Source organism: Procambarus clarkii, chromosome 58 (assembly GCF_040958095.1).
Source record: "Procambarus clarkii isolate CNS0578487 chromosome 58, FALCON_Pclarkii_2.0, whole genome shotgun sequence".
Lineage (NCBI taxonomy): Eukaryota > Metazoa > Arthropoda > Malacostraca > Decapoda > Cambaridae > Procambarus > Procambarus clarkii.
Window position 1 is genome coordinate 28,162,278 of NC_091207.1, and position 70,942 is coordinate 28,233,219.

At 44.8% G+C, this 70,942-nt stretch overlaps 4 non-coding genes across 4 annotated transcripts; all 4 read right to left on the reverse strand.

Moving 5' to 3' along the window:
• Window positions 1–18,564: 18,564 nt before the first annotated feature.
• LOC138353614 (5S ribosomal RNA) lies at window positions 18,565–18,683 on the reverse strand. The gene has a single exon (XR_011223207.1). It is a non-coding gene; the product is annotated as a 5S ribosomal RNA (ribosomal RNA).
• Window positions 18,684–21,378: 2,695 nt separating this feature from the next.
• LOC138353615 (5S ribosomal RNA) lies at window positions 21,379–21,497 on the reverse strand. The gene has a single exon (XR_011223208.1). It is a non-coding gene; the product is annotated as a 5S ribosomal RNA (ribosomal RNA).
• A 2,695-nt stretch (window positions 21,498–24,192) lies between these two features.
• LOC138353616 (5S ribosomal RNA) lies at window positions 24,193–24,311 on the reverse strand. The gene has a single exon (XR_011223209.1). It is a non-coding gene; the product is annotated as a 5S ribosomal RNA (ribosomal RNA).
• Window positions 24,312–27,006: 2,695 nt separating this feature from the next.
• Window positions 27,007–27,125, reverse strand: LOC138353617 (5S ribosomal RNA). Its single transcript, XR_011223210.1, has one exon. It is a non-coding gene; the product is annotated as a 5S ribosomal RNA (ribosomal RNA).
• Between the last annotated feature and the right edge of the window lie 43,817 nt (window positions 27,126–70,942).

Here is a 70,942-nt window from a genome sequence, read left to right on the forward strand (position 1 = left end):
GTGATGGAGAGGCTCAGGAGAGTGATGCAGAGGATCAAGAGAGTGATGCAGAGGCTCGCGAAGAGTGATGCAGAGGCCTCATGAGAGGGATTCAGAGGCTTAAGAGAGTGATGCAGAGGCTGAAGAGAGTATTGCAGAGGCTCGAGAGAGGGATGCAGAGGCTCAAGAGAGGGATGCAGAGGCTCATGAGAGGCATGCAGAGGCATAAGAGTGTGATGCAGAGGCTCAAGAGAGTGATGCAGAGGCTCAAAAGAGGCAGGCAGAGGCTTAACAGCGTGATGCAGAGACTCAAGAGAGTGATGCAGAGGCTCAAGAGAGGGATGCAGGGGCTCAAGAGTGTGATGGAGAGGCTGAAGAGAGAGATTCAGAGGCTCAAGAGAGGGATGAAGAGGCTCAAGAGAGGGATGCAGAGGCTCAAGAGAGGGATGCAGAGGCTGAAGAGAGGGATGCATAGGCTGAAGAGAGGGATGCAGAGGCTCAAGAGAGGGATGCAGAGGCTTAAGAGAGTGATGCAGAGGATCAATTGAGTTATGTAGAGTCTGAAGAGAGAGATGCAGGGGCTTAAGAGAGTGATGCAGAGGCTCAAGAGAGTAAAGCAGGGTCTCAAGGGAATGATGTAGAGGCTTAAGAGAGGGATATAGAGGCTCAAGAGAATGATGCAATGGCTCAAGAGAGTGATGCAATGGCTCAAGAGAGTGATGCAGAGGAGCAGGAGAGGGATGCAGAGGTTTACGAGAGTGATGCAGACGCTCAAGAGAGTGATGCAGAGGTTTAAGAGAGGGATGCAGAAACTCAAGAGAGTGATGCAGAGGCTTAATAGAGGTTTGCAGAGGCTGAAGAGAGTGATGCTGAGGCTTAAGAGAGGGATGCAGAGGCTCAAGAGAATGATGCAGAGGCACAAGAGAGTGATGGAGGGGGCTCAAATGAATGATGTAGAGGCTTAGGAGAGGGATGCAGAGGCTCAAGAGAATGATGCAGAGGCTCAAAAGAGTGATGCAAAGGATCAAGAGAGGGATGCAGAGGCTTAAGAGAGTGATGCAGAGGCTAAAGATAGTGATGCAGAGGCTCTAAAGAGTGATGCAGAGTCTCAAGACAGTGATGCAGAGGCTCAAGAGGGATTCAGACGATCAAGAGAGTGGTGCAGAGGCTCGAGAGAGTGATGCAGAAGTCTCAGTAGAGGGATTCAGAGGCTTATAAGAGTGATGCAGAGGCTGAAGAGAGTATTGCAGAGGCTCCAGAGAGGGATGCAAAGGCTCAAGAGAGGGATGTAGAGGCTCATGAGAGGGATGCAGAAGTTCAGGAGAGAGACGCACCGGCTCAAAAGAGGCATGCAGAGGCTTAAGAGCGTGATGCAGAGGCTCAAGAAAGTGATGCAGAAGCTCAAAAGAGGCATGCAGAGGCTTAAGAGCGTGATGCTGAGGTTCAAGAGAGTGATGCAGAGGCTCAAGAGAGGGATGCAGGTGCTCAAGAGAGTGATGGAGAGGCTCAAGAGAGTGATTCAGAGGCTCAAGAGAGGGATGAATAGGCTCAAGAGAGAGATGCAGATGCTCAAGAGAAGGATGCAGAGGCTCAAGAAAGTGATGGAGAGGCTCAGGAGAGCGATGCAGAGGATCAAGAGAGTGATGCAGAGGCTCGAAAGAGTGATGCAGAGGCCCAAGGAGAGGGATTCAGAGGCTTAGGAGAGTGATGCAGAGGCTGAAGAGAGTGTTGCAGAGGCTGAAGTGAGGGATGCAGAGGCTCAAGAGAGGGATGCAGAGGCTCATGAGAGGGATGCAGGAAGTCAAGAGAGGGACGCAGAGGCTCAAAAGAGGCATGCAGAGGCCTAAGAGTGTGATGCAGAGGCTCAAGAGAGTGATGCAGAGGCTCAAAAGAGGCAGGCAGAGGCTTAACAGCGTGATGCAGAGACTCAGGAGAGTGATGCAGAAGCTTAAATGAGTTATGTAGAGTCTGAAGAGAGAGATGCAGAGGCTTAAGAGAGTGATGCAGAGGCTCAAGAGAGTGAAGCAGAGGAGCAAGAGAGGGATGCAGAGGTTTAAGAGAGTGATGCAGAGGCTCAAGAGAGTGATGCAGAGGCTTAAGAGAGGGATGCAGAAATTCAAGAGAGTGATGCAGAGGGTTAATAGAGGGTTGCAGAGGCTGAAGAGAGTGATCCTGAGGCTTAAGAGAGGGATGCAGAGGCTCAAGAGAATGATGCAGAGGCTCAAGAGAGTGATGCAGGGGCTCAGGAGAATGATGTAGAGGCTTAGGAGAGGGATGAAGAGGCTCAGGAGAATGATGCAGAGGCTCAAAAGAGTCATGCAGAGGATCAAGAGAGGAATGCAGAGGCTTAAGAGAATGATGCAGAGGCTCAAAAGAGTGATGCAGAGGATCAAGAGAGGGATGCAGAGGCTTAAGAAAGTGATGCAGAGGCTGAAGAGAGTGATGCAGAGGCTCAAGATAGTGATGTAGAGGCTCAAGAGAGTGATGCAGAGGCTCAAGAGATTGATTCAGAGGCTAAAGATAGTGATGCAGAGGCTCTAGAGAGTGATGCAGAGGCTCAAGAGAGTGATGCAGAGGCTCCAGAGAGTGATGCAGAGGATCAAGAGAGTGGTGCAGAGGCTCGAGAGAGTGATGCAGAAGTCTCAGGAGAGGGATTCAAAGGCTTAAGAGAGTGATGCAGAGGCTGAAAAGAGTGTTACAGAGGATCAAGAGAGGGATGCAAAGGCTCAAGAGAGGGATGCAGAGGCTCATGAGAGGGATGCAGGAGGTCAAGAGAGAGACGCAAAGGCTCAAAAGAGGCATGCAGAGGCTTAAGAGCGTGATGCAGAGGCTCAAGAGAGGGATGCAGAGGCTAAAGAGAGTAATTCAGAGGATTAAGAGCGTGACGCTGAGGCTCAAGAGAGTGATGCAGAGGCTCATGAGAGGGATGCAGAGGCTCAAGAGAGTGATGGAGAGGCTCAAGAGAGTGATTCAGAGGCTCAAGTGAGGGATGCAGAGGCTCAAGAGAGGGATGCAGAGGCTAAAGTGAGGGATGAATAGGCTCAAGAGAGGGATGCAGAGGCTCAAGAGAGGGATGCAGAGGCTCAAGAGAGGGATGCAGAGGCTAAAGTGAGGAATGCAGAGGCACTTGAGAGTGATGCAGAGGCTCAAGAGAGGGATGCAGAGGCTTAAGAGAGTGATGCAGAGGCTCAAGAGAGGGATGCTGAGGCTTAAGAGAGTGTTGCAAAGGCTCAAGAGAGGGATGCAGAGGCTCAAGAGAATGATGAAGAGGCTTAAGAGAGGGATGCAGAGGCTCAAGAGAATGATGCAGAGGCTCAAGAGAGTGATGCAGAGGATCAAGTGAGTTATGTAGAGTCTGAAGAGAGAGATGCAGAGGCTTAAGAGAGTGATGCAGAGGCTGAAGAGAGTGATGCAGAGGCCTAAGAGAGGGATGCAGAGGCTCAAGAGAATGATGCAGAGGCTCAAGAGAGTGCTGCAAAATGCTCAAGAGAGGGATACTGAGGATCCAGAGAGGGATGCAGAGGCTGAAGAGAGTGATGCAGAGGCTCAAGAGAGAAAGGCAGAGGCTAAAGAGAGTGATGCAAAGGCTGAAGAGAGTGATGAAGAGGCTCAAGAGAATGATTTAGAGGCCTAAGAGAGGGATGTAGAGGCTAAAGGGAATGATGCAGAGGCTCAAGTTAGGGATGCAGAGGCTGAGGAGAGTGATGCAGAGGCTTCAGAGAGGGATGCAGAGGCTCAAGAGAGGGATGGATTGGCTCAAGAGAGGGATGCAGGGGCTCAAGAGAGGGATGCAGACTCTCAAGTAAGGGATGCAGAGGCACAAGAGAGGGATGCAGAGGCTCTTAAGAGAGATGTAGAGGCTCAAGAGATTGATGCAGAGGCTTAAGCGAGTGATGCAAAGGCTCAAGAGAGGGATGCAAAGGCTTATGCGAGGGATGCAGGAGTTCAAGAGAGAGATGCAGAGGCTCAAGAGAGGGATGCGGAGGCTCAAGAGAATGATGTAGAGGCTTAAGAGAGGGATGCAGAGGCTCAAGAGAATGATGCAGAGGCTCAAGAGAGTGATGCAGAGGATCAAGAGAGTGATGCAGAGGATCAAGCGAGGGAAGCAGAGGCTTACGAGAGTGATGCAGAGGCTGAAGGGAGTGATGCAGAGGTTCTAGAGAGTGATGCAGAGGCTCAAGAGCGTAATGCAGAGGATAAAGAGGGTGATGCAGAGGCTCAAGAGAGTGATGCAGAGGCTTAGGAGAGGGATGCAGAGGCTGAAAAGAGTGTTGCAGAGTCTCAAGAGAGGGATGCAAAGGCTCAAGAGAGGGATGCAGAGGCTCATGATAGGGATGCAGGAGGTCAAGAGAGAGATGGAGAGGCTCAAAAGAGGCATGCATAGGCTTAAGAGCGTGATGCAGAGGCTCAAGAGAGTGATGCAGAGACTCAAAAGAGGCATGCAGACGCTTAAGAGCGTGATGCTGAGGCTCAAGAGAGTGATGCAGAGGCTCAAGAGAAGGATGCAGGGGCTCAAGAGAGTGATGGAGAGGCTCAAGAGAGTGATTCAGAGGCTCAAGTGAGGGATGAATAGGCTCAAGAGAGGGATGCAGAGGCTCAAGTGAGGGATGAATAGGCTCAAGAGAGGGATGCAGAGGCTCAAGAGAGAGATGCAGAGGCTCAAGAGAGGGATGCAGAGGCTTAAGAGAAGTGATGCAGGGGCTCAAGAGAGGGATGCAGAGGCTCAAGAGAGGGATGCAAAGGCTCAAGAGAGGGAAGCAGGGGCTTAAGGGAGGGATGCAAAGGCTCAAGTGAGGGATGCAGAGGCACAAGAGAGGGATGCAGAGGCTCTTGAGAGTGACGCAGAGGCTCAAGAGAGGAATGCAGAGGCTTGAGAGAGTGATAAAGAGGCTGAAGAGAGTGTTGCAGAGGCTTAAGAGAGGGATGCAGAGGCTCAAGAGAGGGATGCAGAGGCCCAATAGAGGGATGCAGAGGTTCAAGAGAGGGATGCTGAGGCTCAAGTGAGGGATGCAGTGGCACAAGAGAGGGATGCAGAGGCTCTTGGAAGTGATGCAAAGGCTCAAGAGAGGGATGCAGGGGCTTACGAGAGTGATGCGAAGGCTCAAGAGAGGGATGCAGAGGCTAATGAGAGTTATGCAGAGACTCAAGAGAGTGATGCACAGGTTCAAGAGAGTGATGCAGAGGATCAAGAGAGTGATGCAGAGGCTTACGAGAGAGATGCAGAGAATCAAGAGAGTGATGCAGAGGCTCGAGAGAGTTATGCAGAGGCCTCAAGAGAGGGATTAGAAGGCTTAAGAGAGTGATGCAGAGGCTGATGAGAGTGTTGCAGAGGCTCAAGAGAGGGATGAAGAGGCTGAAGAGAGTGATGCAGAGGCTCAAGAGAGGGATGCAGAGGCTCAAGAGAGTGATGCAGACGCTTTAGAGAGTGAGGCAGAGGCTTAGGAGAGGGATGCAGAGGCTCAGGAGAGTAATGCAGAGGCTTAAAAGGGTAATGCAGAGGCTCAAGAGAGTAATGCAGAGGCTTGAGAGAGGGATGCAGGGGCTCAAGTGAGGGATGAAGAGGCACAAGAGAGGGATGCTGAGGCTCTTGAGAGTGACGCAGAGGCTCAAGAGAGGGATGCAGAGGCTTACGAGAGTGTTAAAGAGGCTGAAGAGAGTGTTGCAGAGGCTTAAGAGAGGGATGCAGAGGCTGGAGAGAGGGATGCAGAGGCCCAATAGAGGGATGCAGAGGCTCAAGAGAGGGATGCAGAAGCTCAAGTGAGGGATGCAGAGGCCAAAAATAGGGATGCAGAGGCTCTTGAGAGTGATGCAGAGGCTCAACAGAGTGATGCAGAAGCTTACGAGATTGATGCAGAGGCTTAAGAGAGTGATGCAGAGGCTTAGGAGAGGGATGCAGTGGCTCTTGAGAGTGATGCAGAGGCTCAAGAGAGGGATGCAGAGGCTCTTGAGAGTGATGCAGAGGCTCAAGAGAGGGTTGCAGAGGCTTAAGAGAGTGATGCAAAGGCTCAAGAGAGGAATGCAGAGGCTCATTAGAGGGATGCAAGATTTCAAGAGAGGGATGCAGAGGCTCAAGAGAGTGATGCAGAGGATCAAGAGAGTGATGCAGAGGATCAAGAGAGTGATGCAGAGGCTCAAGAGAGTAATGCAGAGGCACAAGAGAGGGAAGCAGAGGCTTAAGAGAGTGATGCAGAGGCTGAAGAGAGTGATGGAGAGGCTTAGGAGAGGGATGCAGAGGCTCAGGAGAGTGATGGAGAGGCTCAAGAAAGTGATGCAGTGGCTCAACAGAGTGATTCAGAAGCTTACGAGAGGGATGCAGAGGCTCTTGAGAGTGATGCAGAGGCTCAAGAGAGGGATGCAGAGGCTTAAGAGAGTGATGCAAAGGCTCAAGATCCTCTGCATCACTCTCTTGAGCCTCTGCATCACTCTCTTGATTTTCTGCATCACTCTCTTGAGCCTCTGCATCACTCTCTTCAGCCTATGCATCACTCTCTTAAGCATCTGCTTCCCTCTCTTGATCCTCTGCATCACTCTCTTGAGCCTCTGCATCACTCTCTTAAGCCTCTGCATCACTCTCGTAAGCCTCTGAATCACTCTCTTGAGCCTCTGTATCACTCTCTTGAGCCCATGCATCCCTCTCTTGAGCCTCTGCTTCACTCTCTTGAGGCTCTGCATCACCCTTTAAGCCACTGCATCCCTCTTTTGATCCTCTGCATCACTTTCTTAAGCCTCTGCATCACTCTCGTAACCCTCTGAATCACTCTCTTGAGCCTCTGCATCCCTCTCTTGGGCCTCTGCATCACTCCCAAGAGCCTCTGCATCACTCCCAAGAGCCTCTGCATCCCTCCTTTGTGCCTCTGCGTCACTCTCAAGAACCTCTGCATCACTCCTTTGTGCCTCTGCATCCCTCTCTTGAGCCTCTACATCCCTCTCCTGAGCCCCTGCATCCCTCTCTTGAGCCTCTGCATCCCTCTCTTGAGCCTCTGCATCCCTCTCTTAAGCCTCTGCATCACTCTCTTAAGCCTCTGCATCACTCTCGTAAGCTTCTGAATCACTCTGTTGAGCCTCTGCATCACTTTCTTGAGCCTCTCAAGAAGCTCATGAGAGGGATGCAGGAGTTCAAGAGAGTGATGCAGAGGCTCAAGAAAGGGATGCAGAGGCTTACGCGAGTGATGCAGAGGCTGAAGAGAGTGTTGCAGAGGCTTAAGAGAGGGATGCAGATGCTCAGGAGAGTGATGCAAAGGCTCAAGAGAGTGATGCAGGGGCTGAAGAGAGTGTTTCAGAGGCTTAAGAGAGGGATGCAGAGGCTCAAGAGAGGGATGCAGAGGCTTAAGAGAGTGATGCAGAGGCTTAAGAGAGAGATGCAGAGGCTTAAGAGAATGATGCAGAGATTCAAGAGAGTGATGCAGAGGCACAAGAGAATGATGTAGAGGCTTAAGACAGGGATGCAGAGGCTCAAGAGAATGATGCAGGGGCTCAAGAGAATGATGCATAGGATTAAGAGAGGGATGCAGAGGATCAAGAGAGTGATGCAGAGGCTTAAAAGAGGAATATAGAGGCTGAAGAGAATGACGCAAAGGCTTAAGAGAGGGATGCATAGGCTAAAGAGTATGATGCAGAGGCTTAAGAGAGGGATGCAGAGGATCAAGAGAGTGATGGAGAGGCTCAAGAAAGTGATGCAGAGGCTCAACAGAGTGATTCAGAAGCTTACCAGAGTGATGCAGAGGATTAAGAGAGTGATGCAGAGGCTTAGGAGAGGGATGCAGAGGCTCAAGCGAGGGATGCAGAGGCTCAAGAGAGGGATGCAGGGGCTCAGGAGAGGGATGCAAAGGCTGAAGAGAGGGATGCAGAGGCTCTTGAGAGTGACGCAGAGGCACAAAGGAGGGATGCAGAGGCTCTTGGGAGTGATGCAGAGGCTCAAGAGAGGGATACAGAGGCTCAAGAGAGTGATTCAGAGGCTTACGAGAGTGATGCAGAGGCTTAAGAAAGTGATACAGAGGCTCAAAAGAGGGATGCAGTGACTTAAAGGGTGATGCAGAGCCTCAAGAGAGTGAAGCAGAGGCTCAAGAGAGGGATGAAGGGGCTCAAGAGAGAGTGATACAGAGGCTCAAGAGAGTGATTCAGAGGCTTACGAGAGTGATGCAGAGGCTTATGAGAGTGATGCAGAGGCTCAAGAGAGTGATGGAGAGGATCAAGATAGGGAAGCAGAGGCTTAAGAGAGTGATGCAGAGGCTGAAGAGAGTGATGCAGAGGCTCTAGAGAGTGATGCAGAGACTCAAGAGAGTGATGCAGAGTCTCAAGAGAGTGATGCAGAGGATCAAGAGAGGGAAGCAGAGGCTTAAGAGAGTGATGCAGAGGCTGAAGAGAGTGATGCAGAGGCTCTAGAGAGTGATGCAGAGACTCAGGAGAGTGATGCAGAGGTTCAAGGGAGTGATGCAGAGGATCAAGAGAGGGAAGAAGAGGCTAAAGAGAGTGATGCAGAGGCTGAAGAGAGTGATGCAGAGGCTCTAGAGAGTGATGCAGAGACTCAAGAGAGTGATGCAGACGCTCAAGAGAGTGATGCAGAGGCTCGCGAGTGTTATGCAGAGGCCTCAAAAGAGGGATTCAGAGGCTTAAGAGAGTGATGCAGACGCTGAAGAGAGTGTTGCAGAGGCTCAAGAGAGGGATGAAGAGGCTCAAGAGAGTGATGCAGAGGCTTAAGAGAGTGAGGCAGAGGCTTAGGAGAGGGATGCAGAGGCTCATGAGGGTAATGCAGAGGCTTAAGAGGGTGATGCAGAGGCTCAAGAGAGTGATGCAGAGGCTCAAGTGAGGGATGCAGAGTCACAAGAGAGGGATGCAGAGGCTCTTGAGAGTGATGCAGAGGCTCAAGAGAGGGATGCAGATGCTTAAGAGAGTGATGCAATTGCTCAAGAGAGGGATGCAGAGGCTCATTAGAGGGATGCAAGATTTCAAGAGAGGGATGCAGAGGCTCAAGAGAGTGATGCAGAAGATCAAGAGAGTGATGCAGATGCTCAAGAGAGTGATGCAGAGCCTCAAGAGAGTGATGCAGAGGCTCAAGAGAGTGATGCAGAGGATCAAGAGAGGGAAGCAGAGGCTCAAGAGCGTAATGCAGAGGTTTAAGAGGGTGATGCAGAGGCTCAAGAGAGTGATGCAGAGGCTTAGGAGAGTGATGCAGAGGCTTAGGAGAGGGATGCAGAGGCTTAAGAGAGGGATGCAGAGGCTCAAGAGAAGGATGCAGAGGCCCAATAGAGGGATGCAGAGGCTCAAGAGAGGGATGCAGAGGCTCATGTGAGGGATGCAGTGGCACAAGAGAGGGATGCAGAGGCTCTTGGAAGTGATGCAAAGGCTCAAGAGAGGGATGCAGGGGCTCAAGAGAGTGATGCAAAGGCTCAAGAGAGGGATGCAGAGGCTCATGAGAGTTATGCAGAGACTTAAAAGAGTGATGCAGAGGCTCAAGAGAGTGATGCAGAGGATCAAGAGAGTGATGCAGAGGCTTACGAGAGAGATGCAGAGAATCAAGAGAGTGATGCAGAGGCTCGAGAGAGTTATGCAGAGGCCTCAAGAGAGGGATTCAGAGGCTTAAGAGAGTGATACAGAGGCTAAAGAGAGTGTTGCAGAGGCTCAATAGAGGGATGAAGAGGCTGAAGAGAGTGATGCAGAGGCTCAAGAGAGGGATGCAGAGGCTCAAGAGAGTGATGCAGAGGCTTAAGAGGGTGATGCAGAGGCTTAAGAGAGTAATGCAGAGGCTTAAGAGGGTGATGCAGAGGCTCAAGAGAGTGATGCAGAGGCTTGAGAGAGTGATACAGAGGCTCAAGTGAGGGATGCAGGGACTCAAGAGAGTGATGCAGAGGCTCAAGAGAGGTATTCAGAGGCTCAAGTGAGAGATGCAGAGGCACAAGAGATGGATGCTGAGGCTCAAGAGAGTGATTCAGAGACTTAAGAGAGGGATGCAGAGGCTTAAGAGAATGATGCAGAGGCTGAAGAGAGTGATGCAGAGGCTCTAGGGAGTAATGCAGAGGCTCAAGAGAGTGATACAGAGGCTCAAGTGAGGGATGCAGAGGCACAAGAGAGGGATGCAGAGGCTCCTGAGAGCGGCGCAGAGGCTCAAGAGAGGGATTCAGGGGCTCAAGAGAGTGATGCAAAGGCTCAAGAGAGGGATGCAGAGGCTCATGAGAGTTATGCAGATACTCAATTGAGGGATGCAGTGGCACAAGAGAGGGATGCAGAGGCTCTTGGAAGTGATGCAAAGGCTCATGAGAGGGATGCATGGGCTCAAGAGAGTGATGCAAAGGCTCAAGAGAGTTATGCAGAGGCTCATGAGAGTTATGCAGAGACTCAAGAGAGAGATGCAGAGGCTCAAGAGAGTGATGCAGAGGATCAAGAGAGTGATGCAGAGGCTTACGAGAGAGATGCAGAGAATCAAGAGGGTGATGCAGAGGCTCGAGATAGTTATGCAGAGGCCTCAAGAAAGGGATTCAGAGGCTTAAGAGACTGATACAGAGGCTAAAGAGAGTGTTGCAGAGGCTCAATAGAGGGATAAAGAGGCTGAAGAGAGTGATGCAGAGGCTCAAGAGAGGGATACAGAGGCTCAACAGAGTGATGCAGAGGCTTAAAAGGGTGATGCAGAGGCTCAAGAGAGTAATGCAGAGGCTTAAGAGTGTAATGCAGAGGCTCAAGAGAGTGATGCAGAGGCTTGAGAGAGGGATGCAGGGACTCAAGAGAGTGATGCAGAGGTTCAAGAGAGGTATTCAGAGGCTCAAGTGAGAGATGCAGAGGCACAAGAGATGGATGCTGAGGCTCTTGAGAGTGATGCAGATGCTCAAGAGAGGGATGCAGAGGATTAAGAGAGTGATGCAATGGCTCAAGAGAGGGATGCAGAGGCTTAGGAGAGGGATGCAGATGCTCAAGCGAGGGATGCAGAGGCTCAAGAGAGGGATGCAGGGGCTCAGGAGAGGGATGCAAAGGCTGAAGAGAGGGATGCAGAAGCTCTTGCGAGTGACGCAGAGGCACAAAGGAGGGATGCAGAGGCTCTTGGGAGTGATGCAGAGGCCTAAGAGAGGGATACAGAGGCTCAAGAGAGTGAATTAGAGGCTTACGAGAGTGATGCAGAGGCTTAAGAAAGTGATACAGAGGCTCAAAAGAGGGATGCAGTGGCTTAAAGGGTGATGCAGAGCCTCAAGAGAGTGAAGCAGAGGCTCAAGAGAGGGATGAAGGGGCTCAAGAGAGTGATACAGAGGCTCAAGAGAGTGATTCAGAGGCTTACGAGAGTGATGCAGAGGCTTAAGAGAGTGATGCAGAGGCTCAAGAGAGTGAAGCAGAGGCTCAAGAGAGGGATGAAGGGGCTCAAGAGAGTGATACAGAGGCTCAAGAGAGTGATTCAGAGGCTGAAGAGAGTGATGCAGAGGCTCTAGAGAGTGATGCAGAGACTCAAGAGAGTGATGCAGACGCTCAAGAGAGTGATGCAGAGGCTCGCGAGTGTTATGCAGAGGCCTCAGGAGAGGGATTCAGAGGCTTAAAAGAGTGATGCAGACGCTGAAGAGAGTGTTGCAGAGGCTCAAGAGAGGGATGAAGAGGCTCAAGAGAGTGATGCAGAGGCTTAAGAGAGTGAGGCAGAGGCTTAGGAGAGGGATGCAGAGGCTCAAGAGGGTAATGCAGAGGCTCAAGAAAGTGATGCAGAGGCTCAAGTGAGGGATGCAGAGGCACAAGAGAGGGATGCAGAGGCTCATGAGAGTGATGCAGAGGCTCAAGAGAGGGATGCAGATGCTTAAGAGAGTGATGCAATTGCTCAAGAGAGGGATGCAGAGGCTCATTAGAGGGATGCAAGATTTCAAGAGAGGGATGCAGAGGCTCAAGAGAGTGATGCAGAAGATCAAGAGAGTGATGCAGAGGCTCAAGAGAGTGATGCAGAGGATCAAGAGAGGGAAGCAGAGGCTTAAGAGAGTGATGCAGAGGCTGAAGAGAGTGATGCAGAGGCTCAAGAGAGTGATGCAGAGGATCAAGAGAGGGAAGCAGAGGCTCAAGAGCGTAATGAAGAGGCTTAAGAGGGTGATGCAGAGGCTCAAGTGAGGGATGCAGAGGCTTAGGAGAGTGATGCAGAGGCTTAGGAGACGAATGCAGAGGCTTAAGAGAGGGATGCAGAGGCTCAAGAGAGGGATGCAGAGGCCCAATAGAGGGATGCAGAGGCTCAAGAGAGGGATGCAGAGGCTCAAGTGAGGGATGCAGTGGCACAAGAGAGGGATGCAGAGGCTCTCGGAAGTGATGCAAAGGCTCAAGAGAGGCCGGGATGCAGGGGCTCAAGAGAGTGATGCAAAGGCTCAAGAGAGGGATGCAGAGGCTCATGAGAGTTATGCAGAGACTTAAGAGAGTGATGCAGAGGCTCAAGAGAGTGATGCAGAGGATCAAGAGAGTGATGCAGAGGCTTACGAGAGACATGCAGAGAGTCAAGAGACTGATGCAGAGGCTCGAGAGAGTTATGCAGAGGCCTCAAGAGAGGGATTCAGAGGTTTAAGAAAGTGATACAGAGGCTAAAGAGAGTGTTGCAGAGGCTCAATAGAGGGATGAAGAGGCTGAAGAGAGTGATGCAGAGGCTCAAGAGAGGGATGCAGAGGCTCAAGAGAGTGATGCAGAGGCTTAAGAGGGTGATGCAGAGGCTCAAGAGAGTAATGCAGAGGCTTAAGAGGGTGATGCAGAGGCTCAAGAGAGTGATGCAGAGGCTTGAGAGAGGGATGCAGGGACTCAAGAGAGTGATGCAGAGGCTCAAGAGAGGTATTCAGAGGCTCAAGTGAGAGATGCAGAGGCACAAGAGATGGATGCTGAGGATCTTGAGAGTGATGCAGATGCTCAAGAGAGGGATGCAGAGGCTTAAGAGAGTGATGCAATGGCTCAAGAGAGGGATGCAGAGGCTCATTAGAGGGATGCAAGATTTCAAGAGAGGGATGCAGAGGTTCAAGAGAGTGATGCAGAGGATTAAAAGAGTGATGCAGAGGCTCAAGAGAGTGATGCAGAGGATAAAGAGAGGGAAGCAGAGGCTTAGGAGAGTGATGCAGAGGCTCAAGAGAGTGATGCAGAGGCTCTAGAGAGTGATGCAGAGGCTCAAGAGCGTAATGCAGAGACTTAAGAGGGTGATGCAGAGGCTCAAAAGAGTGATGCAGAGGCTTGAGAGAGGGATGCAGGGGCTCAAGAGAGTGACGCAGAGGCTCAAGAGAGTGATTCAGAGGCACAAGAGAGGGATGCAGAGGCTCCTGAGAGTGGCGCAGAGGCTCAAGAGAGGGATTCAGGGGCGCAAGAGAGTGATGCAAAGGCTCAAGAGAGGGATGCAGAGGCTCATGAGAGTTATGCAGATACTCAATTGAGGGATGTAGTGGCACGAGTGGCACAAGAGAGGGATGCAGAGGCTCTTGGAAGTGATGCAAAGGCTCAAGAGAGGGATGCATGGGCTCAAGAGAGTGATGCAAAGGCTCAAGAGAGGAATGCAGAGGCTCATGAGAGTTATGCAGAGACTCAAGAGAGTGATGCAGAGGCTCAAGAGAGTGATGCAGAGGATCAAGAGAGTGATGCAAAGGCTTACGAGAGAGATGCAGAGAATCAAGAGAGTGATGCAGAGGCTCGAGAGAGTTATGCAGAGGCCTCAAGAGAGGGATTCAGAGGCTCAATAGAGGGATGAAGAGGCTGAAGAGAGTGATGCCGAGGCTCAAGAGAGGGATGCAGAGGCTCAACAGAGTGATGCAGAGGCTTAAGAGGGTGATGCAGAGGCTCAAGAGAGTAATGCAGAGGCTTAAGAGGGTAATGCAGAGGCTCAAGAGAGTGATGCAGAGGCTTGAGAGAGGGATGCAGGGACTCAAGAGAGTGATGCAGAGGCTCAAGAGAGGTATTCAGAGGCTCAAGTGAGAGATGCAGAGGCAGAAGAGATGGATGCTGAGGCTCTTGAGAGTGATGCAGATGCTCAAGAGAGGGATGCAGAGGCTTAAGAGAGTGATGCAATGGCTCAAGAGAGGGATGCAGAGGGTTAGGAGAGGGATGCAGAGGCTCAATCGAGGGATGCAGAGGCTCAAGAGAGGGATGCAGGGGCTCAGAAGAGGGATGCAAAGGCTGAAGAGAGGGATGCAGAGGCTCTTGAGAGTGACGCAGAGGCACAAAGGAGGGATGCAGAGGCTCTTGGGAGTGATGCAGAGGCTCAAGAGAGGGATACAGAGGCTCAAGAGAGTGAATTAGAGGCTTACGAGAGTGATGCAGAGGCTTAAGAAAGTGATACAGAGGCTCAAAAGAGGGATGCAGTGGCTTAAAGGGTGATGCAGAGCCTCAAGAGAGTGAAGCAGAGGCTCAAGAGAGGGATGAAGGGGCTCAAGAGAGTCATACAGAGGCTCAAGAGAGTGATTCAGAGGCTTATGAGAGTGATGCAGAGGCTTAAGAGAGTGATGCAGAGGCTCAAGAGAGTGATGGAGAGGATCAAGAGAGGGAAGCAGAGGCTTAAGAGAGTGATGCAGAGGCTGAAGAGAGTGATGCAGAGGCTCTAGAGAGTGTTATGCAGAGGCCTCAAGAGAGGGATTCAGAGGCTTAAGAGAGTGATGCAGACGCTGAAGAGAGTGTTGCAGAGGCTCAAGAGAGGGATGAAGAGGCTCAAGAGAGTGATGCAGAGGTTTAAGAGAGTGAGGCAGAGGCTTCGGATAGGGATGCAGAGGCTCAAGAGGGTAATGCAGAGGCTTAAGAGGGTGATGCAGAGGCTCAAGTGAGTGATGCAGAGGCTCAAGTGAGGGATGCAGAGGCACAAGAGAGGGATGCAGAGGCTCTTGAGAGTGATGCAGAGGCTCAAGAGAGGGATGCAGATGCTTAAGAGAGTGATGCAATTGCTCAAGAGAGGGATGCAGAGGCTCATTAGAGGGATGCAAGATTTCAAGAGAGGGATGCAGAGGCTCAGGAGAGTGATGCAGAATATCAAGAGAGTGATGCAGAGGCTCAAGAGAGTGATGCAGAGGATCAAGAGAGGGAAGCAGAGGCTCAAGAGAGTGATGCAGAGGATCAAGAGAGGGAAGCAGAGGCTCAAGAGCGTAATGCAGAGGCTTAAGAGGGTGATGCAGAGGCTCAAGAGAGTGATTTAGAGGCTCATTAGAGGGATGCAAGATTTCAAGAGAGGGATGCAGAGGCTCAAGAGAGTGATGCAGAAGATCAAGAGAGTGATGCAGAGGCTCAAGAGAGTGATGCAGAGGATCAAGAGAGGGAAGCAGAGGCTTAAGAGAGTGATGTAGAGGCAGAAGAGAGTGATGCAGAGGCTCAAGAGAGTGATGCAGAGGCTTAGGAGATTGATGCAGAGGCTTAGGAGAGGGATGCAGAGGCTTAAGAGAGGGATGCAGAGGCTCAAGAGAGGGATGCAGAGGCCCAATAGAGGGATGCAGAGGCTCAAGAGAGGGATGCAGAGGCTCAAGTGAGGGATGCAGTGGCACAAGAGAGGGATGCAGAGGCTCTTGGAAGTGATGCAAAGGCTCAAGAGAGGGATGCAGGGGCTCAAGAGAGTGATGCAAAGGCTCAAGGGAGGGATGCAGAGGCTCATGAGAGTTATGCAGAGACTTAAGAGAGTGATGCAGAGGCTCAAGAGAGTGATGCAGAGGATCAAGAGAGTGATGCAGAGGCTCAAGTGAGAGATGCAGAGGCACAAGAGATGGATGCTGAGGATCTTGAGAGTGATGCAGATGCTCAAGAGAGGGATGCAGAGGCTTAAGAGAGTGATGCAATGGCTCAAGAGAGGGATGCAGAGGCTCATTAGAGGGATGCAAGATTTCAAGAGAGGGATGCAGAGGTTCAAGAGAGTGATGCAGAGGATTAAAAGAGTGATGCAGAGGCTCAAGAGAGTGATGCAGAGGATAAAGAGAGGGAAGCAGAGGCTTAGGAGAGTGATGCAGAGGCTCAAGAGAGTGATGCAGAGGCTCTAGGGAGTGATGCAGAGGCTCAAGAGCGTAATGCAGAGACTTAAGAGGGTGATGCAGAGGCTCAAAAGAGTGATGCAGAGGCTTGAGAGAGGGATGCAGGGGCTCAAGAGAGTGACGCAGAGGCTCAAGAGAGTGATTCAGAGGCTTAAGAGAGGGATGCAGAGGCTTATGAGAGTGATGCAGAGGCTGAAGAGAGTGATGCAGAGGCTCTAGGGAGTAATGCAGAGGCTCAAGAGAGTGATACAGAGGCTCAAGTGAGGGATGCAGAGGCACAAGAGAGGGATGCAGAGGCTCCTGAGAGTGGCGCAGAGCCTCAAGAGAGGGATTCAGGGGCGCAAGAGAGTGATGCAAAGGCTCAAGAGAGGGATGCAGAGGCTCATGAGAGTTATGCAGATACTCAATTGAGGGATGTAGTGGCACGAGTGGCACAAGAGAGGGATGCAGAGGCTCTTGGAAGTGATGCAAAGGCTCAAGAGAGGGATGCATGGGCTCAAGAGAGTGATGCAAAGGCTCAAGAGAGGAATGCAGAGGCTCATGAGAGTTATGCAGAGACTCAAGAGAGTGATGCAGAGGCTCAAGAGAGTGATGCAGAGGATCAAGAGAGTGATGCAGAGGCTTACGAGAGAGATGCAGAGAATCAAGAGAGTGATGCAGAGGCTCGAGAGAGTTATGCAGAGGCCTCAAGAGAGGGATTCAGGGGCTTAAGAGACTGATACAGAGGCTAAAGAGAGTGTTGCAGAGGCTCAATAGAGGGATGAAGAGGCTGAAGAGAGTGATGCCGAGGCTCAAGAGAGGGATGCAGAGGCTCAACAGAGTGATGCAGAGGCTTAAGAGGGTGATGCAGAGGCTCAAGAGAGTAATGCAGAGGCTTAAGAGGGTAATGCAGAGGCTCAAGAGAGTGATGCAGAGGCTTGAGAGAGGGATGCAGGGACTCAAGAGAGTGATGCAGAGGCTCAAGAGAGGTATTCAGAGGCTCAAGTGAGAGATGCAGAGGCAGAAGAGATGGATGCTGAGGCTCTTGAGAGTGATGCAGATGCTCATGAGAGGGATGCAGAGGCTTAAGAGAGTGATGCAATGGCTCAAGAGAGGGATGCAGAGGGTTAGGAGAGGGATGCAGAGGCTCAATCGAGGGATGCAGAGGCTCAAGAGAGGGATGCAGGGGCTCAGAAGAGGGATGCAAAGGCTGAAGAGAGGGATGCAGAGGCTCTTGAGAGTGACGCAGAGGCACAAAGGAGGGATGCAGAGGCTCTTGGGAGTGATGCAGAGGCTCAAGAGAGGGATACAGAGGCTCAAGAGAGTGAATTAGAGGCTTACGAGAGTGATGCAGAGGCTTAAGAAAGTGATACAGAGGCTCAAAAGAGGGATGCAGTGGCTTAAAGGGTGATGCAGAGCCTCAAGAGAGTGAAGCAGAGGCTCAAGAGAGGGATGAAGGGGCTCAAGAGAGTCATACAGAGGCTCAAGAGAGTGATTCAGAGGCTTATGAGAGTGATGCAGAGGCTTAAGAGAGTGATGCAGAGGCTCAAGAGAGTGATGGAGAGGATCAAGAGAGGGAAGCAGAGGCTTAAGAGAGTGATGCAGAGGCTGAAGAGAGTGATGCAGAGGCTCTAGAGAGTGTTATGCAGAGGCCTCAAGAGAGGGATTCAGAGGCTTAAGAGAGTGATGCAGACGCTGAAGAGAGTGTTGCAGAGGCTCAAGAGAGGGATGAAGAGGCTCAAGAGAGTGATGCAGAGGTTTAAGAGAGTGAGGCAGAGGCTTCGGATAGGGATGCAGAGGCTCAAGAGGGTAATGCAGAGGCTTAAGAGGGTGATGCAGAGGCTCAAGTGAGTGATGCAGAGGCTCAAGTGAGGGATGCAGAGGCACAAGAGAGGGATGCAGAGGCTCTTGAGAGTGATGCAGAGGCTCAAGAGAGGGATGCAGATGCTTAAGAGAGTGATGCAATTGCTCAAGAGAGGGATGCAGAGGCTCATTAGAGGGATGCAAGATTTCAAGAGAGGGATGCAGAGGCTCAGGAGAGTGATGCAGAATATCAAGAGAGTGATGCAGAGGCTCAAGAGAGTGATGCAGAGGATCAAGAGAGGGAAGCAGAGGCTTAAGAGAGTGATGCAGAGGCTGAAGAGAGTGATGCAGAGGCTCAAGAGAGTGATGCAGAGGATCAAGAGAGGGAAGCAGAGGCTCAAGAGCGTAATGCAGAGGCTTAAGAGGGTGATGCAGAGGCTCAAGAGAGTGATGCAGAGGCTTAGGAGAGTGATGCAGAGGCTTAGGAGAGGGATGCAGAGGCTTAAGAGAGGGATGCAGAGGCTCAAGAGAGGGATGCAGAGGCTCAGGTGAGGGATGCAGTGGCACAAGAGAGGGATGCAGAGGCCCTTGGAAGTGATGCAAAGGCTCAAGAGAGGGATGCAGGGGCTCAAGAGAGTGATGCAAAGGCTCAAGAGAGGGATGCAGAGGCTCATGAGAGTTATGCAGAGACTTAAGAGAGTGATGCAGAGGCTCAAGAGAGGTATTCAGAAGCTCAAGTGAGAGATGCAGAGGCACAAGAGATGGATGCTGACGCTCTTGAGAGTGATGCAGATGCTCAAGAGAGGGATCTTCTTGAGATCTTCTTGAGATGATTTCGGGGCTTTTTAGTGTCCCCGCGGCCCGGTCCTCGACCAGGCCTCCAAAACATTATTGCCAACAGCATTTGGTGTTCCCAGGCGGTCACCCATCCAAGTACTAACCAAACCCAACGTTGCTTAACTTCGCTGATCGGACGAGAAGCGGTGTTCTCAACGTGGTATGGCCGTTGGCGATGCAGAGGCTTAAGAGAGTGATGCAATGGCTCAAGAGAGGGATGCAGAGGGTTAGGAGAGGGATGCAGAGGCTCAATCGAGGGATGCAGAGGCTCAAGAGAGGGATGCAGGGGCTCAAAAGAGGGATGCAAAGGCTGAAGAGAGGGATGCAGAGGCTCTTGAGAGTGACGCAGAGGCACAAAGGAGGGATGCAGAGGCTCTTGGGAGTGATGCAGAGGCTCAAGAGAGGGATACAGAGGCTCAAGAGAGTGAATTAGAGGCTTACGAGAGTGATGCAGAGGCTTAAGAAAGTGATACAGAGGCTCAAAAGAGGGATGCAGTGGCTTAAAGGGTGATGCAGAGCCTCAAGAGAGTGAAGCAGAGGCTCAAGAGAGGGATGAAGGGGCTCAAGAGAGTCATACAGAGGCTCAAGAGAGTGATTCAGAGGCTTATGAGAGTGATGCAGAGGCTTAAGAGAGTGATGCAGAGGCTCAAGAGAGTGATGGAGAGGATCAAGAGAGGGAAGCAGAGGCTTAAGAGAGTGATGCAGAGGCTGAAGAGAGTGATGCAGAGGCTCTAGAGAGTGTTATGCAGAGGCCTCAAGAGAGGGATTCAGAGGCTTAAGAGAGTGATGCAGACGCTGAAGAGAGTGTTGCAGAGGCTCAAGAGAGGGATGAAGAGGCTCAAGAGAGTGATGCAGAGGTTTAAGAGAGTGAGGCAGAGGCTTCGGATAGGGATGCAGAGGCTCAAGAGGGTAATGCAGAGGCTTAAGAGGGTGATGCAGAGGCTCAAGTGAGTGATGCAGAGGCTCAAGTGAGGGATGCAGAGGCACAAGAGAGGGATGCAGAGGCTCTTGAGAGTGATGCAGAGGATCAAGAGAGGGATGCAGATGCTTAAGAGAGTGATGCAATTGCTCAAGAGAGGGATGCAGAGGCTCATTAGAGGGATGCAAGATTTCAAGAGAGGGATGCAGAGGCTCAGGAGAGTGATGCAGAATATCAAGAGAGTGATGCAGAGGCTCAAGAGAGTGATGCAGAGGATCAAGAGAGGGAAGCAGAGGCTTAAGAGAGTGATGCAGAGGCTGAAGAGAGTGATGCAGAGGCTCAAGAGAGTGATGCAGAGGATCAAGAGAGGGAAGCAGAGGCTCAAGAGCGTAATGCAGAGGCTTAAGAGGGTGATGCAGAGGCTCAAGAGAGTGATGCAGAGGCTTAGGAGAGTGATGCAGAGGCTTAGGAGAGGGATGCAGAGGCTTAAGAGAGGGATGCAGAGGCTCAAGAGAGGGATGCAGAGGCTCAAGTGAGGGATGCAGTGGCACAAGAGAGGGATGCATAGGCCCTTGGAAGTGATGCAAAGGCTCAAGAGAGGGATGCAGGGGCTCAAGAGAGTTATGCAGAGACCTAAGAGAGTGATACAGAGGCTCAAGAGAGGTATTCAGAAGCTCAAGTGAGAGATGCAGAGGCACAAGAGATGGATGCTGACGCTCTTGAGAGTGATGCAGATGCTCAAGAGAGGGATGCAGAGGCTTAAGAGAGTGATGCAGAGGCTTAAGAGAGTGATGCAGAGGCTCAAGAGAGTGATGGAGAGGATCAAGAGAGGGAAGCAGAGGCTTAAGAGAGTGATGCAGAGGCTGAAGAGAGTGATGCAGAGGCTCTAGAGAGTGTTATGCAGAGGCCTCAAGAGAGGGATTCAGAGGCTTAAGAGAGTGATGCAGACGCTGAAGAGAGTGTTGCAGAGGCTCAAGAGAGGGATGAAGAGGCTCAAGAGAGTGATGCAGAGGTTTAAGAGAGTGAGGCAGAGGCTTCGGATAGGGATGCAGAGGCTCAAGAGGGTAATGCAGAGGCTTAAGAGGGTGATGCAGAGGCTCAAGTGAGTGATGCAGAGGCTCAAGTGAGGGATGCAGAGGCACAAGAGAGGGATGCAGAGGCTCTTGAGAGTGATGCAGAGGCTCAAGAGAGGGATGCAGATGCTTAAGAGAGTGATGCAATTGCTCAAGAGAGGGATGCAGAGGCTCATTAGAGGGATGCAAGATTTCAAGAGAGGGATGCAGAGGCTCAGGAGAGTGATGCAGAATATCAAGAGAGTGATGCAGAGGCTCAAGAGAGTGATGCAGAGGATCAAGAGAGGGAAGCAGAGGCTTAAGAGAGTGATGCAGAGGCTGAAGAGAGTGATGCAGAGGCTCAAGAGAGTGATGCAGAGGATCAAGAGAGGGAAGCAGAGGCTCAAGAGCGTAATGCAGAGGCTTAAGAGGGTGATGCAGAGGCTCAAGAGAGTGATGCAGAGGCTTAGGAGAGTGATGCAGAGGCTTAGGAGAGGGATGCAGAGGCTTAAGAGAGGGATGCAGAGGCTCAAGAGAGGGATGCAGAGGCTCAGGTGAGGGATGCAGTGGCACAAGAGAGGGATGCAGAGGCCCTTGGAAGTGATGCAAAGGCTCAAGAGAGGGATGCAGGGGCTCAAGAGAGTGATGCAAAGGCTCAAGAGAGGGATGCAGAGGCTCATGAGAGTTATGCAGAGACTTAAGAGAGTGATGCAGAGGCTCAAGAGAGGTATTCAGAAGCTCAAGTGAGAGATGCAGAGGCACAAGAGATGGATGCTGACGCTCTTGAGAGTGATGCAGATGCTCAAGAGAGGGATCTTCTTGAGATCTTCTTGAGATGATTTCGGGGCTTTTTAGTGTCCCCGCGGCCCGGTCCTTGACCAGGCCTCCAAAACATTATTGCCAACAGCATTTGGTGTTCCCAGGCGGTCACCCATCCAAGTACTAACCAAACCCAACGTTGCTTAACTTCGCTGATCGGACGAGAAGCGGTGTTCTCAACGTGGTATGGCCGTTGGCGATGCAGAGGCTTAAGAGAGTGATGCAATGGCTCAAGAGAGGGATGCAGAGGGTTAGGAGAGGGATGCAGAGGCTCAATCGAGGGATGCAGAGGCTCAAGAGAGGGATGCAGGGGCTCAGAAGAGGGATGCAAAGGCTGAAGAGAGGGATGCAGAGGCTCTTGAGAGTGACGCAGAGGCACAAAGGAGGGATGCAGAGGCTCTTGGGAGTGATGCAGAGGCTCAAGAGAGGGATACAGAGGCTCAAGAGAGTGAATTAGAGGCTTACGAGAGTGATGCAGAGGCTTAAGAAAGTGATACAGAGGCTCAAAAGAGGGATGCAGTGGCTTAAAGGGTGATGCAGAGCCTCAAGAGAGTGAAGCAGAGGCTCAAGAGAGGGATGAAGGGGCTCAAGAGAGTCATACAGAGGCTCAAGAGAGTGATTCAGAGGCTTATGAGAGTGATGCAGAGGCTTAAGAGAGTGATTCAGAGGCTCAAGAGAGTGATGGAGAGGATCAAGAGAGGGAAGCAGAGGCTTAAGAGAGTGATGCAGAGGCTGAAGAGAGTGATGCAGAGGCTCTAGAGAGTGTTATGCAGAGGCCTCAAGAGAGGGATTCAGAGGCTTAAGAGAGTGATGCAGACGCTGAAGAGAGTGTTGCAGAGGCTCAAGAGAGGGATGAAGAGGCTCAAGAGAGTGATGCAGAGGTTTAAGAGAGTGAGGCAGAGGCTTCGGATAGGGATGCAGAGGCTCAAGAGGGTAATGCAGAGGCTTAAGAGGGTGATGCAGAGGCTCAAGTGAGTGATGCAGAGGCTCAAGTGAGGGATGCAGAGGCACAAGAGAGGGATGCAGAGGCTCTTGAGAGTGATGCAGAGGATCAAGAGAGGGATGCAGATGCTTAAGAGAGTGATGCAATTGCTCAAGAGAGGGATGCAGAGGCTCATTAGAGGGATGCAAGATTTCAAGAGAGGGATGCAGAGGCTCAGGAGAGTGATGCAGAATATCAAGAGAGTGATGCAGAGGCTCAAGAGAGTGATGCAGAGGATCAAGAGAGGGAAGCAGAGGCTTAAGAGAGTGATGCAGAGGCTGAAGAGAGTGATGCAGAGGCTCAAGAGAGTGATGCAGAGGATCAAGAGAGGGAAGCAGAGGCTCAAGAGCGTAATGCAGAGGCTTAAGAGGGTGATGCAGAGGCTCAAGAGAGTGATGCAGAGGCTTAGGAGAGTGATGCAGAGGCTTAGGAGAGGGATGCAGAGGCTTAAGAGAGGGATGCAGAGGCTCAAGAGAGGGATGCAGAGGCTCAAGTGAGGGATGCAGTGGCACAAGAGAGGGATGCATAGGCCCTTGGAAGTGATGCAAAGGCTCAAGAGAGGGATGCAGGGGCTCAAGAGAGTTATGCAGAGACCTAAGAGAGTGATGCAGAGGCTCAAGAGAGGTATTCAGAAGCTCAAGTGAGAGATGCAGAGGCACAAGAGATGGATGCTGACGCTCTTGAGAGTGATGCAGATGCTCAAGAGAGGGATGCAGAGGCTTAAGAGAGTGATGCAGAGGCTTAAGAGAGTGATGCAGAGGCTCAAGAGAGTGATGGAGAGGATCAAGAGAGGGAAGCAGAGGCTTAAGAGAGTGATGCAGAGGCTGAAGAGAGTGATGCAGAGGCTCTAGAGAGTGTTATGCAGAGGCCTCAAGAGAGGGATTCAGAGGCTTAAGAGAGTGATGCAGACGCTGAAGAGAGTGTTGCAGAGGCTCAAGAGAGGGATGAAGAGGCTCAAGAGAGTGATGCAGAGGTTTAAGAGAGTGAGGCAGAGGCTTCGGATAGGGATGCAGAGGCTCAAGAGGGTAATGCAGAGGCTTAAGAGGGTGATGCAGAGGCTCAAGTGAGTGATGCAGAGGCTCAAGTGAGGGATGCAGAGGCACAAGAGAGGGATGCAGAGGCTCTTGAGAGTGATGCAGAGGCTCAAGAGAGGGATGCAGATGCTTAAGAGAGTGATGCAATTGCTCAAGAGAGGGATGCAGAGGCTCATTAGAGGGATGCAAGATTTCAAGAGAGGGATGCAGAGGCTCAGGAGAGTGATGCAGAATATCAAGAGAGTGATGCAGAGGCTCAAGAGAGTGATGCAGAGGATCAAGAGAGGGAAGCAGAGGCTTAAGAGAGTGATGCAGAGGCTGAAGAGAGTGATGCAGAGGCTCAAGAGAGTGATGCAGAGGATCAAGAGAGGGAAGCAGAGGCTCAAGAGCGTAATGCAGAGGCTTAAGAGGGTGATGCAGAGGCTCAAGAGAGTGATGCAGAGGCTTAGGAGAGTGATGCAGAGGCTTAGGAGAGGGATGCAGAGGCTTAAGAGAGGGATGCAGAGGCTCAAGAGAGGGATGCAGAGGCTCAGGTGAGGGATGCAGTGGCACAAGAGAGGGATGCAGAGGCCCTTGGAAGTGATGCAAAGGCTCAAGAGAGGGATGCAGGGGCTCAAGAGAGTGATGCAAAGGCTCAAGAGAGGGATGCAGAGGCTCATGAGAGTTATGCAGAGACTTAAGAGAGTGATGCAGAGGCTCAAGAGAGGTATTCAGAAGCTCAAGTGAGAGATGCAGAGGCACAAGAGATGGATGCTGACGCTCTTGAGAGTGATGCAGATGCTCAAGAGAGGGATCTTCTTGAGATCTTCTTGAGATGATTTCGGGGCTTTTTAGTGTCCCCGCGGCCCGGTCCTTGACCAGGCCTCCAAAACATTATTGCCAACAGCATTTGGTGTTCCCAGGCGGTCACCCATCCAAGTACTAACCAAACCCAACGTTGCTTAACTTCGCTGATCGGACGAGAAGCGGTGTTCTCAACGTGGTATGGCCGTTGGCGATGCAGAGGCTTAAGAGAGTGATGCAATGGCTCAAGAGAGGGATGCAGAGGGTTAGGAGAGGGATGCAGAGGCTCAATCGAGGGATGCAGAGGCTCAAGAGAGGGATGCAGGGGCTCAGAAGAGGGATGCAAAGGCTGAAGAGAGGGATGCAGAGGCTCTTGAGAGTGACGCAGAGGCACAAAGGAGGGATGCAGAGGCTCTTGGGAGTGATGCAGAGGCTCAAGAGAGGGATACAGAGGCTCAAGAGAGTGAATTAGAGGCTTACGAGAGTGATGCAGAGGCTTAAGAAAGTGATACAGAGGCTCAAAAGAGGGATGCAGTGGCTTAAAGGGTGATGCAGAGCCTCAAGAGAGTGAAGCAGAGGCTCAAGAGAGGGATGAAGGGGCTCAAGAGAGTCATACAGAGGCTCAAGAGAGTGATTCAGAGGCTTATGAGAGTGATGCAGAGGCTTAAGAGAGTGATGCAGAGGCTCAAGAGAGTGATGGAGAGGATCAAGAGAGGGAAGCAGAGGCTTAAGAGAGTGATGCAGAGGCTGAAGAGAGTGATGCAGAGGCTCTAGAGAGTGTTATGCAGAGGCCTCAAGAGAGGGATTCAGAGGCTTAAGAGAGTGATGCAGACGCTGAAGAGAGTGTTGCAGAGGCTCAAGAGAGGGATGAAGAGGCTCAAGAGAGTGATGCAGAGGTTTAAGAGAGTGAGGCAGAGGCTTCGGATAGGGATGCAGAGGCTCAAGAGGGTAATGCAGAGGCTTAAGAGGGTGATGCAGAGGCTCAAGTGAGTGATGCAGAGGCTCAAGTGAGGGATGCAGAGGCACAAGAGAGGGATGCAGAGGCTCTTGAGAGTGATGCAGAGGATCAAGAGAGGGATGCAGATGCTTAAGAGAGTGATGCAATTGCTCAAGAGAGGGATGCAGAGGCTCATTAGAGGGATGCAAGATTTCAAGAGAGGGATGCAGAGGCTCAGGAGAGTGATGCAGAATATCAAGAGAGTGATGCAGAGGCTCAAGAGAGTGATGCAGAGGATCAAGAGAGGGAAGCAGAGGCTTAAGAGAGTGATGCAGAGGCTGAAGAGAGTGATGCAGAGGCTCAAGAGAGTGATGCAGAGGATCAAGAGAGGGAAGCAGAGGCTCAAGAGCGTAATGCAGAGGCTTAAGAGGGTGATGCAGAGGCTCAAGAGAGTGATGCAGAGGCTTAGGAGAGTGATGCAGAGGCTTAGGAGAGGGATGCAGAGGCTTAAGAGAGGGATGCAGAGGCTCAAGAGAGGGATGCAGAGGCTCAAGTGAGGGATGCAGTGGCACAAGAGAGGGATGCATAGGCCCTTGGAAGTGATGCAAAGGCTCAAGAGAGGGATGCAGGGGCTCAAGAGAGTTATGCAGAGACCTAAGAGAGTGATGCAGAGGCTCAAGAGAGGTATTCAGAAGCTCAAGTGAGAGATGCAGAGGCACAAGAGATGGATGCTGACGCTCTTGAGAGTGATGCAGATGCTCAAGAGAGGGATGCAGAGGCTTAAGAGAGTGATGCAGAGGCTTAAGAGAGTGATGCAGAGGCTCAAGAGAGTGATGGAGAGGATCAAGAGAGGGAAGCAGAGGCTTAAGAGAGTGATGCAGAGGCTGAAGAGAGTGATGCAGAGGCTCTAGAGAGTGTTATGCAGAGGCCTCAAGAGAGGGATTCAGAGGCTTAAGAGAGTGATGCAGACGCTGAAGAGAGTGTTGCAGAGGCTCAAGAGAGGGATGAAGAGGCTCAAGAGAGTGATGCAGAGGTTTAAGAGAGTGAGGCAGAGGCTTCGGATAGGGATGCAGAGGCTCAAGAGGGTAATGCAGAGGCTTAAGAGGGTGATGCAGAGGCTCAAGTGAGTGATGCAGAGGCTCAAGTGAGGGATGCAGAGGCACAAGAGAGGGATGCAGAGGCTCTTGAGAGTGATGCAGAGGCTCAAGAGAGGGATGCAGATGCTTAAGAGAGTGATGCAATTGCTCAAGAGAGGGATGCAGAGGCTCATTAGAGGGATGCAAGATTTCAAGAGAGGGATGCAGAGGCTCAGGAGAGTGATGCAGAATATCAAGAGAGTGATGCAGAGGCTCAAGAGAGTGATGCAGAGGATCAAGAGAGGGAAGCAGAGGCTTAAGAGAGTGATGCAGAGGCTGAAGAGAGTGATGCAGAGGCTCAAGAGAGTGATGCAGAGGATCAAGAGAGGGAAGCAGAGGCTCAAGAGCGTAATGCAGAGGCTTAAGAGGGTGATGCAGAGGCTCAAGAGAGTGATGCAGAGGCTTAGGAGAGTGATGCAGAGGCTTAGGAGAGGGATGCAGAGGCTTAAGAGAGGGATGCAGAGGCTCAAGAGAGGGATGCAGAGGCTCAGGTGAGGGATGCAGTGGCACAAGAGAGGGATGCAGAGGCCCTTGGAAGTGATGCAAAGGCTCAAGAGAGGGATGCAGGGGCTCAAGAGAGTGATGCAAAGGCTCAAGAGAGGGATGCAGAGGCTCATGAGAGTTATGCAGAGACTTAAGAGAGTGATGCAGAGGCTCAAGAGAGGTATTCAGAAGCTCAAGTGAGAGATGCAGAGGCACAAGAGATGGATGCTGACGCTCTTGAGAGTGATGCAGATGCTCAAGAGAGGGATCTTCTTGAGATCTTCTTGAGATGATTTCGGGGCTTTTTAGTGTCCCCGCGGCCCGGTCCTTGACCAGGCCTCCAAAACATTATTGCCAACAGCATTTGGTGTTCCCAGGCGGTCACCCATCCAAGTACTAACCAAACCCAACGTTGCTTAACTTCGCTGATCGGACGAGAAGCGGTGTTCTCAACGTGGTATGGCCGTTGGCGATGCAGAGGCTTAAGAGAGTGATGCAATGGCTCAAGAGAGGGATGCAGAGGGTTAGGAGAGGGATGCAGAGGCTCAATCGAGGGATGCAGAGGCTCAAGAGAGGGATGCAGGGGCTCAGAAGAGGGATGCAAAGGCTGAGGAGAGTGATGCAGAGGCTCAAGAGAGTGATGCAGAGGATCAAGAGAGGGATGCAGAGGCTCTTGGGAGTGACGCAGAGGCACAAAGGAGGGATGCAGAGGCTCTTGGGAGTGATGCAGAGGCTCAAGAGAGGGATACAGAGGCTCAAGAGAGTGAATTAGAGGCTTACGAGAGTGATGCAGAGGCTTAAGAAAGTGATACAGAGGCTCAAAAGAGGGATGCAGTGGCTTAAAGGGTGATGCAGAGCCTCAAGAGAGTGAAGCAGAGGCTCAAGAGAGGGATGAAGGGGCTCAAGAGAGTCATACAGAGGCTCAAGAGAGTGATTCAGAGGCTTATGAGAGTGATGCAGAGGCTTAAGAGAGTGATGCAGAGGCTCAAGAGAGTGATGGAGAGGATCAAGAGAGGGAAGCAGAGGCTTAAGAGAGTGATGCAGAGGCTGAAGAGAGTGATGCAGAGGCTCTAGAGAGTGTTATGCAGAGGCCTCAAGAGAGGGATTCAGAGGCTTAAGAGAGTGATGCAGACGCTGAAGAGAGTGTTGCAGAGGCTCAAGAGAGGGATGAAGAGGCTCAAGAGAGTGATGCAGAGGTTTAAGAGAGTGAGGCAGAGGATCAAGAGAGGGAAGCAGAGGCTCAAGAGCGTAATGCAGAGGCTTAAGAGGGTGATGCAGAGGCTCAAGAGAGTGATGCAGAGGCTCATTAGAGGGATGCAAGATTTCAAGAGAGGGATGCAGAGGTTCAAGAGAGTGATGCAGAGGATTAAAAGAGTGATGCAGAGGCTCAAGAGAGTGATGCAGAGGATAAAGAGAGGGAAGCAGAGGCTTAGGAGAGTGATGCAGAGGCTCAAGAGAGTGATGCAGAGGCTCTAGAGAGTGTTATGCAGAGGCCTCAAGAGAGGGATTCAGAGGCTTAAGAGAGTGATGCAGACGCTGAAGAGAGTGTTGCAGAGGCTCAAGAGAGTGATGCAGAAGATCAAGAGAGTGATGCAGAGGCTCAAGAGAGTGATGCAGAGGATCAAGAGAGGGAAGCAGAGGCTTAAGAGAGTGATGTAGAGGCAGAAGAGAGTGATGCAGAGGCTCAAGAGAGTGATGCAGAGGCTTAGGAGAGTGATGCAGAGGCTTAGGAGAGGGATGCAGAGGTTTAAGAGAGGGATGCAGAGGCTCAAGAGAGGGATGCAGAGGCTCAAGTGAGGGATGCAGTGGCACAAGAGAGGGATGCAGAGGCTCTTGGAAGTGATGCAAAGGCTCAAGAGAGGGATGCAGGGGCTCAAGAGAGTGATGCAAAGGCTCAAGAGAGGGATGCAGAGGCTCATGAGAGTTATGCAGAGACTTAAGAGAGTGATGCAGAGGCTCAAGAGAGTGATGCAGAGGATCAAGAGAGTGATGCAGAGGCTCAAGTGAGAGATGCAGAGGCACAAGAGATGGATGCTGAGGATCTTGAGAGTGATGCAGATGCTCAAGAGAGGGATGCAGAGGCTTAAGAGAGTGATGCAATGGCTCAAGAGAGGGATGCAGAGGCTCATTAGAGGGATGCAAGATTTCAAGAGATGGATGCAGAGGTTCAAGAGAGTGATGCAGAGGATTAAAAGAGTGATGCAGAGGCTCAAGAGAGTGATGCAGAGGATAAAGAGAGGGAAGCAGAGGCTTAGGAGAGTGATGCAGAGGCTCAAGAGAGTGATGCAGAGGCTCTAGAGAGTGATGCAGAGGCTCAAGAGCGTAATGCAGAGACTTAAGAGGGTGATGCAGAGGCTCAAAAGAGTGATGCAGAGGCTTGAGAGAGGGATGCAGGGGCTCAAGAGAGTGACGCAGAGGCTCAAGAGAGTGATTCAGAGGCTTAAGAGAGGGATGCAGAGGCTTATGAGAGTGATGCAGAGGCTGAAGAGAGTGATGCAGAGGCTCTAGGGAGTAATGCAGAGGCTCAAGAGAGTGATACAGAGGCTCAAGTGAGGGATGCAGAGGCACAAGAGAGGGATGCAGAGGCTCCTGAGAGTGGCGCAGAGGCTCAAGAGAGGGATTCAGGGGCGCAAGAGAGTGATGCAAAGGCTCAAGAGAGGGATGCAGAGGCTCATGAGAGTTATGCAGATACTCAATTGAGGGATGTAGTGGCACGAGTGGCACAAGAGAGGGATGCAGAGGCTCTTGGAAGTGATGCAAAGGCTCAAGAGAGGGATGCATGGGCTCAAGAGAGTGATGCAAAGGCTCAAGAGAGGAATGCAGAGGCTCATGAGAGTTATGCAGAGACTCAAGAGAGTGATGCAGAGGCTCAAGAGAGTGATGCAGAGGATCAAGAGAGTGATGCAGAGGCTTACGAGAGAGATGCAGAGAATCAAGAGAGTGATGCAGAGGCTCGAGAGAGTTATGCAGAGGCCTCAAGAGAGGGATTCAGAGGCTTAAGAGACTGATACAGAGGCTAAAGAGAGTGTTGCAGAGGCTCAATAGAGGGATGAAGAGGCTGAAGAGAGTGATGCCGAGGCTCAAGAGAGGGATGCAGAGGCTCAACAGAGTGATGCAGAGGCTTAAGAGGGTGATGCAGAGGCTCAAGAGAGTAATGCAGAGGCTTAAGAGGGTAATGCAGAGGCTCAAGAGAGTGATGCAGAGGCTTGAGAGAGGGATGCAGGGACTCAAGAGAGTGATGCAGAGGCTCAAGAGAGGTATTCAGAGGCTCAAGTGAGAGATGCAGAGGCAGAAGAGATGGATGCTGAGGCTCTTGAGAGTGATGCAGATGCTCAAGAGAGGGATGCAGAGGCTTAAGAGAGTGATGCAATGGCTCAAGAGAGGGATGCAGAGGGTTAGGAGAGGGATGCAGAGGCTCAATCGAGGGATGCAGAGGCTCAAGAGAGGGATGCAGGGGCTCAGAAGAGGGATGCAAAGGCTGAAGAGAGGGATGCAGAGGCTCTTGAGAGTGACGCAGAGGCACAAAGGAGGGATGCAGAGGCTCTTGGGAGTGATGCAGAGGCTCAAGAGAGGGATACAGAGGCTCAAGAGAGTGAATTAGAGGCTTACGAGAGTGATGCAGAGGCTTAAGAAAGTGATACAGAGGCTCAAAAGAGGGATGCAGTGGCTTAAAGGGTGATGCAGAGCCTCAAGAGAGTGAAGCAGAGGCTCAAGAGAGGGATGAAGGGGCTCAAGAGAGTCATACAGAGGCTCAAGAGAGTGATTCAGAGGCTTATGAGAGTGATGCAGAGGCTTAAGAGAGTGATGCAGAGGCTCAAGAGAGTGATGGAGAGGATCAAGAGAGGGAAGCAGAGGCTTAAGAGAGTGATGCAGAGGCTGAAGAGAGTGATGCAGAGACTCTAGAGAGTGTTATGCAGAGGCCTCAAGAGAGGGATTCAGAGGCTTAAGAGAGTGATGCAGACGCTGAAGAGAGTGTTGCAGAGGCTCAAGAGAGGGATGAAGAGGCTCAAGAGAGTGATGCAGAGGTTTAAGAGAGTGAGGCAGAGGCTTCGGATAGGGATGCAGAGGCTCAAGAGGGTAATGCAGAGGCTTAAGAGGGTGATGCAGAGGCTCAAGTGAGTGATGCAGAGGCTCAAGTGAGGGATGCAGAGGCACAAGAGAGGGATGCAGAGGCTCTTGAGAGTGATGCAGAGGATCAAGAGAGGGATGCAGATGCTTAAGAGAGTGATGCAATTGCTCAAGAGAGGGATGCAGAGGCTCATTAGAGGGATGCAAGATTTCAAGAGAGGGATGCAGAGGCTCAGGAGAGTGATGCAGAATATCAAGAGAGTGATGCAGAGGCTCAAGAGAGTGATGCAGAGGATCAAGAGAGGGAAGCAGAGGCTTAAGAGAGTGATGCAGAGGCTGAAGAGAGTGATGCAGAGGCTCAAGAGAGTGATGCAGAGGATCAAGAGAGGGAAGCAGAGGCTCAAGAGCGTAATGCAGAGGCTTAAGAGGGTGATGCAGAGGCTCAAGAGAGTGATGCAGAGGCTTAGGAGAGTGATGCAGAGGCTTAGGAGAGGGATGCAGAGGCTTAAGAGAGGGATGCAGAGGCTCAAGAGAGGGATGCAGAGGCTCAAGTGAGGGATGCAGTGGCACAAGAGAGGGATGCAGAGGCCCTTGGAAGTGATGCAAAGGCTCAAGAGAGGGATGCAGGGGCTCAAGAGAGTGATGCAAAGGCTCAAGAGAGGGATGCAGAGGCTCATGAGAGTTATGCAGAGACTTAAGAGAGTGATGCAGAGGCTCAAGAGAGGTATTCAGAAGCTCAAGTGAGAGATGCAGAGGCACAAGAGATGGATGCTGACGCTCTTGAGAGTGATGCAGATGCTCAAGAGAGGGATGCAGAGGCTTAAGAGAGTGATGCAATGGCTCAAGAGAGGGATGCAGAGGCTCATTAGAGGGATGCAAGATTTCAAGAGAGGGATGCAGAGGTTCAGGAGAGTGATGCAGAGGATTAAGAGAGTGATGCAGAGGCTCAAGAGAGTGATGCAGAGGATAAAGAGAGGGAAGCAGAGGCTTAGGAGAGTGATGCAGAGGCTGAAGAGAGTGATGCAGAGGCTCTAGAGAGTGATGCAGAGGCTCAAGAGCGTAATGCAGAGGCTTAAGAATGTGATGCAGAGGCTCAAGAGAGTGATGCAGCGGCTTGAGAGAGGGATGCAGGGGCTCAAGAGAGTGATGCAGAGGCTCAAGAGAGTGACTCAGAGGCTTAAGAGAGGGATGCAGAGGCTTAAGAGAGTGATGCAGAGGCTGAAGAGAGGGATGCAGAGGCACAAGAGAGGGATGCAGAGGCTCCTGAGAGTGGCGCAGAGGCTCAAGAGAGGGATGCAGAGGCTTAACAGAATGATGCAAAGGCTCAAGAGAGGGATGCAGAGGCTCATGAGAGGGATGCAGGAGTTCAAGAGAGTGATGCAGAGGCTAAAGAAAGGGATGCAGAGGCTTAGGAAAGTGATGCAGAGCCTCAAAAAAAGGATTCAGAGGCTTACGAGAGTGATGCAGAAGCTGAAGAGAGTGCTGCAGAGGCTTAAGAGAGGGATGCAGATGCTCAGGAGAGTGACGGAAAGGCTCAAGAGAGTGATGCAGAGGCTCAAGAGAGTGTTGCAGAGGCTCAAGAGAGGGATGCAGAGGCTCAGGAGAGTGATGCAGAGGCTCAAGAGAGTTATGCAGAGGATCAAGAGAGTGATGCAGAGGCTTAGAAGAGTGATGCAGAGGCTCAACAGAGTGATTCAGAGGCTTACAAGAGTGATGAAGAGAATCAAGAGAGTGATGCAGAGGCTTAAGAGAGTGATGCAGAGGCTGATGAGAGTGTTGCAGAGGCTCAAGAGAGGGATGAAGTGGCTGAAGAGAGTGATGCAGAGGCTCTAGAGAGTGATGCAGAGGCTCAAGAGCGTAATGCAGAGGCTTAAGAGGGTGATGCAGAGGCTCAAGAGAGTGATGCAGAGGCTTAGGAGAGGGAAGCAGAGGCTTAAGAGAGGGATGCAGAGGCTCAAGAGAGGGATGCAGAGGCCCAAAAGAAGGATGCAGAGGCTCAAGAGAGGGATGCAGAGGCTCAAGTGAGGGATGCAGTGGCACAAGAGAGGGATGCAGAGGATCTTGAAAGTGATGCAAAGGCTCAACAGAGGGATGAAGGGGCTTAAGAGAGTTATGCAAAGGATCAAGAGAGGGGTGCAGAGGCTCATGAGAGTTATGCAGAGACTCAAGAGAGTGATGCAGAGGCTCAAGAGAGGGATGCAGAGGCTTAAGTGAGTGTTAAAGAGGCTGAAGAGAGTGTTGCAGAGGCTTAAGAGAGGGATGCAGAGGCTCAAGAGATGGATGCAGAGGCTCAAGAGAGTGATGCAGAGGATCAAGTGAGTGATGCAGAGGCTCAAGAGAGTGATGCAAAGGATCAAGAGAGGGAAGCAGAGGCCTAAGAGAGTGATGCAGACGCTGAAGAGAGTGTTGTAGAGGCTCAAGAGAGGGATGAAGAGGCTCAAAAGAGTGATGCAGAGGCCCAAGAGAGTGAGGCAGAGTCTTAGGAGAGGGATGCAGAGGCTCAAGAGCGTAATGCAGAGGCTTAAGAGGGTGATGCAGAGGTTCAAGAGAGTGATGCCATTGCTCAAGAGAGTGATGCAGAGGCTCATTAGAGGGATGCAAGATTTCAAGAGAGGGATGCAGAGGCTCAAGAGAGTGATGCAGAGGATCAAGAGAGTGATGTAGAGGCTCTAGAGAGTGATGCAGAGGATCAAGAGAGGGAAGCAGAAGCTTAAGAGAGTGATGCAGAGGCTGAAGAGAGTGATGCAGAGGCTCTAGAGAGTGATGCAAAGGCTTAGGAGAGGGATGAAGAGGCTAAAGAGAGGGATGCAGAGGCTCAAGAGAGGGATGCAGAGGCCCAATAGAAGGATGCAGAGGCCCAATAGAAGGATGCAGAGGCTCAAAAGAGGGATGCAGAGGCTCAAGTGAGGGATGCAGTGGCACAAGAGAGGGATGCAGAGGCTCTTGGTAGTGATGCAAAGGCCCAAGAGAGGGATGCAGGGGCTTAAGAGAGTGATGCAAAGGATCAAGAGAGGGATGCAGAGGCTCATGAGAGGGATGCAGAGGCCTAAGAGAGTGCTAAAGAGGCTGAAGAGAGTGTTGCAGAGGCTTAAGAGAGGGATGCAGAGGCTCAAGAGAGGGATGCAGAGGCTCATGAGAGTTATGCAGAGACTCAAGAGAGTGATGCAGAGGCTCAAGAGAGTGATGCAGAGGATCAAGAGAGTGATGCAGAGGCTTACGAGAGAGATGCAGAGAATCAAGAGAGTGATGCAGAGGCTCGAGAGAGTTATGCAGAGGCCTCAAGAGAGGGATTCAGAGGCTTAAGAGACTGATACAGAGGCTAAAGAGAGTGTTGCAGAGGCTCAATAGAGGGATGAAGAGGCTGAAGAGAGTGATGCCGAGGCTCAAGAGAGGGATGCAGAGGCTCAACAGAGTGATGCAGAGGCTTAAGAGGGTGATGCAGAGGCTCAAGAGAGTAATGCAGAGGCTTAAGAGGGTAATGCAGAGGCTCAAGAGAGTGATGCAGAGGCTTGAGAGAGGGATGCAGGGACTCAAGAGAGTGATGCAGAGGCTCAAGAGAGGTATTCAGAGGCTCAAGTGAGAGATGCAGAGGCAGAAGAGATGGATGCTGAGGCTCTTGAGAGTGATGCAGATGCTCAAGAGAGGGATGCAGAGGCTTAAGAGAGTGATGCAATGGCTCAAGAGAGGGATGCAGAGGGTTAGGAGAGGGATGCAGAGGCTCAATCGAGGGATGCAGAGGCTCAAGAGAGGGATGCAGGGGCTCAGAAGAGGGATGCAAAGGCTGAAGAGAGGGATGCAGAGGCTCTTGAGAGTGACGCAGAGGCACAAAGGAGGGATGCAGAGGCTCTTGGGAGTGATGCAGAGGCTCAAGAGAGGGATACAGAGGCTCAAGAGAGTGAATTAGAGGCTTACGAGAGTGATGCAGAGGCTTAAGAAAGTGATACAGAGGCTCAAAAGAGGGATGCAGTGGCTTAAAGGGTGATGCAGAGCCTCAAGAGAGTGAAGCAGAGGCTCAAGAGAGGGATGAAGGGGCTCAAGAGAGTCATACAGAGGCTCAAGAGAGTGATTCAGAGGCTTATGAGAGTGATGCAGAGGCTTAAGAGAGTGATGCAGAGGCTCAAGAGAGTGATGGAGAGGATCAAGAGAGGGAAGCAGAGGCTTAAGAGAGTGATGCAGAGGCTGAAGAGAGTGATGCAGAGACTCTAGAGAGTGTTATGCAGAGGCCTCAAGAGAGGGATTCAGAGGCTTAAGAGAGTGATGCAGACGCTGAAGAGAGTGTTGCAGAGGCTCAAGAGAGGGATGAAGAGGCTCAAGAGAGTGATGCAGAGGTTTAAGAGAGTGAGGCAGAGGCTTCGGATAGGGATGCAGAGGCTCAAGAGGGTAATGCAGAGGCTTAAGATGGTGATGCAGAGGCTCAAGTGAGTGATGCAGAGGCTCAAGTGAGGGATGCAGAGGCACAAGAGAGGGATGCAGAGGCTCTTGAGAGTGATGCAGAGGATCAAGAGAGGGATGCAGATGCTTAAGAGAGTGATGCAATTGCTCAAGAGAGGGATGCAGAGGCTCATTAGAGGGATGCAAGATTTCAAGAGAGGGATGCAGAGGCTCAGGAGAGTGATGCAGAATATCAAGAGAGTGATGCAGAGGCTCAAGAGAGTGATGCAGAGGATCAAGAGAGGGAAGCAGAGGCTTAAGAGAGTGATGCAGAGGCTGAAGAGAGTGATGCAGAGGCTCAAGAGAGTGATGCAGAGGATCAAGAGAGGGAAGCAGAGGCTCAAGAGCGTAATGCAGAGGCTTAAGAGGGTGATGCAGAGGCTCAAGAGAGTGAGGCAGAGGCTTAGGAGAGTGATGCAGAGGCTTAGGAGAGGGATGCAGAGGCTTAAGAGAGGGATGCAGAGGCTCAAGAGAGGGATGCAGAGGCTCAAGTGAGGGATGCAGTGGCACAAGAGAGGGATGCAGAGGCCCTTGGAAGTGATGCAAAGGCTCAAGAGAGGGATGCAGGGGCTCAAGAGAGTGATGCAAAGGCTCAAGAGAGGGATGCAGAGGCTCATGAGAGTTATGCAGAGACTTAAGAGAGTGATGCAGAGGCTCAAGAGAGGTATTCAGAAGCTCAAGTGAGAGATGCAGAGGCACAAGAGATGGATGCTGACGCTCTTGAGAGTGATGCAGATGCTCAAGAGAGGGATGCAGAGGCTTAAGAGAGTGATGCAATGGCTCAAGAGAGGGATGCAGAGGCTCATTAGAGGGATGCAAGATTTCAAGAGAGGGATGCAGAGGTTCAGGAGAGTGATGCAGAGGATTAAGAGAGTGATGCAGAGGCTCAAGAGAGTGATGCAGAGGATAAAGAGAGGGAAGCAGAGGCTTAGGAGAGTGATGCAGAGGCTGAAGAGAGTGATGCAGAGGCTCTAGAGAGTGATGCAGAGGCTCAAGAGCGTAATGCAGAGGCTTAAGAGAGTGATGCAGAGGCTGAAGAGAGGGATGCAGAGGCACAAGAGAGGGATGCAGAGGCTCCTGAGAGTGGCGCAGAGGCTCAAGAGAGGGATGCAGAGGCTTAACAGAATGATGCAAAGGCTCAAGAGAGGGATGCAGAGGCTCATGAGAGGGATGCAGGAGTTCAAGAGAGTGATGCAGAGGCTAAAGAAAGGGATGCAGAGGCTTAGGAAAGTGATGCAGAGCCTCAAAAAAAGGATTCAGAGGCTTACGAGAGTGATGCAGAAGCTGAAGAGAGTGCTGCAGAGGCTTAAGAGAGGGATGCAGATGCTCAGGAGAGTGACGGAAAGGCTCAAGAGAGTGATGCAGAGGCTCAAGAGAGTGTTGCAGAGGCTCAAGAGAGGGATGCAGAGGCTCAGGAGAGTGATGCAGAGGCTCAAGAGAGTTATGCAGAGGATCAAGAGAGTGATGCAGAGGCTTAGAAGAGTGATGCAGAGGCTCAACAGAGTGATTCAGAGGCTTACAAGAGTGATGAAGAGAATCAAGAGAGTGATGCAGAGGCTTAAGAGAGTGATGCAGAGGCTGATGAGAGTGTTGCAGAGGCTCAAGAGAGGGATGAAGTGGCTGAAGAGAGTGATGCAGAGGCTCTAGAGAGTGATGCAGAGGCTCAAGAGCGTAATGCAGAGGCTTAAGAGGGTGATGCAGAGGCTCAAGAGAGTGATGCAGAGGCTTAGGAGAGGGAAGCAGAGGCTTAAGAGAGGGATGCAGAGGCTCAAGAGAGGGATGCAGAGGCCCAAAAGAAGGATGCAGAGGCTCAAGAGAGGGATGCAGAGGCTCAAGTGAGGGATGCAGTGGCACAAGAGAGGGATGCAGAGGATCTTGAAAGTGATGCAAAGGCTCAACAGAGGGATGAAGGGGCTTAAGAGAGTTATGCAAAGGATCAAGAGAGGGGTGCAGAGGCTCATGAGAGTTATGCAGAGACTCAAGAGAGTGATGCAGAGGCTCAAGAGAGGGATGCAGAGGCTTAAGTGAGTGTTAAAGAGGCTGAAGAGAGTGTTGCAGAGGCTTAAGAGAGGGATGCAGAGGCTCAAGAGATGGATGCAGAGGCTCAAGAGAGTGATGCAGAGGATCAAGTGAGTGATGCAGAGGCTCAAGAGAGTGATGCAAAGGATCAAGAGAGGGAAGCAGAGGCCTAAGAGAGTGATGCAGACGCTGAAGAGAGTGTTGTAGAGGCTCAAGAGAGGGATGAAGAGGCTCAAAAGAGTGATGCAGAGGCCCAAGAGAGTGAGGCAGAGTCTTAGGAGAGGGATGCAGAGGCTCAAGAGCGTAATGCAGAGGCTTAAGAGGGTGATGCAGAGGTTCAAGAGAGTGATGCCATTGCTCAAGAGAGTGATGCAGAGGCTCATTAGAGGGATGCAAGATTTCAAGAGAGGGATGCAGAGGCTCAAGAGAGTGATGCAGAGGATCAAGAGAGTGATGTAGAGGCTCTAGAGAGTGATGCAGAGGATCAAGAGAGGGAAGCAGAAGCTTAAGAGAGTGATGCAGAGGCTGAAGAGAGTGATGCAGAGGCTCTAGAGAGTGATGCAAAGGCTTAGGAGAGGGATGAAGAGGCTAAAGAGAGGGATGCAGAGGCTCAAGAGAGGGATGCAGAGGCCCAATAGAAGGATGCAGAGGCCCAATAGAAGGATGCAGAGGCTCAAAAGAGGGATGCAGAGGCTCAAGTGAGGGATGCAGTGGCACAAGAGAGGGATGCAGAGGCTCTTGGTAGTGATGCAAAGGCCCAAGAGAGGGATGCAGGGGCTTAAGAGAGTGATGCAAAGGATCAAGAGAGGGATGCAGAGGCTCATGAGAGGGATGCAGAGGCCTAAGAGAGTGCTAAAGAGGCTGAAGAGAGTGTTGCAGAGGCTTAAGAGAGGGATGCAGAGGCTCAAGAGAGGGATGCAGAGGCTCATGAGAGTTATGCAGAGACTCAAGAGAGTGATGCAGAGGCTCAAGAGAGTGATGCAGAGGATCAAGAGAGTGATGCAGAGGCTTACGAGAGAGATGCAGAGAATCAAGAGAGTGATGCAGAGGCTCGAGAGAGTTATGCAGAGGCCTCAAGAGAGGGATTCAGAGGCTTAAGAGACTGATACAGAGGCTAAAGAGAGTGTTGCAGAGGCTCAATAGAGGGATGAAGAGGCTGAAGAGAGTGATGCCGAGGCTCAAGAGAGGGATGCAGAGGCTCAACAGAGTGATGCAGAGGCTTAAGAGGGTGATGCAGAGGCTCAAGAGAGTAATGCAGAGGCTTAAGAGGGTAATGCAGAGGCTCAAGAGAGTGATGCAGAGGCTTGAGAGAGGGATGCAGGGACTCAAGAGAGTGATGCAGAGGCTCAAGAGAGGTATTCAGAGGCTCAAGTGAGAGATGCAGAGGCAGAAGAGATGGATGCTGAGGCTCTTGAGAGTGATGCAGATGCTCAAGAGAGGGATGCAGAGGCTTAAGAGAGTGATGCAATGGCTCAAGAGAGGGATGCAGAGGGTTAGGAGAGGGATGCAGAGGCTCAATCGAGGGATGCAGAGGCTCAAGAGAGGGATGCAGGGGCTCAGAAGAGGGATGCAAAGGCTGAAGAGAGGGATGCAGAGGCTCTTGAGAGTGACGCAGAGGCACAAAGGAGGGATGCAGAGGCTCTTGGGAGTGATGCAGAGGCTCAAGAGAGGGATACAGAGGCTCAAGAGAGTGAATTAGAGGCTTACGAGAGTGATGCAGAGGCTTAAGAAAGTGATACAGAGGCTCAAAAGAGGGATGCAGTGGCTTAAAGGGTGATGCAGAGCCTCAAGAGAGTGAAGCAGAGGCTCAAGAGAGGGATGAAGGGGCTCAAGAGAGTCATACAGAGGCTCAAGAGAGTGATTCAGAGGCTTATGAGAGTGATGCAGAGGCTTAAGAGAGTGATGCAGAGGCTCAAGAGAGTGATGGAGAGGATCAAGAGAGGGAAGCAGAGGCTTAAGAGAGTGATGCAGAGGCTGAAGAGAGTGATGCAGAGACTCTAGAGAGTGTTATGCAGAGGCCTCAAGAGAGGGATTCAGAGGCTTAAGAGAGTGATGCAGACGCTGAAGAGAGTGTTGCAGAGGCTCAAGAGAGGGATGAAGAGGCTCAAGAGAGTGATGCAGAGGTTTAAGAGAGTGAGGCAGAGGCTTCGGATAGGGATGCAGAGGCTCAAGAGGGTAATGCAGAGGCTTAAGATGGTGATGCAGAGGCTCAAGTGAGTGATGCAGAGGCTCAAGTGAGGGATGCAGAGGCACAAGAGAGGGATGCAGAGGCTCTTGAGAGTGATGCAGAGGATCAAGAGAGGGATGCAGATGCTTAAGAGAGTGATGCAATTGCTCAAGAGAGGGATGCAGAGGCTCATTAGAGGGATGCAAGATTTCAAGAGAGGGATGCAGAGGCTCAGGAGAGTGATGCAGAATATCAAGAGAGTGATGCAGAGGCTCAAGAGAGTGATGCAGAGGATCAAGAGAGGGAAGCAGAGGCTTAAGAGAGTGATGCAGAGGCTGAAGAGAGTGATGCAGAGGCTCAAGAGAGTGATGCAGAGGATCAAGAGAGGGAAGCAGAGGCTCAAGAGCGTAATGCAGAGGCTTAAGAGGGTGATGCAGAGGCTCAAGAGAGTGAGGCAGAGGCTTAGGAGAGTGATGCAGAGGCTTAGGAGAGGGATGCAGAGGCTTAAGAGAGGGATGCAGAGGCTCAAGAGAGGGATGCAGAGGCTCAAGTGAGGGATGCAGTGGCACAAGAGAGGGATGCAGAGGCCCTTGGAAGTGATGCAAAGGCTCAAGAGAGGGATGCAGGGGCTCAAGAGAGTGATGCAAAGGCTCAAGAGAGGGATGCAGAGGCTCATGAGAGTTATGCAGAGACTTAAGAGAGTGATGCAGAGGCTCAAGAGAGGTATTCAGAAGCTCAAGTGAGAGATGCAGAGGCACAAGAGATGGATGCTGACGCTCTTGAGAGTGATGCAGATGCTCAAGAGAGGGATGCAGAGGCTTAAGAGAGTGATGCAATGGCTCAAGAGAGGGATGCAGAGGCTCATTAGAGGGATGCAAGATTTCAAGAGAGGGATGCAGAGGTTCAGGAGAGTGATGCAGAGGATTAAGAGAGTGATGCAGAGGCTCAAGAGAGTGATGCAGAGGATAAAGAGAGGGAAGCAGAGGCTTAGGAGAGTGATGCAGAGGCTGAAGAGAGTGATGCAGAGGCTCTAGAGAGTGATGCAGAGGCTCAAGAGCGTAATGCAGAGGCTTAAGAGAGTGATGCAGAGGCTGAAGAGAGGGATGCAGAGGCACAAGAGAGGGATGCAGAGGCTCCTGAGAGTGGCGCAGAGGCTCAAGAGAGGGATGCAGAGGCTTAACAGAATGATGCAAAGGCTCAAGAGAGGGATGCAGAGGCTCATGAGAGGGATGCAGGAGTTCAAGAGAGTGATGCAGAGGCTAAAGAAAGGGATGCAGAGGCTTAGGAAAGTGATGCAGAGCCTCAAAAAAAGGATTCAGAGGCTTACGAGAGTGATGCAGAAGCTGAAGAGAGTGCTGCAGAGGCTTAAGAGAGGGATGCAGATGCTCAGGAGAGTGACGGAAAGGCTCAAGAGAGTGATGCAGAGGCTCAAGAGAGTGTTGCAGAGGCTCAAGAGAGGGATGCAGAGGCTCAGGAGAGTGATGCAGAGGCTCAAGAGAGTTATGCAGAGGATCAAGAGAGTGATGCAGAGGCTTAGAAGAGTGATGCAGAGGCTCAACAGAGTGATTCAGAGGCTTACAAGAGTGATGAAGAGAATCAAGAGAGTGATGCAGAGGCTTAAGAGAGTGATGCAGAGGCTGATGAGAGTGTTGCAGAGGCTCAAGAGAGGGATGAAGAGGCTGAAGAGAGTGATGCAGAGGCTCTAGAGAGTGATGCAGAGGCTCAAGAGCGTAATGCAGAGGCTTAAGAGGGTGATGCAGAGGCTCAAGAGAGTGATGCAGAGGCTTAGGAGAGGGAAGCAGAGGCTTAAGAGAGGGATGCAGAGGCTCAAGAGAGGGATGCAGAGGCCCAATAGAAGGATGCAGAGGCTCAAGAGAGGGATGCAGAGGCTCAAGTGAGGGATGCAGTGGCACAAGAGAGGGATGCAGAGGATCTTGAAAGTGATGCAAAGGCTCAACAGAGGGATGAAGGGGCTTAAGAGAGTTATGCAAAGGATCAAGAGAGGGGTGCAGAGGCTCATGAGAGTTATGCAGAGACTCAAGAGAGTGATGCAGAGGCTCAAGAGAGGGATGCAGAGGCTTAAGTGAGTGTTAAAGAGGCTGAAGAGAGTGTTGCAGAGGCTTAAGAGAGGGATGCAGAGGCTCAAGAGATGGATGCAGAGGCTCAAGAGAGTGATGCAGAGGATCAAGAGAGTGATGCAGAGGCTCAAGAGAGTGATGCAAAGGATCAAGAGAGGGAAGCAGAGGCCTAAGAGAGTGATGCAGACGCTGAAGAGAGTGTTGTAGAGGCTCAAGAGAGGGATGAAGAGGCTCAAAAGAGTGATGCAGAGGCCCAAGAGAGTGAGGCAGAGTCTTAGGAGAGGGATGCAGAGGCTCAAGAGCGTAATGCAGAGGCTTAAGAGGGTGATGCAGAGGTTCAAGAGAGTGATGCCATTGCTCAAGAGAGTGATGCAGAGGCTCATTAGAGGGATGCAAGATTTCAAGAGAGGGATGCAGAGGCTCAAGAGAGTGATGCAGAGGATCAAGAGAGTGATGTAGAGGCTCTAGAGAGTGATGCAGAGGATCAAGAGAGGGAAGCAGAAGCTTAAGAGAGTGATGCAGAGGCTGAAGAGAGTGATGCAGAGGCTCTAGAGAGTGATGCAAAGGCTTAGGAGAGGGATGAAGAGGCTAAAGAGAGGGATGCAGAGGCTCAAGAGAGGGATGCAGAGGCCCAATAGAAGGATGCAGAACCCCAATAGAAGGATGCAGAGGCTCAAAAGAGGGATGCAGAGGCTCAAGTGAGGGATGCAGTGGCACAAGAGAGGGATGCAGAGGCTCTTGGTAGTGATGCAAAGGCCCAAGAGAGGGATGCAGGGGCTTAAGAGAGTGATGCAAAGGATCAAGAGAGGGATGCAGAGGCTCATGAGAGGGATGCAGAGGCCTAAGAGAGTGCTAAAGAGGCTGAAGAGAGTGTTGCAGAGGCTTAAGAGAGGGATGCAGAGGCTCAAGAGAGGGATGCAGAGGCTCACGAGAGTGATGCAGAGGATCAACAGAGTGATGCAGAGGCTCAAGAGAGTGATGCAGAGGATCAAGAGAGGGAAGCAGAGGCCTATGAGAGTGATGCAGAGGCTGAAGAGAGTGATGCAGAGGCTCTAGAGAGTGATACAGAGGTTCAAGAGAGTGATGCAGAGGCCCAGGAGAGTGATGCAGAGGATCAAGAGAGTGATGCAGAGGCTCGAGAGAGTGATGCAGAGGCCTCAAGAGAGGGATTCAGAGGCTTAGGAGAGTGATGCAGAGGCTCAAGAGAGTGTTGCAGAGGCTCAAGAAAGGGATGAAGAGGCTCAAGAGAGTGATGCAGAGGCTCAAGAGAGTTATGCAGAGGCTCAAGAGAGTGATGCAGAGGCTTAGAAGAGTGATGCAGAGGCTTAAGAGAGTGATGCAGAGGCTTAAGAGAGCTATGCAGAGGCTCAAGCGAGAGATGCATAGGCTCAAGAGAGGGATGCAGGGGCTCAAGAGAGGGATGCAGAGGCTCAAGAGAGGGATGCAGAGGCTCAAGAGAGGGAAGCAGTGGCTTAAGGGAGGGATGCAAAGGCTCAAGTGAGGGATGCAGAGGCACAAGAGAGGGATGCAGAGGCTCTTGAGAGTGACGCAGAGGATCAAGAGAGGGATGCAGAGGCTCAAGAGAGGGATGCAGAGGCCCAATAGAGGGATGCAGAGGTTCAAGAGAGGGATGCTGAGGCTCAAGTGAGGGATGCAGTGGCACAAGAGAGGGATGCAGAGGCTCTTGAAAGTGATGCAAAAGCTCAAGAGAGGGATGCAGGGGCTTAAGAGAGTGATGCAAAGGCTCAAGAGAGGGATGCAGAGGCTAATGAGAGTTATGCAGAGACTCAAGAGAGTGATGCACAGGTTCAAAAGAGTGATGCAGATGATCAAGAGAGTGATGTAGAGGCTTACGAGAGAGATGCAGAGAATCAAGAGAGTGATGCAGAGGCTCGAGAGAGTTATGCAGAGGCCTCAAGAGAGGGATTCAGAGGCTTAAGAGAGTGATGCAGAGGCTGATGAGAGTGTTGCAGAGGCTCAAGAGAGGGATGAAGAGGCTGAAGAGAGTGATGCAGAGGCTCAAGAGAGGGATGCAGAGGCTCAAGAGAGTGATGCAGAGGCTTAAGAGAGTGAGGCAGAGGCTTATGAGAGGGATGCAGAGGCTCAAGAGAGTAATATATATGCAATAAAAACAGAACTTCTCCCCTTTCCAATATCTTACTCAGTATTTTAACGAAAAACAAATAGTTGATTGAAAATGAAGTGTTTAAGGTTAATTTCTAATCAATTATGTTTGCATCATTTTTATCGTATATTTAATGAAATAATAGCAATATACTGAAAATTCACAAAAACGAGGAAAAACAGCAAAATATTGCCTAATTCGATGATATTTTGTTTATATCACATAAAGGAAAAGGGGATGATAAACATCAAAATTTTGCTGAATTCGATGATTTTTAGTACGAAATAAAATACCAGAAAACTTGCTCAAAATGCAATATTATGCGAAAACTGAGATTTGAAGGCCAAATCACATATCGTGATACTACATGGAATAGTATCGAAATATTGGTAAAATGAATATATTTACGTAATATCAAACTACATGAAAAACGTGAAAAAGTCATTATTATACCAAATTTGAGGATTATAACTTCGAATCATAGAGTGACGTTTCGTATTTTTTAGCCCTTAGAAAAGACGTATAAATATGTTGCATCCAATACAAATGATAAAAATAATTGTGTTTTCATTAAAATTAACTAAAATGTTCCTGATTTTCGGTTTATATTACCGATGGAAGATGTACACGTAAAACGGTTCTAATCCGGCTGAAACGTCGATATATGCAATAAAAACAGAACTTCTCCCCTTTTAAGTATCTTACTCAGTATTTTAACGAGAAACAAATAGATGATTTAAAATGAAGTATTTAAGGTTATTTTCTGATCAATTATGTGTTTGCATAATTTTTATCGTATATTTAATAAATTATAACAATAAACTGAAAATTCACAAAAACGTGGAAAAACGGCCTTATTCGATGATATTTTGTTTTAATCACATAAAGGAAAAGGGGATAATAAACGTCAAAATATTGCTAAATTTCGTGATTTTTAGTAGAAAACAAACTGCAAGAAAACTTGCTTAAAATGCAAAATTTGCGAAATTCTGAGATTTGAAGGCCAAATCACATATCGTGAGAAAACATGAAGTAGTATCGAAATATTGGTAAAAACGAATATATATACGTAAAATCACACTACATGAATAACGTGAAAAAAGTCACTATATTACCATATTTGAGGATTTTAACTTCAAATCATAGAGCGAGGTTTCGTATTATTTAGATCCAAGAAAAGACATATGACAATGTTGTTTCAAATACAAATAATAAAAATCAATGTGTTTTCATTAGAATTAACTAAAATGTTCCTGAATTTCCGTTTATTATACCGATGAAAGATGTACACGTAAAACCGCTCTAATCCGGCTGAAACGTCGATATATGCAATAAAAACAGAACTTCTCCCCTTTCAAATATCTTACTCAGTATTTTAACGAGAAACAAATAGTTGATTGAAATTGAAGTGTTTAAGGTTAATTTCTAATCAATTATGTTTGCATCATTTTTAGCGTATATTTAATGAAATACTAGCAATATACTGAAAATTCACAAAAACGTGGAAAAACAGCAAAATATTGCCTAATTCGATGATATTTTGTTTATATTACATAAAGGAAAAGGGAATGATAAACATCAAAATATTACTGAATTCGATGATTTTAGGTACGAAACAAAATGCCAGAAAACTTGCTTAAAATGCAATATTATGCGAAAACTGAGATTTGAAGGCCAAATCACATATCGTGATACTACATGAAATAGTATCGAAATATTGGTAAAAATGAATATATTTACGTAATATCAAATTACATGAAAAACGTGAAAAAAGTCATTATTATACCAAATTTGAGGATTTTAACTTCGAATCATAGAGCGACGTTTCGTATTTTTTAGCCCCTAGAAAAGACGCATAAAGATGTTGCTTCCAATAAAAATGATAAAAATAAATGTGTTTTCATTAAAATTAACTGAAATGTTCCTGATTTTCGGTTTATATTACCGATGGAAGATGTACACGTAAAACCGTTCTAATCCGGCTGAAACGTCGATATATGCAATAAAAACAGAACTTCTCCCCTTTTAAATATCTTACTCAGTATTTTAATGAGAAACAAATAGTTGATTGAAAATGAAGTGTATAAGGTTAATTTCTAATCAATTATGTTTGCATCATTTTTATCGTATATTTAATGAAATAAAAGCAATAAACTGAAAATTCACAAAAACGTGGAAAAACAGCAAAATATTGTCTAATTCGATGATATTTTGTTTATATCACATAAAGGAAAAGGGGATGATAAACGTCAAAATATTGCTGAATTCGATGATTTTTAGTACGAAACAAAAAGCCAGAAAACTTGCCTAAAATGCAATATTATGCGAAAATCTGAGATATGAAGGCCAAATCACATATCGTGATACTACATGAAATAGTATCGAAATATTGGTAAAATGAATATATTTACGTAATATCAAACTACATGAAAAACGTGAAAAAAGTCATTATTATACCAAATTTGAGGATTATAACTTCGAATCATAGAGTGACGTTTCGTATTTTTTAGCCCTTAGAAAAGACGTATAAAGATGTTGCATCCAATACAAATAATAAAAATAAATGTGTTTTCATTAAAATTAACTAAAATGTTCCAGATTTTCGGTTTATATTACCGATGGAAGATGTACACGTATTTCTGCATGTATTCGTTGTTTGAAATTACGACTTTTTATAACGAAAATATGCCAATTACTCAAAGCAGTGATGGACCACATTTTGACGAAACCCTCTCTGCAGGTTTCAAAATATCCCAAACATCCCAAATTCGACGCTTGAGCCATATTTTGAAGCCAAATTCGGGCTCTCTGCAAGTATTCGCAGTTTGAAGTTACGTCTTTTTATACCGATAATATGCCATTTACTGAGAGCGGCGATGGATCACACTTTGCCAAAACCCTCCATGCAGTTTTCAAAATATAGCAAACATCCCAAATTCGAAGCTTGAGCCATATTTTGGAGCCAAATTCTGGCTCTCTGCATGTATTCCCAGTTTGAAATTACGAATTTTATACCAAAAATATGCCAATTACGGAAAGCGGCGATGGATCACATTTTGCACAAACCCTCTCTGAAGTTTTCAAATTATCCCAAGCATCCCAAATTCGACTCTTGAGCCATATTTTGGAGCCAAATTCTGGCTCTCTGTACATATTCGCAGTTTGAAATTAAGACATTTTTTACCGAAAATATTTCAATTGCTGAGAGCAGCAATAGGTCACATTTTGCCCCCCCCCCCTGCAGTTTTCAAAATATAGCAAACAACCCAAATTCGACGCTTGAGACATATTTTGGAGCCAAATTCTGGTTCTCTGCACGTATTCGCAGTTTGAAATTACGACTTTTTATACCGAAAATATGCCAATTACTGAAAGCGGCGATGGATCACATTTTGCACAAACCCTCCCTGCTGTTTCGAAAATATCCCAAACATCCCAAATTCAACGCTTGAGCCATATTTTGGAGCCAAATTCTAGCTCTCTGCACGTATTCGCAGTGTGAATTTACGAATTTTTATACTGAAAATATGCCAATTACTGAGAGCGGCGATGGATCACATTTTGCCCAAACCTTCCCTGCAGTTTCCAAAATATCCAAACATCCCAGATTCAACGCTAGAGCCATATTTTGGAGCCAAATTCTGGCTCTCTGCACGTATTCGCAGTTTGAAATTGCGACTTTTTATACCGAAAATATGCCAATTACTGAAAGCAGCGATGGATCACATTTTGCCTAAACCATCCCTGTAATTTTCAAAATATCCCAAACATCCGAAATTCGATCCTTGAGAATTATTTTGGAGCTAAATTCTGGCTCTCTGCCCGTATTCGCAGTTTGAAATTACGACTTTTATCCCAAACATCCCAAATTTGACGCTTGAAAATAAGCCAATTACTGAGAGCAGCGAAGGGTCACATTTTGCCCAAACCCCCCGGCAATTTTCAAAATATCCCAAACCTTCCAAATTCGACCCATGAGCTATATTTTGGAGCCAAATTCTGGCTCTCTGCACGTATTAGCAGTTTGAAATTATGATATTTTATACTGAAAATATGCCAATTACTGAGTGCGGCGATGGATCACATTTTGCCCAAGCCCTCCCTGTAGTTTTCAAAATATCCCAAACATCCCAAACTTAACCCTTGATCCATATTTTGGAGCCAAATTTTGGCTTTCTGCATGTATTCGTTGTTTGAAATTACGACTTTTTATAACGAAAATATGCCAATTACTAAAAGCAGTGATGGACTACATTTTGACGAAACCCTCTCTGCAGGTTTCAAAATATCCCAAACATCCCAAATTCGACGCTTGAGCCATATTTTGAAGCCAAATTCGGGCTCTCTGCAAGTATTCGCAGTTTGAAGTTACGTCTTTTTATACCGATAATATGCCATTTACTGAGAGCGGCGATGGATCACACTTTGCCAAAACCCTCCATGCAGTTTTCAAAATATAGCAAACATCCCAAATTCGAAGCTTGAGCCATATTTTGGAGCCAAATTCTGGCTCTCTGCATGTATTCCCAGTTTGAAATTACGAATTTTATACCAAAAATATGCCAATTACAGAAAGCGGCGATGGATCACATTTTGCACAAACCCTCTCTGAAGTTTTCAAATTATCCCAAGCATCCCAAATTCGACTCTTGTGCCATATTTTGGAGCCAAATTCTGGCTCTCTGTACATATTCGCAGTTCGAAATTACGACATTTTTTACCGAAAATATTTCAATTGCTGAGAGCAGCAATAGGTCACATTTTGCCCCCCCCCCCCCTGCAGTTTTCAAAATATAGCAAACATCCCAAATTCGACGCTTGAAACATATTTTGGAGCCAAATTCTGGCTCTCTGCACGTATTCGCAGTTTGAAATTACGACTTTTTATACCGAAAATATGCCAATTACTGAAAGCGGCGATGGATCACATTTTGCCAAAACTCTCCCTGCAGTTTCCAAAATATCCCAAACATCCCAAATTCAACGCTTGAGCCATATTTTGGAGCCAAATTCTAGCTCTCTGCACGTATTCGCAGTGTGAATTTACGACTTTTTATACTGAAAATATGCCAATTACTGAGAGCGGCGATGGATCACATTTTGCCCAAACCTTCCCTGCAGTTTCCAAAATATCCAAACATCCCAGATTCAACGCTTGAGCCATATTTTGGAGCCAAATTCTGGCTCTCTGCACGTATTCGCAGTTTGAAATTGCGACTTTTTATACCGAAAATATGCCAATTACTGAAAACGGCGATGGATCACATTTTGCCAAAACCCTAGCTGCAGTTTTCAAAATATCCCAAACATCCCAAATTCGACCCTTGAGCCTTATTTTGGAGCCATATTCTGGCCCTCTGCACGTATTCGCTGTTTGAAATTACGACTTTTTATACTGAAAATATACCAATTACTGAAAGCAGTGATAGGTCACATTTTGCCCAACCCCCCCCCCCCCCTGCAGTTTTCAAAATATCCCAAACATCCCAAATTCGACGCTTGAGCCATATTTTGGAGCCAAATTCGGGCTCTCTGCACGTATTCGCAATTTGAAATTACGTCATTTTATATTACGTCATTGCTAAATACGATGATTTTTAGTACAAAACAAAATGCAAGAAAACTTGCTTATAAATGCAAAATTTGCGAAATTCTGAGATTTGAAGGCCAAATCACATATCGTGAGAAAACATGAAGTAGTATCGAAATATTGGTAAAACGAATATATTTTCGGAAAGTCACACTACATGAAAAACGTAAAAAAAATTGCTATATTACCAAATTTGAGGATTTTAACTTCAAATCATAAAGCGAGGTTTCGTAATATTGAGATCCACGAAAAGACATATAGAAATGTTGTTTCCAATACAAATGATAAAAATCAATGTAATTTTTTATTAGAATTAACTAAAATGTTCCTGATTTTCCGTTTATAATACCGATGGAAGATGTACACGTAAAACCGCTCTAATCCGGCTGAAACGTCGATATATGCAATAAAATAGAACTTATTATTACCAATAAACTGAAAATTCACAAAAACGTTGAAAAACGAAAAATCATTGCCTAATTCGATGATATTTTGTTTAAAAGAAAATGCAAGAAAACTTGCATAAAACGCAATATTATGCAAAATTCGGAGATTTAAAGGACAAATCACAAATCGTGAGAAAACATGAAGTAGTATCGAAATATTGGTAAAAACGAATATTTTTACGTAATACCTTACTCAGTATTTTAACGAGAAACAAATAGTTGATTGAAAATGAAGTATTTAAGGTTAATTTCAAATAAATTAGGTGTTTACAATATGTTTATCGTATATATAATGAATTATTATATATAAACTGAAAATTCTCAAAAACGTTGATAAACGGCAAAATATTGCCTATTTCGATGATATTTTGTTTAAATCACATAAAGGAAAAGGGGATAATAAACGTCAAAATATTGCTAAATTTCGTGATTTTTAGTAGAAAACAAAATGCAAGAACACTTGCTTGAAAGTACAATATTATGCGAAATTCTGAAATTTGAAGGCCAAATCACATGTCGTGAGAAAACATTAAGTAGTATCGAAATATTGGTATAAACGAATATATATTTAAGTAAAATCACACTATGAGAAAAACGTGAAAAAAGTCACCATATTACCAAATTTGATGATTTTAACTTAATATCATCGAGCGAGGTATCGTATTATTTTGATCCTAGAAAAGACATGCAAATGTTGTTTCCATTACAAATGATGAAAATCAATGTGTTTTCTTTATAATTAACTAAAATGTTCCTGATTTTCCGTTTATATTAACGATGGAAGATGTAACCGTACAACCGCTCTATTCCGGCTGAAACGTCGATATATTCCATAACAACCGAACTTCTCCCCTTTTCAATATCTTACTCAGTATTTTAAAGAGAAACCAATAGTTGATTGAAAATGAGGTATTTATGGTTAATTTCTAATAAATTATGTGTTTGCATCATTTTTATCGTATATATAATAAATTATTAACAATAAACAGAAAATTCACGGCGAATACGTGCCGAGATCCAGAATTTGCCTCCAAAATATGGCTCAAGTGTCGAATTTGGGATGTTTGGGATATTTTGAAAACTGCAGGGGGGATTTGGGCAAAATGTGATCTATCGCCGCTATTAGTAATTGACATATTTTCGGTATAAAATGTCGTAATTTTAAACTGCGAATATGTGCAAAGAGCCAGAATTTGGCTCCAAAATATCGCTCAAGGGTCGAATTTGGGATGTTTGGGATAACTTGAGAGAGGGAGAAGCCTGAAGGCTTAAGAGAGGGATGAAGAGGCTCAAGAGAGGGATGCAGAGGCTCAAGAGAGGGATGAAGAGACTCAAGTGAGGGACGCAGAGGCTCAAAAGAGGGATGCAGAGGCTCAAGTGAGGGATGCAGTGGCACAAGAGAGGGATGCAGAGGCTCTTGGAAGTGATGCAAAGGCCCAAGAGAGGGATGCAGGGGCTTAAGAGAGTGATGCAAAGGATCAAGAGATGGATGCAGAGGCTCATGAGAGGGATGCAGAGGCTTAAGAGAGTGCTAAAGAGGCTGAAGAGAGTGTTGCAGAGGCTTAAGAGAGGGATGCAGAGGCTCAAGAGAGGGATGCAGAGGCTCAAGAGAGTGATGCAGAGGATCAACAGAGTGATGCAGAGGCTCAAGAGAGTGATGCAGAGGATCAAGAGAGGGAAGCAGAGGCCTATGAGAGTGATGCAGAGGCTGAAGAGAGTGATGCAGAGGCTCTAGAGAGTGATACAGAGGCTCAAGAGAGTGATGCAGAGGCCCAAGAGAGTGATGCAGAGGATCAAGAGAGTGATGCAGAGGCTCGAGAGAGTGATGCAGAGGCCTCAAGAGAGGGATTCAGAGGCTTAGGAGAGTGATGCAGAGGCTCAAGAAAGGGATGCAGAGGCTCAAGAGAGTGATGCAGAGGCTCAAGAGAGTTATGCAGAGGCTCAAGAGAGTGATGCAGAGGCTTAGAAGAGTGATGCAGAGGCTTAAGAGAGTCATGCAGAGGCTTAAGAGAGCTATGCAGAGGCTCAAGCGAGGGATGCATAGGCTCAAGAGAGGGATGCAGGGGCTCAAGAGAGGGATGCAGAGGCTCAAGAGAGGGATGCAGAAGCTCAAGAGAGGGAAGCAGTGGCTGAAGGGAGGGATGCAAAGGCTCAAGTGAGGGATGCAGAGGCACAAGAGAGGGATGCAGAGGCTCTTGAGAGTGACGCAGAGGCTCAAGAGAGGGATGCAGAGGCTTAAAAGAGTGATAAAGAGGCTGAAGAGAGTGTTGCAGAGGCTTAAGAGAGGGATGCAGAGGCTCAAGAGAGGGATGCAGAGGCCCAATAGAGGGATGCAGAGGTTCAAGAGAGGGATGCTGATGCTCAAGTGAGGGATGCAGTGGCACAAGAGAGGGATGCAGAGGCTCTTGGAAGTGATGCAAAAGCTCAAGAGAGGGATGCAGGGGCTTAAGAGAGTGATTCAAAGGCTCAAGAGAGGGATGCAGAGGCTAATGAGAGTTATGCAGAGACTCAAGAGAGTGATGCACAGGTTCAAGAGAGTGATGCAGAGGATCAAGAGAGTGATGTAGAGGCTTACGAGAGAGATGCAGAGAATCAAGAGAGTGATGCAGAGGCTCGAGAGAGTTATGCAGAGGCCTCACGAGAGGGATTCAGAGGCTTAAGAGAGTGATGCAGAGGCTGATGAGAGTGTTGCAGAGGCTCAAGAGAGGGATGAAGAGGCTGAAGAGAGTGATGCAGAGGCTCAAGAGAGGGATGCAGAGGCTCAAGAGAGTGATGCAGAGGCTTCAGAGAGTGAGGCAGAGGCTTATGAGAGGGATGCAGAGGCTCAAGAGAGTAATATATATGCAATAAAAACAGAACTTCTCCCCTTTCCAATATCTTACTCAGTATTTTAACGAAAAACTAATAGTTGATTGAAAATGAAGTGTTTAAGGTTAATTTCTAATCAATTATGTTTGCATCATTTCTAGCGTATATTTAATGAAATACTAGCAATATACTGAAAATTCACAAAAACGTGGAAAAACAGCAAAATATTGCCTAATTCGATGATATTTTGTTTATATCACATAAAGGAAAAGGGGATGATAAACGTCAAAATATTGCTGAATTCGATGATTTTTAATACGAAACAAAAAGCCAGAAAACTTGATTAAAATGCAATATTATGCGAAAATCTGAGATATGAAGGCCAAATCACATATCGTGATACTACATGAAATAGTATCGAAATATTGGTAAAAATGAATATATTTACGTAATATCAAACTACATGAAAAACGTGAAAAAAGTCATTATTATACCAAATTTGAGGATTATAACTTCGAATCATAGAGTGAAGTTTCGTATTTTTTAGCCCCTAGAAAAGACGTATAAAGATGTTGCTTCCAATACAAATGATAAAAATCAATGTGTTTTCATTAAAATTAACTAAAATGTTCCTGATTTTCGGTTTATATTACCGATGGAAGATGTACACGTAAAACCGTTCTAATCCGGCTGAAACGTCGATATATGCAATAAAAACAGAACTTCTCCTTTTTTAAATATCTTACCCAGTATTTTAACGAGAAACAAATAGATGATTGAAAATGAAGTATTTAAGGTTATTTTCTGATCAATTATGTGTTTGCATAATTTTGATCGTATATATAATGAATTAATAACAATAAACTGAAAAGTCACAAAAACGTGGAAAAACGGCCTAATTCAATGATATTTTGTTTAAATCACATTAAAGAAAAGGGGGATGATAATGGTCAAAATATTGCTAAATTCGATGATTTTTTAGTACAAAACGAAATGCAAGAAAACTTGCTTAAAAATGCAAAATTTGCGAAATTCTGAGAGTTGAAGGCCAAATCACATATCGTGAGAAAACATGAAGTAGTATCGAAATATTGGTAAAAACGAATATATGTACGTAAAATCACACTACATGAATAATGTGAAAAAGTCACTATATTACCATATTTGAGGATTTTAACTTCAAATCATAGAGCGATGTTTCGTATTATTTAGATCCAAGAAAAGACATATGACAATGTTGTTTCAAATACAAATAATAAAAATCAATGTGTTTTCATTAGAATTAACTAAAATGTTCCTGAATTTCCGTTTATATTATCGATGAAAGATGTACACGTAAAACCGCTCTAATCCGGCTGTGACGTCGATATATGCAATAAAAACAGAACTTCTCCCCTTTCCAATATCTTACTCAGTATTTTAACGAGAAACAAATAGTTGATTGAAAATGAAGTGTATAAGGTTAATTTCTAATCAATTATGTTTGCATCATTTTTATCGTATATTTAATGAAATAAAAGCAATAAACTGAAAATTCACTAAAACGTGGAAAAACAGCAAAATATTGCCTAATTCGATGATATTTTGTTTATATCACATCAAGGAAAAGGGGATGATAAACGTCAAAATATTGCTGAATTCGATGATTTTTAGTACGAAACAAAAAGCCAGAAAACTTGCCTAAAATGCAATATTATGCGAAAATCTGAGATATGAAGGCCAAATCACATATCGTGATACTACATGAAATAGTATCGAAATATTGGTAAAATGAATATATTTACGTAATATCAAACTACATGAAAAACGTGAAAAAAGTCATTATTATACCAAATTTGAGGATTATAACTTCGAATCATAGAGTGACGTTTCGTATTTTTTAGCCCTTAGAAAAGACGTATAAAGATGTTGCATCTAATACAAATAATAAAAATAAATGTGTTTTCATTAAAATTAACTAAAATGTTCCTGATTTTCGGTTTATATTACCGATGGAAGATGTACACGTATTTCTGCATGTATTCGTTGTTTGAAATTACGACTTTTTATAACGAAAATATGCCAATTACTAAAAGCAGTGATGGACCACATTTTGACGAAACCCTCTCTGCAGGTTTCAAAATATCCCAAACATCCCAAATTCGACGCTTGAGCCATATTTTGAAGCCAAATTCGGGCTCTCTGCAAGTATTCGCAGTTTGAAGTTACGTCTTTTTATACCGATAATATGCCATTTACTGAGAGCGGCGATGGATCACACTTTGCCAAAACCCTCCATGCAGTTTTCAAAATATAGCAAACATCCCAAATTCGAAGCTTGAGCCATATTTTGGAGCCAAATTCTGGCTCTCTGCATGTATTCCCAGTTTGAAATTACGAATTTTATACCAAAAATATGCCAATTACGGAAAGCGGCGATGGATCACATTTTGCACAAACCCTCTCTGAAGTTTTCAAATTATCCCAAGCATCCCAAATTCGACTCTTGAGCCATATTTTGGAGCCAAATTCTGGCTCTCTGTACATATTCGCAGTTTGAAATTAAGACATTTTTTACCGAAAATATTTCAATTGCTGAGAGCAGCAATAGGTCACATTTTGCCCCCCCCCCCCTGCAGTTTTCAAAATATAGCAAACAACCCAAATTCGACGCTTGAGACATATTTTGGAGCCCAATTCTGGCTCTCTGCACGTATTCGCAGTTTGAAATTACGACTTTTTATACCGAAAATATGCCAATTACTGAAAGCGGCGATGGATCACATTTTGCACAAACCCTCCCTGCTGTTTCGAAAATATCCCAAACATCCCAAATTCAACGCTTGAGCCATATTTTGGAGCCAAATTCTAGCTCTCTGCACGTATTCGCAGTGTGAATTTACGACTTTTTATACTGAAAATATGCCAATTACTGAGAGCGGCGATGGATCACATTTTGCCCAAACCTTCCCTGCAGTTTCCAAAATATCCAAACATCCCAGATTCAACGCTAGAGCCATATTTTGGAGCCAAATTCTGGCTCTCTGCACGTATTCGCAGTTTGAAATTGCGACTTTTTATACCGAAAATATGCCAATTACTGAAAGCAGCGATGGATCACATTTTGCCTAAACCATCCCTGTAATTTTCAAAATATCCCAAACATCCGAAATTCGAACCTTGAGAATTATTTTGGAGCTAAATTCTGGCTCTCTGCCCGTATTCGCAGTTTGAAATTACGACTTTTATCCCAAACATCCCAAATTTGACGCTTGAAAATAAGCCAATTACTGAGAGCAGCGAAGGGTCACATTTTGCCCAAACCCCCCGGCAATTTTCAAAATATCCCAAACCTTCCAAATTCGACCCATGAGCTATATTTTGGAGCCAAATTCTGGCTCTCTGCACGTATTAGCAGTTTGAAATTATGATATTTTATACTGAAAATATGCCAATTACTGAGTGCGGCGATGGATCACATTTTGCCCAAGCCCTCCCTGTAGTTTTCAAAATATCCCAAACATCCCAAACTTAACCCTTGATCCATATTTTGGAGCCAAATTTTGGCTTTCTGCATGTATTCGTTGTTTGAAATTACGACTTTTTATAACGAAAATATGCCAATTACTAAAAGCAGTGATGGACCACATTTTGACGAAACCCTCTCTGCAGGTTTCAAAATATCCCAAACATCCCAAATTCGACGCTTGAGCCATATTTTGAAGCCAAATTCGGGCTCTCTGCAAGTATTCGCAGTTTGAAGTTACGTCTTTTTATACCGATAATATGCCATTTACTGAGAGCGGCGATGGATCACACTTTGCCAAAACCCTCCATGCAGTTTTCAAAATATAGCAAACATCCCAAATTCGAAGCTTGAGCCATATTTTGGAGCCAAATTCTGGCTCTCTGCATGTATTCCCAGTTTGAAATTACGAATTTTATACCAAAAATATGCCAATTACGGAAAGCGGCGATGGATCACATTTTGCACAAACCCTCTCTGAAGTTTTCAAATTATCCCAAGCATCCCAAATTCGACTCTTGAGCCATATTTAGGAGCCAAATTCTGGCTCTCTGTAAATATTCGCAGTTTGAAATTACGACATTTTTTACAGAAAATATTTCAATTGCTGAGAGCAGCAATAGGTCACATTTTGCCCCCCCCCCCCTGCAGTTTTCAAAATATAGCAAACATCCCAAATTCGACGCTTGAGACATATTTTGGAGCCAAATTCTGGCTCTCTGCACGTATTCGCAGTTTGAAATTACGACTTTTTATACCGAAAATATGCCAATTACTGAAAGCGGCGATGGATCACATTTTGCCAAAACTCTCCCTGCAGTTTCCAAAATATCCCAAACATCCCAAATTCAACGCTTGAGCCATATTTTGGAGCCAAATTCTAGCTCTCTGCACGTATTCGCAGTGTGAATTTACGACTTTTTATACTGAAAATATGCCAATTACTGAGAGCGGCGATGGATCACATTTTGCCCAAACCTTCCCTGCAGTTTCCAAAATATCCAAACATCCCAGATTCAACGCTTGAGCCATATTTTGGAGCCAAATTCTGGCTCTCTGCACGTATTCGCAGTTTGAAATTGCGACTTTTTATACCGAAAATATGCCAATTACTGAAAACGGCGATGGATCACATTTTGCCAAATCCCTAGCTGCAGTTTTCAAAATATCCCAAACATCCCAAATTCGACCCTTGAGCCTTATTTTGGAGCCATATTCTGGCCCTCTGCACGTATTCGCTGTTTGAAATTACGACTTTTTATACTGAAAATATACCAATTACTGAAAGCAGTGATAGGTCACATTTTGCCCCCCCCCCCCTGCAGTTTTCAAAATATCCCAAACATCCCAAATTCGACGCTTGAGCCATATTTTGGAGCCAAATTCGGGCTCTCTGCACGTATTCGCAATTTGAAATTACGTCATTTTATATTACGTCATTGCTAAATACGATGATTTTTAGTACAAAACAAAATGCAAGAAAACTTGCTGATAAATGCAAAATTTGCGAAATTCTGAGATTTGAAGGCCAAATCACATATCGTGAGAAAACATGAAGTAGTATCGAAATATTGGTAAAACGAATATATTTTCGGAAAGTCACACTACATGAAAAACGTAAAAAAAAATTGCTATATTACCAAATTTGAGGATTTTAACTTCAAATCATAAAGCGAGGTTTCGTAATATTGAGATCCACGAAAAGACATATAGAAATGTTGTTTCCAATACAAATGATAAAAATCAATGTAATTTTTTATTAGAATTAACTAAAATGTTCCTGATTTTCCGTTTATAATACCGATGGAAGATGTACACGTAAAACCGCTCTAATCCGGCTGAAACGTCGATATATGCAATAAAATAGAACTTATTATTACCAATAAACTGAAAATTCACAAAAACGTTGAAAAACGAAAAATCATTGCCTAATTCGATGATATTTTGTTTAAATTGCATAAAGGAAAAGGGGACGATAAACGTCAAAATATTGCTAAATTCGATGATTTTTTGTACAAAAGAAAATGCAAGAAAACTTGCATAAAACGCAATATTATGCAAAATTCGGAGATTTAAAGGACAAATCACAAATCGTGAGAAAACATGAAGTAGTATCGAAATATTGGTAAAAACGAATATTTTTACGTAATACCTTACTCAGTATTTTAACGAGAAACAAATAGTTGATTGAAAATGAAGTATTTAAGGTTAATTTCAAATAAATTAGGTGTTTACAATATGTTTATCGTATATATAATGAATTATTAAATATAAACTGAAAATTCTCAAAAACGTTGATAAACGGCAAAATATTGCCTATTTCGATGATATTTTGTTTAAATCACATAAAGGAAAAGGGGATAATAAACGTCAAAATATTGCTAAATTTCGTGATTTTTAGTAGAAAACAAAATGCAAGAACACTTGCTTGAAAGTATAATATTATGCGAAATTCTGAAATTTGAAGGCCAAATCACATATCGTGAGAAAACATTAAGTAGTATCGAAATATTGGTATAAACGAATATATATTTAAGTAAAATCACACTATGAGAAAAACGTGAAAAAAGTCACCATATTACCAAATTTGATGATTTTAACTTAATATCATCGAGCGAGGTATCGTATTATTTAGATCCTAGAAAAGACATGCAAATGTTGTTTCCATTACAAATGATAAAAATCAATGTGTTTTCTTTATAATTAACTAAAATATTCCTGATTTTCCGTTTATATTAACGATGGAAGATGTAACCGTACAACCGCTCTACTCCGGCTGAAACGTCGATATATTCCATAACAACCGAACTTCTCCCCTTTTCAATATCTTACTCAGTATTTTAAAGAGAAACCAATAGTTGATTGAAAATGAGGTATTTATGGTTAATTTCTAATAAATTATGTGTTTGCATCATTTTTATCGTATATATAATAAATTATTAACAATAAACAGAAAATTCACGGCGAATACGTGCCGAGATCCAGAATTTGCCTCCAAAATATGGCTCAAGTGTCGAATTTGGGATGTTTGGGATATTTTGAAAACTGCAGGGGGGATTTGGGCAAAATGTGATCTATCGCCGCTATTAGTAATTGACATATTTTCGGTATAAAATGTCGTAATTTTAAACTGCGAATATGTGCAAAGAGCCAGAATTTGGCTCCAAAATATCGCTCAAGGGTCGAATTTGGGATGTTTGGGATAACTTGAGAGAGGGAGAAGCCTGAAGGCTTAAGAGAGGGATGAAGAGGCTCAAGAGAGGGATGCAGAGGCTCAAGAGAGGGATGAAGAGACTCAAGTGAGGGAAGCAGAGGCTCAAAAGAGGGATGCAGAGGCTCAAGTGAGGGATGCAGTGGCACAAGAGAGGGATGCAGAGGCTCTTGGAAGTGATGCAAAGGCCCAAGAGAGGGATGCAGGGGCTTAAGAGAGTGATGCAAAGGATCAAGAGAGGGATGCAGAGGCTCATGAGAGGGATGCAGAGGCTTAAGAGAGTGCTAAAGAGGCTGAAGAGAGTGTTGCAGAGGCTTAAGAGAGGGATGCAGAGGCTCAAGAGAGGGATGCAGAGGCTCAAGAGAGTGATGCAGAGGATCAACAGAGTGATGCAGAGGCTCAAGAGAGTGATGCAGAGGATCAAGAGAGGGAAGCAGAGGCCTATGAGAGTGATGCAGAGGCTGAAGAGAGTGATGCAGAGGCTCTAGAGAGTGATACAGAGGCTCAAGAGAGTGATGCAGAGGCCCAAGAGAGTGATGCAGAGGATCAAGAGAGTGATGCAGAGGCTCGAGAGAGTGATGCAGAGGCCTCAAGAGAGGGATTCAGAGGCTTAGGAGAGTGATGCAGAGGCTCAAGAAAGGGATGCAGAGGCTCAAGAGAGTGATGCAGAGGCTCAAGAGAGTTATGCAGAGGCTCAAGAGAGTGATGCAGAGGCTTAGAAGAGTGATGCAGAGGCTTAAGAGAGTCATGCAGAGGCTTAAGAGAGCTATGCAGAGGCTCAAGCGAGGGATGCATAGGCTCAAGAGAGGGATGCAGGGGCTCAAGAGAGGGATGCAGAGGCTCAAGAGAGGGATGCAGAAGCTCAAGAGAGGGAAGCAGTGGCTGAAGGGAGGGATGCAAAGGCTCAAGTGAGGGATGCAGAGGCACAAGAGAGGGATGCAGAGGCTCTTGAGAGTGACGCAGAGGCTCAAGAGAGGGATGCAGAGGCTTAAAAGAGTGATAAAGAGGCTGAAGAGAGTGTTGCAGAGGCTTAAGAGAGGGATGCAGAGGCTCAAGAGAGGGATGCAGAGGCCCAATAGAGGGATGCAGAGGTTCAAGAGAGGGATGCTGATGCTCAAGTGAGGGATGCAGTGGCACAAGAGAGGGATGCAGAGGCTCTTGGAAGTGATGCAAAAGCTCAAGAGAGGGATGCAGGGGCTTAAGAGAGTGATGCAAAGGCTCAAGAGAGGGATGCAGAGGCTAATGAGAGTTATGCAGAGACTCAAGAGAGTGATGCACAGGTTCAAGAGAATAATGCAGAGGATCAAGAGAGTGATGTAGAGGCTTACGAGAGAGATGCAGAGAATCAAGAGAGTGATGCAGAGGCTGATGAGAGTGTTGCAGAGGCTCAAGAGAGGGATGAAGAGGCTGAAGAGAGTGATGCAGAGGCTCAAGAGAGGGATGCAGAGGCTCAAGAGAGTGATGCAGAGGCTTCAGAGAGTGAGGCAGAGGCTTATGAGAGGGATGCAGAGGCTCAAGAGAGTAATATATATGCAATAAAAACAGAACTTCTCCCCTTTCCAATATCTTACTCAGTATTTTAACGAAAAACAAATAGTTGATTGAAAATGAAGTGTTTAAGGTTAATTTCTAATCAATTATGTTTGCATCATTTTTAGCGTATATTTAATGAAATACTAGCAATATACTGAAAATTCACAAAAACGTGGAAAAACAGCAAAATATTGCCTAATTCGATGATATTTTGTTTATATCACATAAAGGAAAAGGGGATGATAAACGTCAAAATATTGCTGAATTCGATGATTTTTAATACGAAACAAAAAGCCAGAAAACTTGCTTAAAATGCAATATTATGCGAAAATCTGAGATATGAAGGCCAAATCACATATCGTGATACTACATGAAATAGTATCGAAATATTGGTAAAAATTAATATATTTACGTAATATCAAACTACATGAAAAACGTGAAAAAAGTCATTATTATACCAAATTTGAGGATTATAACTTCGAATCATAGAGTGAAGTTTCGTATTTTTTAGCCCCTTGAAAAGACGTATAAAGATGTTGCTTCCAATACAAATGATAAAAATCAATGTGTTTTCATTAAAATTAACTAAAATGTTCCTGATTTTCGGTTTATATTACCGATGGAAGATGTACACGTAAAACCGTTCTAATCCGGCTGAAACGTCGATATATGCAATAAAAACAGAACTTCTCCTTTTTTAAATATCTTACCCAGTATTTTAACGAGAAACAAATAGATGATTGAAAATGAAGTATTTAAGGTTATTTTCTGATCAATTATGTGTTTGCATAATTTTGATCGTATATATAACGAATTGATAACAATAAACTGAAAAGTCACAAAAACGTGGAAAAACGGCCTAATTCAATGATATTTTGTTTAAATCACATTAAAGAAAAGGGGATGATAATGGTCAAAATATTGCTAAATTCGATGATTTTTTAGTACAAAACGAAATGCAAGAAAACTTGCTTAAAAATGCAAAATTTGCGAAATTCTGAGAGTTGAAGGCCAAATCACATATCGTGAGAAAACATGAAGTAGTATCGAAATATTGGTAAAAACGAATATATGTACGTAAAATCACACTACATGAATAATGTGAAAAAAGTCACTATATTACCATATTTGAGGATTTTAACTTCAAATCATAGAGCGATGTTTCGTATTATTTAGATCCAAGAAAAGACATATGACAATGTTGTTTCAAATACAAATAATAAAAATCAATGTGTTTTCATTAGAATTAACTAAAATGTTCCTGAATTTCCGTTTATATTACCGATGAAAGATGTACACGTAAAACCGCTCTAATCCGGCTGAGACGTCGATATATGCAATAAAAACAGAACTTCTCCCCTTTCCAATATCTTACTCAGTATTTTAACGAGAAACAAATAGTTGATTGAAATTGAAGTGTTTAAGGTTAATTTCTAATCAATTATGTTTGCAACATTTTTATCGTACATTTATTGATATAACAGCAATAAACTGAAAATTCACAAAAACGTGGAATAACAGCAAAATATTGCCTAATTCGATGATATTTTGTTTATATCACAAAAAGGAAAAGGGGATGATAAACGTCAAAATATTGCTGAATTCGATGATTTTTAGTACGAAACAAAAAGCCAGAAAACTTGCTTAAAATGCAATATTATGCGAAAATCTGAGATTTGAAGGCTAAATCACATATCGTGATACTACATGAAATAGTATCGAAACATTGGTATAAATGAATATATTTACGTAATATCAAAATACATGAAAAACGTGAAAAAAGTCATTATTATACCAAATTTGAGGATTATAACTTCGAATCATAGAGTGACGTTTCGTATTTTTTAGCCCCTAGAAAAAAACGTATAAAGATGTTGCTTCCAATACAAATGGTAAAAATCAATGTGTTTTCATTAAAATTAACTAAAATGTTCCTGATTTTCGGTTTATATTACAGATGGAAGATGTACACGTAAAACCGTTCTAACCCGGCTAAAACGTCGATATATGCAATAAAAACAGAACTTCTCCCCTTTTAAATATCTTACTCAGTATTTATACGAGAAACAAATAGATGATTGAAAATGAAGTATTTAAGGTTATTTTCTGATCAATTATGTGTTTGCATAATTTTTATCGTATATATAATGAATTAATAACAATAAACTGAAAAGTCACAAAAACGTGGAAAAACGGCCTAATTCAATGATATTTTGTTTAAATCACATAAAGGAAAAGGGGATGATAATGGTCAAAATATTGCTAAATTCGATGATTTTTTAGTACACAACAAAATGCAAGAAAACTTGCTAAAAATGCAAAATTTGCGAAATTCTGAGATTTTAAGGCCAAATCACATATCGTGAGAAAACATGAAGTAGTATCGAAATAGTGGTAAAAACGAATATATATACGTAAAATCACACTACATGAATAACGTGAAAAAAGTCACTATATTACCATATTTGAGGATTTTAACTTCAAATCATAGAGCGAGGTTTCGTATTATTTAGATCAAAGAGAAGACATATGACAATGTTGTTTCAAATACAAATGATAAAAATCAATGTGTTTTCATTAGAATTAACTAAAATGTTCCTGAATTTCCGTTTATATTACCGATGGAAGATGTACTCGTAAAACCGCTCTAATCCGGCTGAAATTTCGATATATGCAATAAAAACAGAACTTCTCCCTTTTCCAATATCTTACTCAGTATTTTAACGAGAAACAAATAGTTGATTGAAAATTAAGTGTTTAAGGTTAATTTCAAATCAATTATGTTTGCATCATTTTTATCATATATTTAATTAAATACTAGCAATATACTGAAAATTTTCAAAAACGTGGAAAAACAGCAAAATATTGCCTAATTCGATGATATTTTGTTTATATCACATAAAGGAAAAGGGGATGATAAACATCAAAATATTACTGAATTCGATGATTTTAGGTACGAAACAAAATACCAGAAAACTTGCTTAAAATGCAATATTATGCGAAAACTGAGATTTGAAGGCCAAATCACATATCGTGATACTACATGAAATAGTATCGAAATATTGGTAAAAATGAATATATTTACGTAATATCAAATTACATGAAAAACGTGAAAAAAGTCATTATTATACCAAATTTGAGGATTTTAACTTCGAATCATAGAGTGACGTTTCGTATTTTTTAGCCCCTAGAAAAGACGTATAAAGATGATGCTTCCAATAAAAATGATAAAAATAAATGTGTTTTCATTAAAATTAACTGAAATGTTCCTGATTTTCGGTTTATATTACCGATGGAAGATGTACACGTAAAACCGTTCTAATCCGGCTGAAACGTCGATATATGCAATAAAAACAGAACTTCTCCCCTTTTAAGTATCTTACTCAGTATTTTAACGAGAAACAAATAGATGATTGAAAATGAAGTATTTAAGGTTATTTTCTGATGAATTATGTGTTTGCATAATTTTTATCGTATATTTATTAAATTAATAACAATAAACTGAAAATTCACAAAAACGTGGAAAAACGGCCTAATTCGATGATATTTTGTTTTAATCACATAAAGAAAAAGGGGATGATAAAGGTCAAAATATTGCTAAATTCGATGATTTTTTAGTACAAAACAAATTGCAAGAAAACTTGCATAAAAATGCAAAATTTGCGAAATTCTGAGATTTGAACGCCAAATCACATATCGTGAGAAAACATGAAGTAGTATCGAAATATTGGTAAAAACGAATATATATACGTAAAATCACACTACATGAATAACGTGAAAAAAGTCACTATATTACCATATTTGAGGATTTTAACTTCAAATCATAGAGCGAGGTTTCGTATTATATAGATCCAAGAAAAGACATATGACAATGTTGTTTCAAATACAAATAATAAAAATCAATGTGTTTTCATTAGATTTAACTAAAATGTTCCTGAATTTCCGTTTATATTACCGATGAAAGATGTACACGTAAAACCGCTCTAATCCGGCTGAGACGTCGATATATGCAATAAAAACAGAACTTCTCCCCTTTCCAATATCTTACTCAGTATTTTAACGAGAAACAAATAGTTGATTGAAATTGAAGTGTTTAAGGTTAATTTCTAATCAATTATGTTTGCAACATTTTTATCGTACATTTATTGATATAACAGCAATAAACTGAAAATTCACAAAAACGTGGAATAACAGCAAAATATTGCCTAATTCGATGATATTTTGTTTATATCACATAAAGGAAAAGGGGATGATAAACGTCAAAATATTGCTGAATTCGATGATTTTTAGTACGAAACAAAAAGCCAGAAAACTTGCTTAAAATGCAATATTATGCGAAAATCTGAGATTTGAAGGCTAAATCACATATCGTGATACTACATGAAATAGTATCGAAACATTGGTATAAATGAATATATTTACGTAATATCAAAATACATGAAAAACGTGAAAAAAGTCATTATTATACCAAATTTGAGGATTATAACTTCGAATCATAGAGTGACGTTTCGTATTTTTTAGCCCCTAGAAAAAAACGTATAAAGATGTTGCTTCCAATACAAATGGTAAAAATCAATGTGTTTTCATTAAAATTAACTAAAATGTTCCTGATTTTCGGTTTATATTACAGATGGAAGATATACACGTAAAACCGTTCTAACCCGGCTAAAACGTCGATATATGCAATAAAAACAGAACTTCTCCCCTTTTAAATATCTTACTCAGTATTTATACGAGAAACAAATAGATGATTGAAAATGAAGTATTTAAGGTTATTTTCTGATCAATTATGTGTTTGCATAATTTTTATCGTATATATAATGAATTAATAACAATAAACTGAAAAGTCACAAAAACGTGGAAAAACGGCCTAATTCAATGATATTTTGTTTAAATCACATAAAGGAAAAGGGGATGATAATGGTCAAAATATTGCTAAATTCGATGATTTTTTAGTACACAACAAAATGCAAGAAAACTTGCTAAAAATGCAAAATTTGCGAAATTCTGAGATTTTAAGGCCAAATCACATATCGTGAGAAAACATGAAGTAGTATCGAAATAGTGGTAAAAACGAATATATATACGTAAAATCACACTACATGAATAACGTGAAAAAAGTCACTATATTACCATATTTGAGGATTTTAACTTCAAATCATAGAGCGAGGTTTCGTATTATTTAGATCAAAGAGAAGACATATGACAATGTTGTTTCAAATACAAATGATAAAAATCAATGTGTTTTCATTAGAATTAACTAAAATGTTCCTGAATTTCCGTTTATATTACCGATGGAAGATGTACTCGTAAAACCGCTCTAATCCGGCTGAAACGTCGATATATGCAATAAAAACAGAACTTCTCCCCTTTCCAATATCTTACTCAGTATTTTAACGAGAAACAAATAGTTGATTGAAAATTAAGTGTTTAAGGTTAATTTCAAATCAATTATGTTTGCATCATTTTTATCGTATATTTAATTAAATACTAGCAATGTACTGAAAATTTTCAAAAACGTGGAAAAACAGCAAAATATTGCCTAATTCGATGATATTTTGTTTATATCACATAAAGGAAAAGGGGATGATAAACATCAAAATATTACTGAATTCGATGATTTTAGGTACGAAACAAAATACCAGAAAACTTGCTTAAAATGCAATATTATGCGAAAACTGAGATTTGAAGGCCAAATCACATATCGTGATACTACATGAAATAGTATCGAAATATTGGTAAAAATGAATATATTTACGTAATATCAAATTACATGAAAAACGTGAAAAAAGTCATTATTATACCAAATTTGAGGATTTTAACTTCGAATCATAGAGTGACGTTTCGTATTTTTTAGCCCCTAGAAAAGACGTATAAAGATGATGCTTCCAATAAAAATTATAAAAATAAATGTGTTTTCATTAAAATTAACTGAAATGTTCCTGATTTTCGGTTTATATTACCGATGGAAGATGTACACGTAAAACCGTTCTAATCCGGCTGAAACGTCGATATATGCAATAAAAACAGAACTTCTCCCCTTTTAAGTATCTTACTCAGTATTTTAACGAGAAACAAATAGATGATTGAAAATGAAGTATTTAAGGTTATTTTCTGATGAATTATGTGTTTGCATAATTTTTATCGTATATTTATTAAATTAATAACAATAAACTGAAAATTCACAAAAACGTGGAAAAACGGCCTAATTCGATGATATTTTGTTTTAATCACATAAAGAAAAAGGGGATGATAAAGGTCAAAATATTGCTAAATTCGATGATTTTTTAGTACAAAACAAATTGCAAGAAAACTTGCATAAAAATGCAAAATTTGCGAAATTCTGAGATTTGAACGCCAAATCACATATCGTGAGAAAACATGAAGTAGTATCGAAATATTGGTAAAAACGAATATATATACGTAAAATCACACTACATGAATAACGTGAAAAAAGTCACTTTATTACCATATTTGATAATTTTAACTTCAAATCATAGAGCGAGGTTTCGTATTATTTAGATCCAAGAAAAGACATATGACAATGTTGTTTCAAATACAAATAATAAAAATCAATGTGTTTTCATTAGATTTAACTAAAATGTTCCTGAATTTCCGTTTATATTACCGATGAAAGATGTACACGTAAAACCGCTCTAATCTGGCTGAGACGTCGATATATGCAATAAAAACAGAACTTCTCCCCTTTCCAATATCTTACTCAGTATTTTAGCGAGAAACAAATAGTTGATTGAAAATGAAGTGTTTAAGGTTAATTTCAAATCAATTATGTTTGCATCATTTTTATCGTATATTTAATGAAATACTAGCAATATACTGAAAATTCACAAAAACGTGGAAAAACAGCAAAATATTGCCTAATTAGATGATATTTTGTTTATATTACATAAAGGAAAAGGGGATGATAAACATCAAAATATTACTGAATTCGATGATTTTAGGTACGAAACAAAGTGCCAGAAAACTTGCTTAAAATGCAATATTATGCGAAAACTGAGATTTGAAGGCCAAATCACATATCGTGATACTACATGAAATAGTATCGAAATATTGGTAAAAATGAATATATTTACGTAATATCAAATTACATGAAAAACGTGAAAAAAGTCATTATTATCCCAAATTTGAGGATTTTACCTTCGAATCATAGAGTGACGTTTCGTATTTTTTAGCCCCTAGAAAAGACGTATAGAGATGTTGCTTCCAATAAAAATGATAAAAATAAATGTGTTTTCATTAAAATTAACTGAAATGTTCCTGATTTTCGGTTTATATTACCGATGGAAGATGTACACGTAAAACCGTTCTAATCCGGCTGAAACGTCGATATATGCAATAAAAACAGAACTTCTCCCCTTTTAAATATCTTACTCAGTATTTTAACAAGAAACAAATAGATGTTTGAAAATGAAGTATTTAAGGTTATTTTCTGATGAATTATGTGTTTGCATAATTTGTATCGTATATTTAATAAATTAATAACAATAAACTGAAAATTCACAAAAACGTGGAAAAACGGCCTAATTCAATGATATTTTGTTTAAATCACATAATGGAAAAGGGGATGGTAATGGTCAAAATATTGCTAAATTTGATGATTTTTTAGTACAAAATAAAATGCAAGAAAACTTGCTTAAAAATGCAAAATTTGCGAAATTCTGAGAGTTGAAGGCCAAATCACATATCGTGAGAAAACATGAAGTAGTATCGAAATATTGGTAAAAACTAATATATGTACGTAAAATCACACTACATGAATAACGTGAAAAAAGTCACTATATTACCATATTTGAGGACTTTAACTTCAAATCATAGAGCGAGTTTTCGTATTATTTAGATCCAAGAAAAGACATATGACAATGTTGTTTCAAATACAAATGATAAAAATCAATGTGTTTTCATTAGAATTAACTAAAATGTTCCTGATTTTCCGTTTATATTACCAATGGAAGATGTACACGTAAAACCGCTCTATTCCGGCTGAAACGTCGATATATGCAATAAAAACAGAACTTCTCCCCTTTCCAATATCTTACTCAGTATTTTAACGAGAACCAAATAGTTGATTGAAAATGAAGTGTTTAAGGTTAATTTCTAATCAATTATGTTTGCAGCATTTTTATGGTATATTTAATGAAATACTAGGAATATACTGAAAATTCACAAAAACGTGGAAAAACAGCAAAATATTGCCTAATTCGATGATATTTTGTTTATATTACATAAAGGAAAAGGGAATGATAAACATCAAAATATTACTGAATTCGATGATTTTAGGTACGAAACAAAATGCCAGAAAACTTAAATTAACTAAAATGTTCCTGATTTTCGGTTTATATTACCGATGGAAGATGTACACGTAAAATCGTTCTAATCCGGCTGAAACGTCGATATATGCAATAAAAACAGAACTTCTCCCCTTTTAAATATCTTACTCAGTATTTTATCGAGAAACAAATAGATGATTGAAAATGAAGTATTTAAGGTTATTTTCTGATGAATTATGTGTTTGCATAATTTGTATCGTATATTTAATAAATTAATAACAATAAACTGAAAATTCACAAAAACGTGGAAAAACGGCCTAATTCGATGATATTTTGTTTAAATCACATAAAGGAAAAGGGGATGATAAAGGTCAAAATATTGCTAAATTCGATGATTTTTTTCAAATTCTGGCTCTCTGCACGTATTCGCAGTTTGAAATTACGACATTTTATAACGAAAACATTACAATTACTGAAAGCGGCAATGGATCACATTTTGCCCATACCCTCCTTGCAGTTTTCAATATATCCCAAACATCCCAAATTCGACGCTTGATCCATATTTTGGAGCCAAATTCGGGCTCTCTGCACGTATTAGCAGTTTGAAATTATGACATTTTATACCGAAAATATGCCTATTACTGAGTGCGGCGATGGATCACATTTTGCCCAAGCCCTCCCTGTAGTTTTCAAAATATCCCAAACATCCCAAACTCAATCCGTGAGCCATATTTTGGAGCCAAATTTTGGCTTTCTGCATGTTTTCGTTGTTTGAAATTACGACTTTTTATACCGAAAATATGCCAATTACAGCGATGGACCACATTTTAACGAAACCCTCTCTGCAGGTTTCAAATTATCCCAAACATCCAAAATTCGACCCTTGAGCCATATTTTGGAGCCAAATTCAGGCTCTCTGCACATATTCGCAGATTAAAATTACGACATTTTATACCGAAAATATGTCACTAACTGAGAGCAGCGAGAGGTCATATTTTGCCAACCCCCCCCCCCCCCTGCAGTTTTCAAAATATCCCAAACATCCCAAATTCGATGCTTGAGCCATATTTTGTAGCCAAATTCGGTCTCTCTGCACGTATTCGCAGTTTGAAATCACGACATTTTATACCGAAAATATGCCAATTACTGAGTGCGGCGATGGATCACATTTTGCCCAAACCCTCCCTGCAGTATTCCAAATATAGCAAACATCCCAAATTCGACGCTTGAGCCATATTTTGGAGCCAAATTCTGACTCTTTGCATGTATTCCCAGTTTGAAATTACGATTTTTATACCAAAAATATGCCAATTTCTGAAAGCGGCGATGGATCACATTTTGCTCAAACCCTCTCTGAAGTTTTCAAATTATCCCAAGCATCCCAAATTCGACTCTTAAGCTATATTTTGGAGCCAAATTCTGGTTCTCTGCACATAATCGCATTTTGAAATTACGACATTTTTTACCGAAAATATGTCAATTACTGAGAGCAGCAATAGGTCACATTTTGCCCAAACCCCCCCCCCCCCCCTGCAGTTTCCAAAATATCCAAACATCCCAGATTCAACGCTAGAGACATATTTTGGAGCCAAATTCCGGCTCTCTGCACGTATTCGCAGTTTGAAATTGCGACTTTTTATACCGAAAATATGCCAATTACTGAAAACAGCGATGGATCACATTTTGCCTAAACCATCCCTGTAATTTTCAAAATATCCCAAACATCCGAAATTCGATCCTTGAGAATTATTTTGGAGCTAAATTCTGGCTCTCTGCCCGTATTCGCAGTTTGAAATTACGACTTTTATCCCAAACATCCCAAATTTGACGCTTGAAAATAAGCCAATTACTGAAAGCAGCGAAGGGTCACATTTTGCCCAAACCCCCCGGCAATTTTCAAAATATCCTAAACCTTCCAAATTCGACCCATGAGCTATATTTTGGAGCCAAATTCTGGCTCTCTGCACGTATTAGCAGTTTGAAATTATGATATTTTATACCGAAAATATGCCAATTACT